The 72,089-nt window shown below is 35.2% G+C and overlaps 1 protein-coding gene and 1 long non-coding RNA gene across 3 annotated transcripts; both read left to right on the plus strand.

Annotated features, from left to right (window-relative positions):
* Positions 1-9,737: 9,737 nt before the first annotated feature.
* Positions 9,738-14,984, plus strand: LOC131384616 (uncharacterized). Of its 2 annotated transcripts, none has more exons than XR_009215641.1 (3): positions 9,738-9,865; positions 11,642-11,727; positions 14,797-14,984. It is a non-coding gene; the product is annotated as an uncharacterized LOC131384616 (long non-coding RNA). The 2 variants fall into 2 exon arrangements; XR_009215642.1 differs by lacking the exon at positions 14,797-14,984 and adding an exon at positions 13,938-14,226.
* An 11,690-nt stretch (positions 14,985-26,674) lies between these two features.
* Positions 26,675-51,462, plus strand: LOC131384654 (large ribosomal subunit protein eL42-like). The gene is made up of 2 exons (XM_058446924.1): positions 26,675-26,790; positions 51,120-51,462. The coding sequence occupies exons 1-2, from the start codon at positions 26,675-26,677 to the stop codon at positions 51,460-51,462; spliced, it is 459 nt and encodes a 152-aa protein (XP_058302907.1).
* The last annotated feature ends 20,627 nt before the right edge of the window (positions 51,463-72,089 follow it).

The following is a 72,089-nucleotide window of genomic DNA, read 5'->3' on the forward strand; positions in this document are numbered from 1 at the left end:
GAATCGGGGAAGGGGGCCGTTCTAATTGACTTGAAGCCATTGAGACAGATATATATATATGTATATAAACTATACTACCATAATATACATACTGTTTGGTTGATGGTAAGTTTGTATAGAATGCTTATATGCTAACATCTTATTTAGGGATAAGGTGTGATAGCAAAGAATGTTATTAAGGAAGGTGATTTCCAGGGGAAAACAGAAGAGACTCTAGAAATAGGGAGCTGGAACAAGATGCTGATAGTGGAGTGGATCATGGGGGAAGAAAAAGGAAAAACATGAAAAGAGAAAAAGTTAGAATATTTCCACGAAAATTATTCAAAGGTAGCGTCATTTATATTTTAATTCATTTCTTATATTTTGTCTATGGAAATAAATAAAAAGAAGGCCAATTTAAACATCAATTTGACTCCAAAGGGGTTTCATCTCCTTTTAAGAATTGTTACTGCATGAAAGAAAGATAAATATTCACCATTAACGTGAAATCAATTAGCTTGCTCAAAACAACATATTTATACCCGTGTCCCTTAATATTTTATATACATATAAAATATATACATATAAAATATGTATGTGTATTATATACATATAAAATATGTATATGTATTATATACATATAAAATTTATATAAAATATATACATATAATATACATATAAAATATATACATATAAAATATGTATATTATATACATATAAAATATATAAATATATACATATAAAATTTATACATATAAAATATTATAACTGTATTCTCTATTTTATTTCATTTGTACTTTTGCTATATCAATATCACAGTTTTTTATAGTATTTGGTTTTTAAATATTAATTAGGCCATGTCATATCTGTTTTATCTACCTGCCTTTTCATCTACCTATAAACACACTAAAAATTTTATGACTATTTGAACCAGACAGATATGAGTTGACTTATAAAAGCCAATAGAATGTCAAAAAAAAAAAAAAGGGGAAAATGAAGTGTAGTTAGGAATTGAATTGAGATTGCAATGAAATAATAATTCCTAGATTCATTTAAGCTAATTTCATCTTGATTGTATAGTAATAAAAATATGTCAGACACCTGAAAATCTTACTTGTTCTCAAAATAGTTTAATAACCTTCTGCATGTTTTCATTCATGGCTTTCATAGCTCATGTTAAAATGCACTCAGAGTTTATATGCCCATTAAATTCCTTCATATATATATACGTATATATATGTATATACGTATATATAGTATATATATATGTATATACGTATATATACGTGTATATACGTATATATACGTATATATGTATATATATGTGTATATATGTATATATATGTGTATATATATGTATATATGTATATATACACACACACACACACAGAAAGAGAGAGAGACAGTTGAATGCTTAAATTTAGGTAATTAATAAGCACATTACCTCACATAGTTATCATTTCTGTGGTAAGAATACTTAACATCCACTCTTGGCATTTTTCAAGAAGGCACAGGGAAAGACAGATACTGCGTGTTCTCACTCATATTTGGAATAAAAAAAAGATCTCACAGAAGTAGAGAGTAAAATGATGTTTTATTTATTTATTTATTTATTGATTGATTTCAATTGAGTAAAACAATGTAGGTGTTCCTATCAATCCTGTGAGATCTTCCTACAAGTGATGCAACAGACAGGTCAAACTTAAAACATGCTCATCTTTTCTGAAAGTAAAGTAGAAGCTAGAATCAAGTAAATCAGTGCCTTTCTTTGGCCCACAGCCTTTATTCTGGCTTCACCACTAGTTAAATGCAGGAAGAATCTTTGAAAAGAAGCAGATGTTCATGTCTTCTACCAGAAAGTAATTGCCCTTGTGTCATTTTATTCAGCTCTTCCATTTGCTCCTCGGGTAAGTTATGGCCTGAAAGATTAGTACAAACCCACAAATTCTAAAACTATTTATAGCAGAAGACAAATGCAAGAAACACAATTTTGTGTTTAAGTTGAATAGAATGTTAACAGGAGTAGTCAGTGTGTACTTGTTTTACTTTACAAATCCAGCCCCAAGAAATTGAAAATATAATTTGTTTGTCCCTCATTTATTTATGAGCTTGTGTCTTATCTTCTACCTCTAAGGAAGACATTCATCCATAATCTCTATTAATGTTTTGTATTGCATTTACAAAAGAAAATATTTCATCCAGTGCCTTTACTAATTACTCAGGGAATCTGTCTGCTCTTATTTAGAGCCATATGCTCTTCTCAAAAGATCACTCTGCTTATTACTTCACAGCTTAAAGGAGTATAGTTACTGCAGAATTGGTACCAACAAAGGGGATTAGGAAGGAAAGAATGAGGGTTAATTGTATTTCAAAATCAAAGACAGACAATACGGCAGCCATGTGTGGCTCATTCATCACCTGGAATCCAGCACTTACTAAGAGTCATCTGCAGTGTTATGCATTTGGGATACAGCAGAAAACAGGAAATAAAATCCTGACTTCATAGGACTGTCAGGTGAAGAAAAAGTGTGGAAATTCCAAAAGTCATCAACTAGTTTAAATTTGACAAATGCTCTAAGGAAATATAAGTAGCCTTGAGATTAAATGCTGGAGATGACTAATCTTCCTGAGGTCAGGGACATCTTCCTAAAGTAAGCAAAATTTGAGGTAAAATGAGAGATACAGGTTAGCTGGAGAAGAGTGTACAGGGTAGGATAAATGAGTCGTATTAAAGTCCTGTGGTAGAAGGACAGCTTAGGGAGTTATCAACATCTACATGAGAGTGTAGTTTTGCTTGAGGAGCAGCAGTAGAAATGATGAGGCGTGGACAGATTCAAAGCACATGGAATTTTGTATCTATGAAGGCAGAATTTTCTCTATTTATTCACAAGCTTGTGTCTTAACTTCCACCTCTAAGAAAGATGTTTATTCGGAAGCTAGCTTCTGAATTTTATAAAATTCTGAAGCTAGCTCCCAGGAAGTGCTTAAGTCTAGGTACCACAGATAGCTGTGCTTGTCATGTCTCCTTAGTCTTCTCTTAACAAATGTAGCAAATGTTAATGCTTGCTCAATAATATCTTTCTTACTTTATTTTCTCTCTCTGTGTGTATATATATGTATATATAATATGAAATATTTCACAAGACTTACAGCACGACATTCTAACTGCCTATTTGCTTGTCTTTACTTTCCATTAGTCAGAGTGACCTCAGAATATTATTCAATGAATAGTCCTCTGACCCAATCCAGGGTCTGCATTTTCATTTCACGACAGAAACCATAGACAGTTTTCTCTATCCATTTCCCTGGGAGAATAAGAAGGAATTCACTGTGGTGCCTAAAGTTTAGGTGAACCACTCATGTTTCTCCCTTGGAAAAACATCTGCCATTACTTGATTCCACTGATATGTCAATATTGTTAGTGATTTCTATTTAAAGTCACATTTGCCATTCTCCAATATTATGTTCTTGGTGGCACTTAAGAATTAATAATTTATTGTATTAGAGTATGGGTAAGTCAGTTGGCCAAGAGGGATTTACATGATTGGGCTTTGTGTAGAAAAAACCCTCAAGCTATTTTTCCTCTGCTCTCACACCACCACAACAACGATCAACACAGAAGACTTCTGTGACCAAATGTGTGAGATTTTTTTTCCCACACCCCAAGCAGCAGATACCAGTTGGATGTCCTCCAATTTAATTTTGATGCTGTCTACTGGGAGATACTGTTAGATCCCCAGGGTTGAGGGCTCAGTCTTCAAGACTGTCCACCCCTACCTACACACACACTCATTCAGATACCAGTGTCAAATGGTGGAAAGAGTCTGGAACTTCTGATTGACTGGCTTCAAGTTGGTAATCCCATGAAACTCTTTGGGTTCATTTAATTTGCTGGAGCAGCTGACAGAAATCAAGGAAATGATTATTTACATTTACTCATTTATTATGAAGGATATTGTGAAGAATCGAGATGTAGAAATAAATAGAGTGAGATATGGGGGAAGGGATGGGGATCTTTCAATTTCTCCCTAGGCCAATCATCCCAGAGCCTCCACATTGAGCAGATAGATATTCCGAAGGCCCCTGAACCCAGTCCTTTGGGTTTTTATAGAAGCTTCCTAATGTCAGCGTTCCTTCCCCCAGGGCAAGGCAGGACCCTCTCTGGGAATGGTAGTAAGACCCAAAATTAGAAAGGCAGGGTAAGATTAGAGTCCTGCTTTGAGGCAGTGAAAGGAGGGCAGAGGAAGGTCAGAGAGATTGTTTTCTGAGACCTTCCCCTGAGGCCGAACAAACTCAGTATTATAACAAATGACTATCTATAATAACAAGTGACTATAACAAGGGCTATGGGAGTTTTGAGCCAGAAACTGTGAACAAAAATACATATATGGTGTGTTTTCATATATATATATGTGTGTGCGTGTGTGTGTGTGTGTGTGTATATATGTATACACACACACTATATATATATTCATACATATATATGCTATATATATGCATATATGTATATATACACTTTTTATATATACACTATGTATTATAAAGTACAGAAACTTCTCCTGTCGTATTTCCAGAGTTTCCACAACATTATACTGTCTTCTTCCACTTCGGAGATGGTGAAGAAGTTTGAGGCAGGACACTGTTCTTGCTGTACCATCTTTATTTCCCTTTCACCAACTACATTATCAGAATCACAGGACTTTTTAAATGTTATTATTTTTATTACTCACTGATACAGAAAAGAAAGTATGAAGTCACTCAAACCATATGGTTTCATGTCTAAGGCCATATATGTGTTTCCATAATAAGATTCAAATTTTCATCTAGATTCATCTTAACAAATATTGATCCAGTTAATTAAATAATTAATAATTAGGTTTACTTATAGGAGTTTTAATTGTAAAAACACGTGGACTAAAACGCTGGCTCACTTGTTTAATCTTGGAATTAAGCCAGGAAAATCACCTGCCAAACACATAAAAGTGTTTAATCTAGAGACCAGGGCTGAAGGGGTACAATCATAATATTTTAGTATTTTCACACCTGAGATAACATAAAGAGCCATATTATTAAACCAGAGACATATGAATCAGAATTCTTACCAAGTATCCAGCTTTATTTCAAATTTTTAGGACACGGGGCACCTTCTGCTACTTTCCCTATTTTTTCTTGCCACATTAGTATGTATCTGGCTCAGACTTTATATCTGAGGTCTGTGAGTGATACAGGATGAGCATCAAATGTACACAAGGAATCTAAGTAATGAAATCTCTCCACTTTTATGCTAATATGTCCATAGCTTAAGCAATATTTCCATATAACCACACACAACAAATCCATCAATTTTAGGTATATTTCCCATAAGGAATCCTAGACAGACTACATGCATCACGGTAAAAGCATTCTATAGAGGACTTCCGGTTAGTAATATCGTAAGTGTGTTTATCAGGATGTCTTTTAGTGGTACATGTATAAGGAGATTTGATTAAGTCCTCTTTTTCTCCTCCTGGATCATCTCCTGTTAAAGCTGGAGAATGGGTTGCAGGCAGGTGAATGTTTTGCCACCATGAAGATTTGCATTGTAAAAGAAGTTCTTAAAAATGCTTTTATGTAATGAAACTTGTGTAGATGTGAAAATTGAAAAAAATGTTACTTGAGTCTTAAACATTGAGGAGGAGAGTTTTGAAGGGAGCTGGAAAGGAGGCAAGGGGAAATTGTTTTTATTTTCCTAATGATGATTAAAGTGAGCCTGATCTAAGGCAGTGATCAGGCTCACTTTTTATTGTATTAAAAAAGAAGAAAAGAAAAGCCAGGGAAGAAACATTTAATGCATGATAAAATTGTAGTTTCCACAAGATTTGCATCTATTGGATGTGAAATGGGAAGAAAAAAATTACTTCTAATTTCTCGAATGGCTGTCTGTCACAGGTTCTATTTGATAAGAAATTTTAAAAAGTATATGTATTTTCATTATCATTGATTTTACTCATTATTAGAGGCCCTTTTATACTGCATGAAGGAATATAATTTATTATACTGCATGAAGGAATATAATTTATATGGGCCTGCATCAGTCACTAGAGATGAAAGATATTTACACACTGGCTTTTTCATCAAAAATCTAGATATGCATAAAAGGAAATTATCTATTATTTAGAAAAGAAGAAAAATGTTGGACATTTAGCAACAAAGACGTTAGAAACTTTTGCACTTATTTTACAGACTCAGCATATTTCATATTTGCAAATTGTATTAATTGAAAATTAAAAATAAGCAATTTATTCTATCATTAAAAACACTACTGATATACATCTCTTTTCGGTCTGTGAAATCATCTGTTTTATATATCAGTTGCATTATGGAGAAATTAATTTTAATTTTACGAAATTACTTAAACTCCTTTGTTAGACCTATAACTATTCATTCTTAAAATAGCTCATAGAGAGCTCTCTGGAGAGTAATTAGAGAAGAATAACATATAAATCATGGGAAATATTAATTCATGTAATTAACTTCCAGACAATAAAATAGGCATATTTTTTCTTTAGTCATGTTCATTTACATACATATTGCTCATAGTCTTAAAATGCATACTTTTTTTTGTTTTTAGTTAAATATTACAGATGACTTTTAATTTTACAAAGTCATTTCATCTAATTTCTTTATCGTAGTTTATTTGATGTTACAATAGTCTCTGCAATTGACGTTGCCCTCCTGTTACACCATTGTCCCTGCTTCTACTTAAATAAACAACTGGGCTCTGTTGTTTCTCTTTTTAACTCATGAACTTTCCCTCAACAACTATCTGCTGTGTTTCCTGAATTATTATATATTTATTTTTTAAAGCATTTTCTGTGTCAGTTGTTGAGTCCCTGAAGCACAGGCATGAATACAAAGGAGTGTAAAATCTCTTTGGCAGATGCTTCCTATGAAAGATAAAAGTGGGAGAAAGCCATACTGAGCAAGAAAGGTCTTCAGACAATGACAGAGTTGTGAAATTAAAGGGAGAAATTGGAATGGGCCAGGAGAGCCTCTTAGATGATGTCGATCTGACGATGTGTTGGTCAATTCAACATGGAGCTCTAGAGAAAAGTTAGCGTATTAGAGAAGGTATAGGATAGAAATGGTGCAGGGCTGCCTGGAATGACAATGCCTTGGCTAGAATATGGAGGTGGATTTTGAATTCCATCTGGAGAAGGCCAACTAACTGCATTACTGGAACAGCACAGATTATTTCTTAAAGAATATAAAAATGTGGATCTTCTCCAATGCTACCATTCACCTGTTGCATTGAATTAATTCACTTTTCTAAAAATATTTGGGCATAAGCTCTTTCAGACTTTCTTGGCTTTTTTTCTGAGGAGATACTTAGAGATGAGTGGGCTGAACTACAGCCTTCTCACTGTGGTTGATGTGGGGGGCCATAATTTGTACCTATTATTACTTTCATCCACTTTTCATTCTTAATTTCTATAACCATTGGGAGTTTTCTGCTGGTTTAAATAAATATTTTGGTGATGTGGCTCAAATCCTCATTCTGGAAAATTCTGAGAAACTACTCATCATACTTTTTATTTTCTCTAGATTGTTATACCTACCATTCTGCCTCAGTTGGACAAAGGATTAAAATGAGATACCCAAGAGAACAACCTGTGTTCTAGATACAGTCTTCTCAGACTGTAACAGAAACTCTAACTTCTCTTGTTTATCTGAGTCAATCATTCTTACAACAATGGTGAGTCCTTGCATGCTGCTTCTCTGATTAAAGGAGTTTAAATTGCTTAAGTAGTAATTGTAGATTTCTAGTTTAAGGAATATTTCTTGTGTTTCCTGGAAAATGTATGTTTCATTTGTGACCAGAACCTGTAATCCTGAAGTCCCCAGAATTTTAGGGATAGAGAGTACATCATCCCCCATTAGTCACTGAGACTGAGAATGATGGGAAGTGATGCCATTCTTCCACTCATTGGTCTTTGGACTCTTATGTACTTTCTATTGTGCACACAACACGAGGTAGAATTTCTGACTTACTGTATATACTGCAGCCTGTAGTACAGTCTTCTCTGAACTGCCACTTCATCTGTGCCTTTAGAAATTCATTCAAACACTCATTTTTTAAACACGGTGGCATTCTCTAGACGGAGTGTTATTTCTACGCTATAAATCCTATCAGTGTCTTGCTTAAAACTGAGGAATCTTCTCAATTTGACCATAGTAAAACCAAAATTTCTAACCACAAGGGATATTTCATGGTTTGTCTTTCATCAAAATTTCTACTGATTGAGGTCGTGCTTTTCACATATCATGATAATCTATAAATATTAGCAACCTGATTGCTTACCTAATCTTTTGTTGGCCATATTCTCTTCTTTCCAAAATTTCATTATTATGACATAATTATTTACCTATTGGGAAGGACTATTTATTTACATGATATTGAATTACAAGAGACAGTCCCCAACTTATAACCAAAAGGGGAATTATAGTTTAATAATTCAGAAATACAGGGATTCACATGTTTTATATCTTAGGGTCCTCAGAGCAAAGTGAAAATATATTCAAATTTGATAATTTATAAAAAAGTTTAATAAAGGGATTTTTACAAATGTGGAGGCAGGATTTAGGCACATTTACAAGGAACATGGTAGGGAGCAGTTAGCATATCCCACTGAAATTTTGAATTAAGACTGCCGCTTGGCACTAGCTGTGAACTTTAATAAAAAACCCTTAGTGATCCAGGAGGAATAGAATAGAGGAGAAAACTTAGCTTGACCTCATGCTTCTTACCTTCCTGTCTCTGGTTGCTAGCTTGTTTGACTAAATCCAAATAGAAGCCATGTGAAAAATAAGTGCATTGATGTACTCTGTACAAGTGAGCCTCCTGAAGTAGAAAAGCAAAGGGCAGGATGGCAATGAATGGATATGTGACAGCTAACAGAAAATATCCATAACTTTTTATTTCAGATATTGCTAGATCTAAGGGCTCAACTGTTGTTTCCAGGCTTTTAACTTTCCATTTTTCCCGTGGCTCTACTTTCCTCTAGGCGTTAATTAATGGATGCAATCATTTCCTCCTTGAGTTCAGGAAAGATGAATGTGAGAAGCTTCAGCTTAGAATGTATCCGTAGCTCATAACTCTAGAAAAGAAACAGACCATTTCTTTTCCAGCATCTGAATATTAAATAGGAAAGTTTATTCTATTGGGTTAACATTTTCATCCTCAGTTTGATACAGACACTACAAGGATGGATGCTATTATGCACAAGTCCAGATAAATTTGTATGTTAGGGTAGAGGGAATTCTCCAAGATAGATTGCTTTACCAGCATCAAAGAATTTATAATTAGTTCTCTAAAGTTAATTCTGGAAATATATCCTAATAAAGAACTAGAGAGTCTATCTATATATATATAATTAGCATTTTATTGAATATTTTACTACTTTTGAAATATTTCATTAGGATACTTTTTTTAGTATAATCATAGACATAATACATATGCATATATTTCTATATGCCAATGTGTTGGTGTCTAAATGATTAGTATGTCATATGCCATGTATGAATATATCAGTTTTACTTTAATTTCACAATTATTTATTATTTTTCTAAGTACTTCATTTAAAATTTTTAAAAATTTTTAAAATTCTTAGAGTGGTTGAACCTTGCTTTATGTATTTGTTTATTTTGTATTACTATATCTTGTATTAATTATTTATGCCTTTTATTTCCCTATTGTAGGCTTTGCAAAGTTTTATATTCTGTCAGTATATTCTGTCCATATATTAATATCAGCAGAACTTCTGTAGTTTTAAATGAAAAAATTCATCATTCCTGTTTCTCTTGTCAATGATTTGATGGCTAACTATTTGGATTCATTCAACAGATAGTAAGTATTAAGTAAGCTATATTCTAGATATTTATATTGAACAAAATGTCATGGCTATTAACTCCATTAAGTTTATTTTGAATTAAGATCTTTTACATTCCCCAAAATTCGTATGCATTAATGTTCAAATCTACTAAGTGTTGTTTTGATTTTTTTCAATAACTGTGATTGATTGTACTTCTAGTTTAATATTTCTCAAATATTGTTTTACTTGAAACTTGCAACAAAACAAGTTAAATGTTATGAAAAAGTGTACTATAAATATGTTGGGAGAGGATAAACAAAATTGAGTATTTGTACTCTCCTCTGCTTTAGTATGTTATAGTACACTGTGAGTTTCTGAGAGTTATAGTAGTATTTTCAAAGCATTTCCCCGGTGATTTTTTTCATTCTGTAGCACCAGTTAGGGCTAGTATACAATATTTCAATTTAAAAAATTCTGCTGTAGAATATCTTTACAGCTATCTACCTGTCATCTATCCACTTTGAATAACTGTCTCTATGTGTTAAAAATATTTATTCTTCAACCCACCTAAATCTTCTTTTGAATGGGGCAGAAATGGTAGCTCTAAATTACTTTCCCCACCTTTTCCAGCTACACTAGAACACTTATTACATTTTTTCCTTTTTAGAGTTTTTATTCTTTTTACCAATTTTCTGTTAATTTTCCATGTAAATTTGGGTATTTCAAGTATCTGTATCCTAATACATACATCTATACTTCTTTTAGTATCATCAACAAATTGTTTTGCCACTTCTCTATTCTTTAATTAAAAATTATATTGAGGCTAGTGTATTTTTTAAAATTTTGTTTTAGTTTTCATTTTTCAGCTTCTTTTTAATCTGTTTTTCAATTTGATTTTATGTTTTGTTATTCAATTAATAAAATATTCTTCTGATTGAATTTGTACTGCCTTATGTTGATTAAGAAAGCTGAAGAAATTAACAAACATCAATATTGAACCATCTCTTCCAGGAACATGATTTGCTTTTTCTTTCCTTTAAGTCTGTTAAAATACTTACTTTTTAAATATTGCTGATGAACTATATATACTATTTGATAATATTTAAGATTTCTGCATCAGTACACGCAGATAAGATCATTCTATAATTTTTTACAAAGTTATCCTTATTAGAGTTTTAGATTTGGGGACAGTCTTACTCATGCAAGTTTTAAAAATATCTGTAAAAAGTAAATCATTTATGTGTAACTCAATAGTGTTGACACTTAGATGCATATAAATAGAAAGAATAAAGTAATTTGGGGATAAGACTGTGTTTAATGACAATGATTTATGGTTACATATTTATAAACATACTTTCTAATAAATGTTTTTTAAATAAATTTCAGATGATTTTTAAGACAAAAATATTTTTAATTTCCTTCTATTTTGAGTATTGAATCAAACATAAGTCAAACGTAATATTCCTACTGAATATTGAGATCGAACATAATCTTACTCTTTTTTTAAGTGACTTTTAATTGTTCTAAAAGCATTGATCATAAATTATTACGTTTCCTTCCAAAACTGAATGGTTTTATTGTGATATTAGGTGTTTAAAAAAATCTCTGGGATAATGAAAAGCTTAATGGCATAAATGTAATGAGGTCATCTAGCTTCCGTAAGTAAACTCACTTTGTGATCTAAGGCAAATTTCTTCATCTTTCTAGGCCTCTGCTTCCTTGCATATAAAATTAATGTGTGCAATCACAGCACCAACCAAAACTGGCCACACTTTATTGGTAAAAGAATGTCAAGTTATCTTCTCTTGTAGGTATAACAGAGCCAAAATTGCAAGTCTTGTGGCCTGGGCATGTACAATAGAAAAAGCTTTGACATCTAACGACATCCAGAAACAAGGTAACCTCCCCAAGAAATTCACCTCAACACACTTTACCGTAAATGATCAAATTTGAAGCCTTCCAATCACATCCACCCAAGACAACATTTCTAAATACTTTCCCTTGCCCTCTGACCCCTTAAAACTTGTGCTAGACCCAAAATCAGGGAGACAGATTTGAGCCATATCTCCTGTCTCCCTGCTGGCCAGTCTCACAATGAAACCTTTCTCTTCTCTTCTCCACCGCTAGTGCTACAGTATTGTCTTCCATGTACACTGTTCAGCAATCTCATTTGCTCAGTAACAGGCATCTATAACTGACATTAGTTTAGTACATATGCAGCATTAATTTCGGGATCTACTTTTCAGTTTATTTGGTTTTGCTGAGATTGAGCCTTCCCCCAATCTGCTTGATGTTGAAGTTGATCTAGAACTGGTCAATAAGAATTATATCTCTATAGTTTAGTTATATTATTATTCCGTAGTGATTGTGAAACCAGGATGATCTAAATTGATTCTAGAAATTTGGCTAGAATTGTTGAGGAAGAAGTACTCACTTTTACCTTGCTTATAAAGGTAGTGAGAAGTAAGAGGTAGTAGACATCTTTGTCACAACTCTAGATAAGTGCACTTGAGAAAGAAGTTGATAGAGAAAAAATGTAAAGAAGCGTAAGTACAAATTTGAAAATAAAAATTTCATGACATCCTTGCTACTTTGAATTCAACTGAGCTTAAAGTTGGTTCTCCCCCTGGAAATTTATATTATGTATGTCAATATCCTTGCCCCTTTTTTGTATGAACTAATTTGTGATATATCTGTCACATATAACACAATGTTACAACATAAAATATAATCTTGAATTAAATAAACTTTGTAAATTAGTATTCTAATGTTTCTAAATGCTAAAGTCATTTATGGAAACAAACAAACAAAAAACAATGTTCAAAACTCGTTTGAAGAAAGACACTATTCCCCTATAAAATTTACTACTTTGACAGCTAGCATTTTTTTGAATAAGTTTTGAGTGTTAACATATTGACCAACATGATCTTATAGGTACGCTTAAAACCTTGATTCATAAAGTCAAGATAAATATTACATAACACAAGATACTTTTTAAAATACTTATAAATTAGACAGGGTGCCTGTGCCTGCAATCCTAGTGACTCAGGAGGCTGAGGAAGGAAAGGAGATGGAAGCTGCAGTGAATTATGATTCTGCCATCGCACTCCAGCCTGGGTGATAGAATGAGACCCTGAGATCCCATTTGTCTGTCTTTTTTTTGCATGACAGAGTTTTGACTGTTGAATGACGATGAGTACACAAATAACATGTAACAAGTTCTTGAATTCTATCATCTAATAATTTTGATTAAGAGAAATTAAAAGCAGCCCAATCATATTAGTATTCATTGTTCTAGCCATTAGTAGGAATGGACAACTTTAAGGCTGGCTGCTGCTTCACACAGATTACAAAAACCTATTTACTAGTTTTACATAGATAAAGTTCTTGACCTTCAAGAAAGCATTAGAGAGAAAAAAAATCTTTCTTTCTTTCTTTCTTCAAAGAATGCCTTTTATTAAATCTAAGAAAGAGAAAGTCAACATCATTATGTATGTTGCTTGAGCCAAAAGGCATAGGAAAACACAACATATACCCATTAAATTTCTAAGAAACAAGAGGTAAAAAGACTAAATCTTGCTGGGAGCGGTTGCTCACACCTGTAATTTCAGCACTTTGAGAGGCTGAGATGGGTGGATCACTTGAGGTCAAGAGTTCAAAACCAGCCTGGCCAACATGGTGAAACCCTCTCTCTACTAAAATACAAAAAAAAAAAAATTAGCTGGACATTGTGGTGTGTGCCTGTAATCTCAGCTACTCAGGAGGCTGAGGCAGGAGAATTGCTTGAACCCATGAGGTGGGAGTTACAGTGAGCTGAGATTGCGTCACTGCACTCCAGCCTGGGCAACAGAGCAAGAAAGACTCAAAAAAAAAAAAAAAAAAAAAAAGATTAAATCTCTAAATAAGTTCTAAGTCTGTACAGAGGCTAGATTCGATATGCTTCGAAGATTGATGGGACCTACTATAAAATACAGAAATAATTTAATGCCTTTTCATAAGAATAAAACTCAAGCTGTGCTGAAGCATCATATTCCATGAGGACATCTAAAATGACAATCTATGGAAGAGATGCATCTTTCTTTCTTCTCTTATCCATTTATGGAGTAGATTTCATGGATTTTTGGCTGGATGTCTCAAAGGCCAACAAGTGACCTAAGACTTCATCCCTGTTTTGCCTGAAGTAGTTCTGGAAGATGATCATCTTCTCCTAGGTCTCCTCCACTTCAGTGCTGCAACTGCCCTATGATCCCAGTGCATGGGTTTCTTGGCCTTGAACTCTTTCTCCCTCTGCAGGAGGTACTGTTCAATTTCAGCCTTAGCTTCTTTGGCCTAGGTCAGCCTCTGTTTATTTGGCTTGTGGGCCTCCATCACCTCTGCCTGCAACAGCTACTGGATCACCTGCAACTGACTTTCCTTGGCAGCTGCCTGAGATACCATCTCTTAAAAATAAAATAATAAAATAATAATAATGAAAAAAGTTTGTAAATGACCTTCTTATTGGCTTAGTCCAATTCTCTGGTTTATTTTACCTGGATTATTATAATAGCCTTCTAACTGTTCTCTCCATTTTTACATGTTTCTTATTAGTCTTTTCTCAATACATCCATTGAAGTTACTGCTTTAGAATACAACTCACATCACTCTTGGTTCAGAACATTTCAATGGCGTGTTCAAAGGGAATTTAAAAAGCTCTAATGGCCTGAATGGCCCTCCATGGTATCATCTCCAAGATCTCACTGACATCAAATGTTATCACTCTCCTTCCACAAACCATACCATAGGGCACTCCTTGCTTTTTCTCAAATACATTAAACATATTCCTCTCCCAAGTGTCTACATTATTCCTCCTACAAATACATCTGTGGCTTCTTTCTATTCCCTTTCCTTGCTCAATTTTTCTGTTTCACTTAGCTCCAATCAATTACTTACTTATTTTTCTCTTTTACCCTCTGCTCCAACCTGTCAGAAATTCAGCATCTTGTGCCCATGAGATATAGTCGGGAGCGGCAATGGGCGCCTTGCTGGATTAGAAGAACAGGAGCTGTGAGCAAACTGCACTAATAGTCTTGTAAATTTCCAGGATAGTAGACAGCCTGGAAAAAAGCAACAAAACAAAACAAACAAAACCCTACATACTACAGAGATTAGGAAAAGCAGAGGGAAGTGACCTGATAGGAGGTTTTTATTGTTACAGATGAATTATGTGAGCAAAATTTAAAATGTGGAACAACTTTATATTTTAAACTTTGTCCAGTGTGTAAGGGCAAAGGAGACTAAAACCATTGATTTAGGTAAAATTAAATTAAACACAAAACCAAAGAATAAAATCGGTTCTGATTTTACTTGTCCTCTGGCAGCAACATCTAACTCCTTGCTTTACAGTGGGTGCCATAGGAGTTATAGGAGCCTAGCACAGGAGCAGGATGGAGGGGAGTTACTTAAGGAAGGTATTAAAGCAATCACTACGTGAATGGAAGGTTGATGTCACATACATTGCAACCAACATGAAAACACTACAAATCATGGAGATGTCTATCAATCAATCATCTCAAAGTCAAGAAGATGCCCCAGAACTTTGCAAGGGCCTTCTAGACAGTATTACTATTCTACAGTTTATGGTTTGGAAAAATTATTCCGTTTTGTCTTCCCTGCTACTTTCTCACCTTCTGCAAACATATAGTCATTAGAAAACAGCCTTATTGCTATCATTTATTTTTCCTAAGGGATTAAATGGGCCAAGTGAATTAGAACAGGCCATTCAGAGTTGTTGAAATGTGAGATTATTTCACTTTCTTTCTGCCATTGTAGATCCCTTACCTCTGTATGAACTGACCTGTGACCCTCAATGAAAAAGACATCACTCAAAATAGGCACAGAGTAATTCTAAGTGTAATGTAATTATAAAAAATATCTTCAAAAACATGTTAAGTTAAAAAAATAGATTTGTCTGGACTCTTGATATAGTAGATTTACTTGCTTTTGTGTTTTATTCAATTACATTCTGTTAATTTAAGGCCATGACTCATATGACAAATCTGTAAACTTTGCCATAGTCTGAATGTGTGTGCTATCCACAATTTATATGTTAAAATTGTAGTCCCCAAGATGATGATATTAGGAGAAGGGGCCTTTGGGAGATGATTGGGTCATGAGGGCAGACCTCTGGTAATGGGATTAGTGTCCTCATAAATGAAGCTCGAGAGAGACCCATCTCTCCTTCTTCCATATGAAGACAAAGTCAAGAAGATGCTATCAACTAACCAGGAAGCTGACTCTCACCAGACACAGAATCTGCCAACAACTTGATCTTGGACTTCCTAGCCTCTAGACTGTCAGAGATAAATTTCTGTTGTTTATAAGCCACCCACTTCACGGTATTTTGTTTGTTATAGTAGTCCAAACATACTAAAACACTTGTTAAAGAGGAAAACATTTTGAGGAAAATCTCAAATAAACATATTTTCAAAGAAAATGTAATATAAGCAACTTCAACAAAGTCTCAGGATACAAAATCAATATGCAAAAATCACAGGCATTCCTATACACCAATAACAGACAAACAGGAAGCCTAATCATGAGTGAACTCCCATTCACAATTGCTACAAAGAGAATAAAATAACTAGGAATACAACTTACAAGGGATGTGAAGGACCTCCTCAAGGAGAACTACAAACCACTACTAAAGGAAATAAGAGAGGACACAAATAAATGGAAAAACATTTCATGCTCATGAATAGGAAGAATCAATATTGTGAAAATGGCCATACTGCCCAAAGTAATTTGTAGATTCAATGCTATCCCCATCAAGCTACCATTGACTTTCTTCACAAAATTAGAAAAAACAACTTTAAATTTCATATGGAACCAAAAAGGAGCATGCATAGCCAACACAATCCTAAGGAAAAAGAACAAAGCTGGAGGCATCATGCTACCTGACTTTAATACTACAAGGCTACAATAACGAAAAGAGCATGGTACTGGTACTAAAACAGATACATAGAGTAATGGAACAGAACAGAGGCCTCAGAAATAACACCACACATCTACACCCATCTGATTTTTGACAAACCTGACAAAAACAAGCAATGGGAAAGGATTCCCTATTTAATAAATGGTGTTGGGAAAATTGGCTAGCCATATGCAGAAAACTGAAAGTGGACCCCTTACATACACCTTACAAAAAATTAACTCATGATAGATAAAAGACTTAAATGTTAGACCTAAAACCATAAAAACCCTAGAAGAAAACCTAAGCAATACCATTCTGTCAATAGGTATGGGCAAATACCTCATGACTAAAACACCAAAAGCAATGGCAACAAAAGCCAAAATTGACAAATGGAATCTAATTAAACTAAAGAGCTTCAGCACAACAACAACAACAAACTATCATCAGAGTGAACAGAATTGGAGAAAAATTGTGCAATCTATCCACCTGACAAAGAGCCAATATCCAGAATCTACAAAGAACTTAAACAAATTTACAAGAAAAAACAACCCCATCAAAATGTGGGCAAAGGATATGAACAGACACTTCTCAAAAGAAGACATTTATGCAGCCAACAAACATATGAAAAAATGCTCATCATCACTGGTCATTAGAGAAACACAAATCAAAACCACAATGAGATACCATCTCATGCCAGTTAGAATGGCGATCATTAAACATTCAGGAAACAACAGATGCTGGAGAGGATGTGGAGAAATAGGAACGCTTTTACACTGTTGGTGGGAGTGTAAATTAGTTCAATCATTGTGGAAGACAGTGTGGCGATTTATCAAGGATCTAGGTCCAGAAATACCTTTTGATCCAGCAATTCCATTACTGGGTATATAGGCAAAGGATTATAAATCATTCTACCATAAAGACACATGCATACGTATGTTTATTGCAGCACTATTAACAATAGCAAAGACTTGGAACCAACCCAAATGCCCATCCATGATAGACTCGATATAGAAAATGTGGCACATGTACACCATGGAATACTACGTAGCCATAAAAAAGGATGAGTTCATGTCTTTTGCAGGGACATGGCCGAAGCTGGAAACCATCATTATCAGCAAACTAACACAAGAACAGAAAACCAAACACCGCGTGTTCTCACTCATGAGTGGGAGTTGAACAACGAGAACACATGGACACAGGGAGGGGAACATCACACACTGGGGCCTGTTGGGGGGTGGGAGTCAGGGGAGGGGTATCATTAGGAGAAATACCTAATGTAGATGATGGGTTGATGGGCACAGCAAACCACCATGGCACATGTGTACCTATGTAACAAACCTGCACGTTCTGCACACGTACCCCAGAACTTAAAGTATAATTAAAAAAAAAAGAAAATATAAAATACCAAACTTGCCTTCAGAGAAGAATTTACAGTGTAATTAAATGAGCCAATATCAAGGTGTTTTTCATAACTTAAAACATTATTTTTATATACCCTGCACTTAAAATACTTGGCAGGAATCTAACAAATGAAATGTAAAACTTTCCTATATTTATTTTACATACTATCAATATAGCTTACTACTATTTTGCTCCCTATACTCATACACTTAAGAAGGAAGTACTATCTCAAAGCAGAAGAAAAAAAAAGGCTCCTCAAATATGAAACAAAAGAAAATGTTGTATAAAAGAAATTTTAATTCACCATTACACTTTCCAAAATACTTTATAGTAATGCATTTATGTTCACATTAAATGTATAGTATTTCCTAATTTTGATTAATCTTAACTAGTATTTATAATACTCTATTCATGAAGTCTGTTTAATGGTTGTATAATGGACTTGTATTGTAGTAGAATGTTTTATTAACACATGTCAAATTTTTGGTTAGATGCTTACAAAATTGCTCAATCTGAGGACCATGGCTCAGAGTAGTAAGTTTTAATCCATGATCCTAGAGAGGAATATGAAACAAAGCAAAACAAAAATTCTCATTATAGTTCAAGTTGAGAAGAGGAGTAGGCTTTAATTATTCCTCTACTATACTATTTTTAGGCTTTTGGTAGGAACATAGATTTTTATATAATAATCAATGTTCTTTTGAATGTAAAATACTAAAAAATCCCCCCCAGAATTAACATAGATTTATATTTATTCTTAATGGTAATCCCACAATTTCAAAATTGCATACAAATATTTTATGAATTACTTTAATACAGTGTAAATGTGGTTAATATTTAGAAATCATGATTATGTATTAATGAGAGAAGAAAATATCTTCCTTATATTAAATGAATTTATTATTTGCTTATGCTAAAAATTTCCATATACAGTTTTACCAGAGTAATAAAAGCAGCTTTACCACACACACACACACACACACACAAAAAAAAAAAAAAAACTCTGAGTGTAGGAAAACAATCTGCTCTGAGACACCTATGAAAATACAGACTCAGGTAGCATAGAGGCATATGAAGAGATTTGTTTTTCTCACATAAGAGTAGATCAAAAGTAAGATATATGGTATTAACAAGTAAATAAATTACAAATAAGCTTATGGTAGGGTAATCTAACATAGACTGATGGAACTAGACAAGGCCTCCGGGATAAATGATGCCTGAATAACAACTTAGGAAATGGGTATCAGTATCCCATGGAAGAAAATTTCATTGAACACAGGCACATGGGAATATGGAGAATCCTGTAAAACACATATTCAGCTAGAACACAGGCTTTCCTTTATTATTTTCCAGCACAGTACCTGGCATAAGTCAACTCTCAATGAATTGAAGTCTACTAAAGTTTGGTGACCAGACTTTTGCCCTGTATCCATAAACCTGCCTCCACTTTTTAACCTGCATTCACACACTAGTTATATAATTTGCTCAGTAGAGTGCCTCATACTGTGTGAAAGTATGAAACATTGAAATAAATGAATAAAGAAGAAGAGAAAAAGGCGAAAGGCAAGAGAAAGGTATACAGAAATAAAAGTAGAAAGAAAAAAATACATAGAAATAGAAATGTATATATATTTTTCTCATACATATATGGCAAGACATATTCCTCGAAATTTATTCATACAGGAAAATTTATTCAATGTTTATTGTTCCCTGTCCTAACAGACATTGATCCACCTCCTTAAACTAAGTTGATTTAAAGGCATAAGGGGAATAAGTGGTTATTAGGATTGTTTTATCATCTGCTCTTTTATTATCAAAATGTTCTAACAACCTTTTCCATTGGTAGGAAATACATGCCCTGAAGGCCCTGAGAGTGATTCTTCTTAGTTAATGAACAACCTATTCATAATTGAAGCACAAAATGAAATGTTTTGCTTATATGTAACCCAAACACCACTTGTTCAAATCCATATCTATAATTTTACCAAGCTCATAATAACAGAACACAATTTCTTAGCAAGGATTCATAAATACTAGATACAATTTAAAAAGATCATAGCATAACTATGAATTGTATGTTTAAATAAGTCTTCTTTGTTGCTGAAATGACGTTTCCTTATTTCCCCACCACATCACCACACAAACTGAGTTGGTGAGTTGGACTCTACTTTCCATACACAAAGTTCACTCAAATTTATTATATTTCCTGGAGGACACATTATTTGGGGCATGTTGAATCATTACCTACAAAATGAAGATGATCTGTATCACTTTTCACACTTTGCCAGTAATAAGAAATGCAATACTCATTGTGTCTGTTTGAGTTTTGGAGACAATGATTCACATAAGAGCATGCTACTCCAATTAATTAACTTAATCATTTTAAGATTGTGAGAGAGATCCGAAAGAAATTTAAAAAAAAAGATTCTTCCACAGGATTTTTAATTAAAGTCTTTCTATATTTAACAACAACTATTCTCTGGGTGAATGGAACATTGTCAAGAAGACTAGCTAAATTATCTTCCCAGTTTAGCCCTCATTCAAAAGAGGTCTATTTTTTCAGTATCTAGTCCATGTTTAGTATCTCATTTAGCCAATGCCCCTAATCCCTCTTTATAAGTAATAAAACAACAGAAAATTCTGTATACTCCTAGTTCCTTTATTTCCCATAAATAGCTTTACATCTTGAAAATCTGTTTATGTAATTGAATCTCTTTTAAATGAATAGAAATAAAGAGAATAAATGAAATCTATAATACTGTAGTCTGGTGATTTATATTCAGTTTCTGTTTAAGAGTCAATAATTGACCTCAAGAAAGACAAAAGGAGAAAATTACCGCTTTTGTTAACTAACATTTTATTAATTCATTTTATCATTATTTAGCACCTACCACGTGTTTAAGGCACTGAAAAAAGTTTATCATTATATTCTGCATGTCTTTGAAGCAAAAAGAATAGCTAATCTATGTCAGGTTTCTTTATGACTATTCATTATACACCAAAACATAAATTTTTATTATGATGTTGATTGATTTTATTTTAAATTATTTTATTCAGTGAAGACTGCATTTTTCTTTTTTTTCTTTTTTTTTTTTTTTTTTTTTGAGACAGAGTTGCTCTGTCACCCAGGCTGGAGTGCAGTGGTGCGATCTCGGCTCACTGCAAGCTCCGCCTCCCGGGTTCACGCCATTCTCCCGCCTCAGCCTCTCCAAGTAGCTGAGACTACAGGCGCCCGCCACCAGGCCCGGCTAATTTTTTGTATTTTTAGTAGAGACGGGGTTTCACCGTGGTCTCGATCTCCTGACCTCATGATCTACCCACCTCGGCCTCCCAAAGTGCTGGGATTACAAGCGTGAGCCACCGCGCCCGGCCGCATTTTTTAAAATTGTTTTCTGCCACTTGCAGAACTCAACATTAAAGTCCTTTAACTTGGATTTTCTTCTGTTGATCCCCAATTTCAAGATTACAAGTTTTCATGGCTATTTTCATGTTATTTGTTTACACATTTCAATTAAATTCTGTATAATAGTATCTGCTGTAATTAAAAATAGAATTGAATCAAACATTAATATGGAGGACAGATGGATATTGACAGTTCAAAGATTAATAATGTTGATTGGTAGAGGTTGGTGTTGGTATTTCATGGATTAATAATTAATTTTGATATTTTGTCTCTCTATACTAAAAAAATGCCACCTCGCCTCAAAGAAAGCAAGCTCTCAGGATCACTGAGACTATATTTGACCAAATACTCATTTGTTGCATCTTAGTATATGTGGGTATCTAGGAGGTCAGGGACAAACGTCTGTTTCAGACAAGTTTAACATGTGTATGTCATGATTAATACACAGGCTGCATGAGTCTCTGGGTTACAAAATGGCAATTTTTAAAGGAAAAAAATAAAATATCAATATTATTTACAGTGAATAAAATGGCTATAGATTAAACTGATTCACTAAAATTCATTCTTAATTAAGCTCTCACTTACTTCCAGAACAATGGTCAAAATCAAGGCAACCTGTACACTTTTTTTTTTATTATTATACTTTAAGTTCTAGGGTACATGTGCACATGTGCAAGTTTGTTACATATGTATACATGTGCCATGTTGGTGTGCTGCACCCATTAACTTGTCATTTACATTAGGTATATCTCCTAATGCTTTCCCTCCCTCCTCCCCCCAACCCCACGACAGGCCCTGGTGTGTGAAGTTCCCCGTCCTATGTCCAAGTGCTCTCATTGTTCAATTCCCACCTATGAGTCAGAACATGTGGTGTTTGGTTTTTTGTTCTTGCGATAGTTTGCTGAGAATGATGGTTTCCAGCTTCATCCATGTCCCTACAAAGTACATGAATTCATCCTTTTTAATGGCTGCATAGTATTCTATGGTGTATATGTGCCACATTTTCTTAATCCAGTATATCATTGATGGACATTTGGGTTGGTTTCAAGTCTTTGCTATTGTGAATAGCGCCGCAGTAAACATATGTGTGCATGTGCCTTTATAGCAGCATGATTTATAATCCTTTGGGTATATACCAAGTAAGGGATGGCTGGGTCAAATGGTATTTCTAGTTCTAGATTCTGGAGGAATTGCCACACTGTCTTCCACAATGGTGGAACTAGTTTACAGTCCCACCAACAGTGTAAAAGTGTTCCTATTTCTCCACATCCTCTCCAGCACCTGTTGTTTCCTAACTTTTTAATGATAGCCATTCTAACTGGTGTGAGATGGTATCTTATTGTGGTTTTGATTTTGCGTTTCTCTGATGGCCAGTGATGATGAGCATTTTTTCATGTGTCTTTTGGCTGCATAAATGTCTTCTTTTGAGTAGTGCCTGTTCATATACTTCACCAAATTTTTGATGGGGTTGTTTTTTTCTTGTAAGTTTGTTTGAGTTCTTTGTAGATTCTGGATATTAGCCCTTTGTCAGATGAGTAGGTTGCAAAAATTTTCTCTCATTTTATAGTTTGCCTGTTCACTCTGATGGTAGTTTCTTTTGCTGTGCAGCAGCTCTTTAGTTTAATTAGATCTCATTTGTCAATTTTGGCTTTTGTTGCCATTGCTTTTGGTGTTTTAGACATGAAGTCCTTGCCCATGCCTATGACCTGAATGGTATTGCCTAGGTTTTCTTCTCGGGTTTTTATGATTTTAGGTCTAACATTTAAGTCTTTAATGTTCAATGGTCAAAATCAAGGCAACCTGTACACTTTTTAAAAAAATGAAATATAATCTAGTGGTTAAAAGCTTGGATTCTTGGGTCAAACTGTGTTTGAATATTAACTGCATTGTTCATATTAGCATTTAGATATTAGAATAATCCCTGCCTAATGGCCAAGTGCCTGAGCCTCTTTGTGACACAGTTTCAGCATCAGAAAATGTGATATTAGAAACTATATCATAGTTGATGTGAGGATTAAGTAATTTGCTATGTGGAAACCATTTAGAACGATACCTCGCACATACTAAGTGCCACTTGAGGGTTTGTTCTATAAACTGTTTTTGTCTGAATCTGAATCTACACTTTACTAACTTAGAAGAATAATCACAGAATTCAAAAGGAGTGAGCGAGACAGGCATGTAGGTCGTTTGCATTTGTATGAGGCTCAGTAGGAAAGCCTCCCTAAGGTGACAAAGGAGTCATGGCTTGAATAAACTGTGGAAATAAGTTATGTAATTCTCTAGAGGAGAAGCATTACAGGCAGGAAGATCTGCAAGTGTAAAAGCACCAGACAAAGCTCCTTGATCTTATAGGAAAAGCTTCTCATTCTCACCACTGAGTATGATATAAGCTATGAACTTTTCATATATGACTTTTATTATGTTGAGATAATTTCCTTCTATCATGAATTTGTGTTATCATGAAAAGCTGTTAAATTGTGTTAAATGCTTTTTCTCTATGTGATCTTTATTCTTTATCCTGTTAATGTTGTGTACTATTGATTGTTGAGCAAACACATTTCTAAGCATATTATCAATATTAATGAATTCAAACCTTCAATAACACCATGTAGTAAGTAATATCACTACCCCTTCTATACAAATGAAGGAAGTGAAGCAAAAGGACTTGCCATATTATATATCTGATAAGAAGTTAATATGCAAAATATACAAAAAATTCCTATAGGTTAGTAGTAAATTAAATACATAAATAAATAAACAAAGGGTAAAGGACTTGGATAGATGTTTGCCCCCAAAAGACATAAAAATAACCCACAGGTATTCAAAAAAGTCCAACTGTCATGAATCATTATGGAAATGTAAGTCAAAAAACAAAATATTGCCTCACACCTGTTAGAATGACGATTCTCTAAAAAGCCCAGAAAATAACAACTGCTGATAGGGATGTGAGCCATTGTAACCCTTGTGCAGTGTTGGTAGGAATGCAAAATAATGCAGCTGTTAGGAAAAACAGTATTGAGGTTTTCTAGAACTACTATATGATCCATCTACCTCACTTCTGGGTACTTATCCAAAGGATTGAAATCAGAATCTCAACAAAATATCTGCAGCCTCATGTTCATTGCAGCATTGTGCAGGATAGTCAAGATATGGAAACAACTTAAATGTCCATCGATGGATAAATGAATGAAGAAAATGTGGTAGATATATACAATGGAATATTATTAGGCTCCACAAAAAAGAAAATTCTGCCATTTATGAAAGCATAGCTGAAACTTGAGGAAATTATGTTAAGTGAAATAAGCCAGTTTCAAAAACACTTCATGATTTCCCTTACATGAATAACTTAAGTAGTCAACAAAGTAGAATGGTGATTATAAGATGAGGGGAAGGGGAAATGAGCTGCTGGTTCAATGATTACTGAGTATCAATCGTGCAAGAAGAAAAAGTTGTAGGTCTCTAGGACTTATCTGTCTCCTATAACTGAAACTTTGTACCCTTTGTGGTATAGTTAACAATATTGTATTATATACTTAAAAATTTACTAAGATGGGAGACCTTATGTTAACCATTCTTATCAGCAATAATTAATAATAATAAATAGGACAGGTGGAAACTTTTACAGATGATGGAGAGCTTTATGGCATAGATTGTAGTCATGGTTTCACAGGTGTATACTTATCTCCAAACTCATCAAGTTGTATACATGAAAAATGTACAGCTTTAAAAAATTGGATATTGACAAATTATGACTGTGTGTATTTATGGGGCACAAAGTGATGCTATATATACATACTGTGGAATTATTGAATTAAGCTAATTAATATATCCATTACCTCAAATACTTATTATTGATTCTTTCTGTTTAAATGAAATATTGACTTTTTTTATATCAATCATGCTTTAGTAAATTACATAAAACAAAAAATTCTAAAGATGTGTCAAACAACACTGTGACTATAGTTAACGATACTGTACTATACACTTAAATATTTGTTAAAAGGGTACATATCATATTATGTGTTTTCTATCACACTAAAAAAAAAAAAAAAAAAAGAAATGAAATGTGTGGTTCAGAGTGAAACTGTCTTAGGAGCAACTGTGGTAGCATATTTTTAAAGCGTGTACTCAGCCACTGTGGCTGAAGGGCAATGAGAGCAGTAAATGGGAGATGAAGCCAGAAAAAGATCCAGAAGCAAGATTCTGCAGGGTTTTATGTCAGCCTTGGGGAGGAGTTTGAATTTTAAGTGTTGGGGAGCCTCTTGAATTGTAATAACAATGAGTTACATTATCTGATTTTTCATTTTATTTTCTTTAGTTCTCCATCCCTTTGTAAATATTTAAGTTAGTTTCAACTCCAAGTTGCCAATTTATTTGGCTTCTCAGAAAGTAGCCTCTAACGGTAAAATGAGAATCGCTTGTGCAGTCTAGCTTTTTCTTAAAGAATAGAAAACAGAATTTCTCCTCTGATTTTTACCTAGTTGTACTTAATCTTTCTTGTAGACACAGAAGGGCCTGAAGCAACTCCTATGTTATATTCAAGAAATCATCCAAATTTGGATCCTTTAATGATCTAAGGAACAGCTGGCTCATTGCAAATGGTCTCTGTGTCATCTCTTTCACAATTGATATTGGCCCATTACTTCACAATTTACACTGAATTAGATGGAGATAAACTTTAAGATCCACAAAATTACCTCCTCCTGTCAGGAAAATTATCTGTAACTTAAAAATAGGCAAAGAGATTATTGGGTGTTTTTTGTTGTTATTTTTCCAATGCAATTCCAGGCTTGCAATTTTGATATAATTTATATTGATTGGGCTATTTTAAAATTCTGTAAAAACAAATATAAACTTGCTAATTTTTGTCAAGTAGAGATGCAAATAATTCCTTTCTGGTACAACAGATAACATTCAAATTATGGTTTTGGGCTCTGCTGGACAAAAACTACATTTGTACATAAGCCAACATCCTAAACCATTTCTTGGTTACATTTTCTATATATAAAAGGGAAAAAATGCAAGATAGGGGACAGGACTGTCTTTCAGCTCCAACTTGGAGGGATAGAGCAGGGCATGGAAACCGACATCATGAATTTTATCTCCAAAAACTACCACAGGAACATATCAGGAAAGCGGAGAGAATCCAAAGACCCTTCGAAGGCGGTGGATTGCCACTGCAGGCACCCTGGGGCAGCCAAGGAACTGTGAGTCAGCCGCTTTCTCTGCTAGGAAGCTTGTAGCCTGGGGCAAGCTCTCAGCCCTGTTCACTGGCTGCCTGGCAATAAACTTGGTGCTGTTGCAGGGGCACAATGAGAGTGAGATCAGCGTTTTGGGCTGCATGCTGCACAGTACCTGGGTGAGGCCTGTGGCTGCCAGCTTTCCCCTACATCCTTGGTAAGCTGTGTGACACAGCAGAGACAGCCAGAATTCCCCGGGTACACAATTCCATTGGCCTGAGAACCACACCCCCAACCCCAAGAGCAGCTTCAGCAAGTCTTGCCCAGTGGGAGTCTGAGCTCAGACACACCTAACTACCCCCACCAGATGGTCCTTCTCTACCCGCCCTGGTAGCTGAAGACAAAGGACATAATCTCTTGGGAGCTCTATGGCCATGCCACTGCCTGAAAAACCTGAATACTTATCCAAAGGTAACCCCTAGGGCAAACTTGTATCCTCCCTATACAATCACAGCTGATGCACTCTTGAAAGCACCACCTCCTGGTTCCAGGTCAACCAACACAAAACCAGCACACTTAAAAAAATGCAACCAAGGACCCTCAGAGAGTCCACTTCACTCAGCTGCTTCCTCCACAAGAGTAGGTTCCAGTGTCCACAGCTGAGAGATCTGAAGATGGATCACATCACAGTACTCTTTAAAGACACTCCCCAGTAAAAGCCAAGAGCCCGGTAGCTATGCTGGGTGGCTAGATCCTGTAAGGAGATAATAATCATTGCAGTTCAGCTCTCAGGAATTCCCATCCCTAGGGGAAATGGGAGAGTACCACATCACAGGAGCACCCTCATGGGACAAAAGAATCTGAACAGCAGCACTTGAGTCCCAGACCCTCCCTCTGACATAGTCTACTCAAATTAGAAGGAACCTGGAAAGCAGTTCTGGTAATATGACAAAACGAGGTTCTTTAATACCCTCAAAATATCACACTAGCTCACCAGCAATGGATCCAAACCAAGACAAAATCTCTGAATTGCCAGAAAAAGAATTCAGAGGGTAGATTATAAAACCACTCAAGGAGGCAACAGAGAAATGTGAAGTCCAACTTAAAGAAATAAAATGAAAATATACAAGATATAAAAGGAAAAATCTCCAGTGAAATAGATAGCATAAATAAAAAACAATCACAACTTTTGGAAATGAAGGACACACTTAGAGAAATGCAAAATGCACAGGAAAGTCTCAGAAATAAAATCTAATAAGTAGAAGAACAACTTCAGAGCTTGAAAACAAGACTTTCTAATTAACCCAATGATATGGTTTGTCAGTGTCCCCACCTAAGTCTTCATCTTGAATTGTAACTCCCACGATTCCCAGTGTCATAGGAGGAACCTGGTGGAAGGTGATTGAATTATGTGGGCAGGTCTTTCCTGCACTGTTCTTGTGTTAGTCGATGAGTCTCATGAGATCTGATGATTTTAAAAAGGAAAGGTTCCCTGCACAAGCTCTCTTCTCTTGTCTGCCACCATGTGAGACATGCCTTCCATCTTCCACTATGATTGTGAGGGCTCCCCAGCCACTTGAAACTGTGAGTCCAATAAATCTCTTTCTTGTGTAAATTGCCTAGTTTGGGGAATGTCTTTATCAGTAGCATGAAAATGGACTAACACAGTACCAGTAGAGTGTGGCACTGCTGAAAAGATACCCCAAAATGTGGAAGCGACTTTGGAACTGCGTAACAAGCAGAGGTTGGAACAGTTAGGAGGACTCAGAAGAAGATGACAGGAAAATGTAGAAAAGTTTAGAAGTCCCTAGAGACTTGTTGAATGGCTTTGACCAAAATGCTGATAATGATATGAACAATAAAATCTAGTCTAAGTTGGTCTCAGATGGAGATGAGGAACTTGTTGGGAACTAGTGCAAAGGTAACTTTTTTTTTTTTTTTTTGAGATGGAGTCTTGCTCTGTCACCCAGGCTGGAGTGCAGTGGCTCAATCTCGGCTCACTGCAAGCTCCGCCTCCCGGGTTCACGCCATTCTCCTGCCTCAGCCTCTCCAAGTAGCTGGGACTACAGGCGCCCGCCACCATGCACGGCTAATTTTTTGTATTTTTAGTAGAGACGGGGTTTCACCGTGGTCTCAATCTCCTGACCTCGTGATCCGCCTGCTTCGGCCTCCCAAAGTGCTGGGATTACAAGCGTGAGCTACCACGCCTGGCAAAGGTAACTCTTTTTATGTTTTAGCAAAGAGACTGGTGGCATTTTGCCATGGTCCTAGAGATTTGTGAAACTTTGAACTTGAGAGAGATGATTTAGGGTACCTGGCAGAGGAAATTTCTAAGCAGCAATGCATTCTAGAGGTGATTTGGGTGCTGTTAAAAGCATTCAGTTTTAAAAGAGAAACAGAGCATACAAGTTTGGAAAATTTGCAGCCTGACAAGGCAATAGAAAAGAAAAATCCCACTTTCTGAGTAGAAATTCATGCCAGCTACAGAAATTTGCATAAGTAATGAGGAGTCAAAAGTTAATTACAAAGACAATGAAGAAAATGTCTTCAGGGCATGCCAGAGGCCTTTGCAGCAGCCACTCCCATCACAGACCTGGAGGTTTAGGGGGAAAAAAATGGTTTTGTGGCCTGGGCCCAGGATCCCTCTGCTGTGTAGAGTGTAGAGACTTTGTTCCCTGCATCCCAGCTGCTCTAGCCATGACTAAAAGGGGCCAATGTACAGCTTGGGCTGTTTCTTCAGAGGGTGGAAGCACCACGTTCTGGCAGCTTTCACGTGGTGTTGAGCTTGCAGGTGCACAGAAGTGAAGAATTGAGGTTTGGAAACCTCTGCCTAGATTTCAGAGAATGTATGGAAACACCTGGATGCTCAGGAAGAAGTTTGCTGCAGGGGTGGGGCCCTCATGGACAACCTCTGCTAGGGCAGTGTGGAAGAGAAATGTAAGGTTGGAGCCCCTACACAGAGCCCCTACTGGGGCACTGCCTAGTGGAGGTGTAAGAAGAGAGCCACCATCCTCCAGATCCCAGAATGGTAGATCCACTGACGGCTTACACTATGCACCTGGAAAAGCCACAGAAACTCAATACCAGCCCACGAAAGCAGCCAGGAGGAGGGCTACACCCTTTTACAGGGCCAGAACTGCCTAAGACCATGGGAACGTACCTCATGTATCAGCATGACCTGGGTGTGGGATATGGAGTCAAATGAGATCATTTTGGAGCTTTAATATTTGACTGCCCTGTTGGTTTTTGAATTTGCATGGGGAGTGTAGCCCCTTTGTTTTGGCCAATTTCTCCCATTTGGAATGGTTGTATTTACCCAATGTGTGTACCACCACTGTATCTAGGAAGTAACTAACTTGCTTTTGATTTTACAGGCTCATAAGTGGCAGGGACTTGCTTTGCCTCAGATGAGACAGTGGACTGTAGACTTTGAGTTAATGCTGAAATGAGTTAAGACTTGGGGGACTGTTGGGAAGGCATGATTGGTTTTGAAATGAGAGGGTATGAGATTTGGAAGGGGCCAGGGGTGGAATGATATGGTTTGGCTGTGTCCCCACCCAAATCTCATCTTGAGTTGTAACTCCCACGATTCTCATGTGTTGTGGGAGTAACCCAGTGGTAGGTGATTAAATTATTGGGGTAGATTTTGTGGCACTGTTCTTGTCATAGTGAATGAGTCTCATGAGATCTCATGGTTTTAGAAAGGGGAGTTTCCCTGCACAAACTCTCTTCTCTTGTCTGTCACCATGTGAGACATACCTTTCATCTTCTACCATGATTGTGAGGCCTCCCCAGCTACATAGAACTGTGAGTGAGTGCAATACACCTCTTAAAAAAAAAAAAATGCCCAGCATCAGGTACGTCTTTATCAGCAGTGTGAAAATGAACTAATACACCCAATCTGACAAAGGCAGAAAAAAAAGAATAAAGAAGAATAAACAAAGTCTCCAAGAAGTTTGGGATTATGTTAAATGACCAAACCTATGAATAACTGGTTTTTCAAGGCAGAAGAGAAATCTAAAAGTTTAGAAAACATATTTGAGGGAATAATTGATGAAAACTTCCTCAGCCTTGCTAGAGATCTAGACATTGAAATATCAGAAGTTGTAAGAACACCTGGGAAATTGATCACAAAAGGTTGTCAGGTTATCTAAAGTCAAGACAAAGGAAATAAAAGCTGTAAGGCCAAAGCATCAGCTAACCTATAAAGGAAAAACTATCAGATTAATAGCAGATTTCTCAGTGGAAATGCTACAGGCTAGAAGTGTTTAGGGTCCTGTCTTTAGCCTCCTAAGACAAACAATTATCAGCCCCAAATTTTGTATTCACTCCAACTAAAGTTCATAATTGAAGGAAAGATATGGCCTTTTTAGGCAAGCAAGTGCTGAGAAAATTAACCACTACCAAGCCAGCACTACAAAAATTGCTGAAAGGAGCTCTAAATCTTAAAAAATATCCTCAAAACACCCCAAAATAGAATCTCCTTAAAGTATAAATCTCATTGGTCCTATAAAACTATAACACAATGAAAAAAATAAAAGTGTATTCAGGCAACAAATACCACGATGAATAGACTAGTCCTCACATCTCAATACTAACATTGGAGATAAATGGCCTAAACGCTCCACTTAAAAGATGCAGGGTGGCGCAGTGTATAAGAAGTCAGTAACGAAGTATCTGGTGTCTTCAAGAGACTCACCTGACACATAAGGACTCACATAAACTTAAGGTAAAGATGTGGAAAAAATATTCCATGCAATGGATGCCAAAAGTGAGCAGCAGTATCTATTCTATATAAGCTGAAACAAACTTTAAATCAACAGCAGTTAAAAAATACAAAGAGGGACATTTTATAATGATAAAAGGACCAGTCCAGCAGGAAAATATCACAGTCCTCAATATATATGCACCTAACAAACAGTGGAGCTTTCAAATTTATAAAGCAATGACTACTAGACCTAAGAAATGAGATAGACAGCAACAAAATAATAGTGGGGGACTTCAATACTCCACTGACAGTGGTAGACAGGTCATCAAAACAGAAAGTCAATAAAGAAACAATGGACTTAAACTATACCTTGGAACAAATGGATGTAACAGATATTTACAGAACATTCTACCCAACAATTGTAGAACATACATTCTATCCATCAGCACATGAAACTTTCTCCAAGATAGACCATATGATACGCCATAAACCAAGTCTCAACAAATTTAAGAAAATCCAAATTTTATCAAGCATCTTCTCCTAGTAGAGTAGAATAAAATTGGAAATCAACTCTAAAAGGAACCCTCACAACCATGCAAATACATGGAAATTAAATAGCCTGTTCCTGAATGATCCTTGGGTCAACAATGAAATCAAGACGGAAGTGAAAAATTCTTTTAAGTGAATGATAATAACGACAAAACCAGCGAAATAAGAACAAACCAAACCCAAAACAACAGAAGTAAAAAAAAGTAATCGAGATTAGAGCAGAACTAAATTAAATTGAAATAAATAAATACAAAAGATAAAGAGGTGGTTCTTTGAAAAGATAAATATAATTAATAGAGTATCAGTGAGATTAACCAAGAAAAGAAGAGAGTAGATCCAAATAAGCTCAGTTAGAAACAAAATGAGAGATATTACTACTGATACCACAGAAATAACAGGAGATCATTCAAGGCTACCATGAACACCTTTATATGTGAACAAACTAGAAAACCTAGAGGAGATGCATAAATTCCTGAAAACATACAACCCTCCTAGATTAAACCAGGAAGAACTAGAAACTCGGAACAGACCAATAACAAGCAGCAAGATAGAAATGGTAATTAAAATGTTAACAAAAATAAAAGTCCAGTATCAGATGGATTCACAGTTGAATTCTATCAGACATTCAAAGAAGAATTGATAGCAATCTTATTGACACTATTCCACAAGAGAGAGAAAGAAGAAATCCTCCCCATATCATTCTATGAAGCCAGTATCAGCCTAATACCCAAACCAGGAAAGGCCATAACAACAACAACAAAAATATGACAGACCAATATCCCTGACGAACATAGATGCAAACATTCTCAACAAAATATGAGGTAACAGAATCCAACAGCATATCAAAAAGATAATCTGCAATTATTAAGTGGGTTTCATAACAGGGATGTAGGGATGATTTAACATTCACAAGTCAGTAAATGGGATACACCATATAAATAGAATTTTTTAAAAATTCACATGATCATCTCAATAGACACGGAAAAAGCATTTGACAAAATCCAGCATGTCTTTATGATTAAAACGCTCAGCCAAATTGGCATACAAACGACATACCTTAATGTAATAAAGCTGTCTATGATAAACCCACAGCCAACATTATACTAAGTGGGGAAAATCTGAAAGCAGTTACCCTGATGAATGGAACAAGACAAGGATGCACACTTTCACCACTTCTGTGCAATCAGTACTGGAAGTCCTAGCCAGAGCAATCAGACAAGACAAATAAATAAAGGGCTTCCAAATTGGTAAAGAGGAAGTCAAACTGTTGCTGTTTCCTTATGACATAATTGTATATGTAGAAAACCCTAAAGACTCATCCAAAAGGACCCTAGAACTTAGGAGGATGAAAGGTAAACAAATACAGCAAAGTTTAAGGATATAAAAATTAATGTACACCAATTAGTAGCTCTGCTATATACCAACAGAAACCAAGCTGAGGATCAAATCAAGAACACAACACCTTTTATAATAACTACAAACCAAATACTTAGGAATATACTTAACCAAGGAGATGAAAGACCACGACAAGGGAAACTATAAAACACTGCTGAAAGAAACCATAGACAACACAAACAAATGAAAACATTGATGAGTAGAATCAATATTGTGAAAATGACCATACTGCCAAAAGCAATCTACAAATTCCATGCAATGCCCATCAAAATACCACCATCATTCTTCAGAGAACTAGAAAAAACAATCCCAAAATGCATATGGAACCAAAAAAGAACACGCATATCCAATGCAAGACTAAGAAAAAAGAAAATTTGGAGGCATCACATTACCCGACTTCAAACTATATTATAATATCATAGTCAGCATGGTACTGGTATAAAAATAGGCATATACATCAATGGAACAGAATAGAGAACCTAGAAATAAAGCCAAATACAGTCAACTGATCTTCATCAAAGCAAACAAAAACAAAGAGTAGGGAAAGGATACCCTATTCAACAATTGGTGCTGGGATAATTGGAAAGCTACATTTAGAAGAATGAAACTGGATACTCGTCTGTCACCTTATGCAAAAATCAACTCAGGATGAATCAAAGACTTAAATCTAAGATCTGAAACCATAAAAATTCTAGAAGATAGCATTGTGAAAATCCTTTTAGACGTTGGCTTAGGCAAAGACTTCATGAGCAAGTACCCAAAAGCAAATGCAACAAAAAGAGGTAAATAGATGTGACTGAATTAAACTAAAAAGCTTCTGCACAACAAAAGAAATAATAAGAATTTAGGCCGGGCGTGGTGGCTCAGGCTTTTAATCCCAGCACTTTGGGAGGCCGAGGTGGGTGGATCATGAGGTCAGGAGATCGAGACCACGGTGAAACCCCGTCTCTACTAAAAATACAAAAAATTAGCCGGGCGTGGTGGCGGGCGCCTGTAGTCCCAGCTACTCGGAGAGGCTGAGGCAGGAGAATGGCGTGAACCTGGGAGGCGGAGCTTGCAGTGAGCCGAGATTGCGCCACTGCACTCCAGCCTGGGCGACACAGCGAGACTCCATCTCCAAAAAGAAAAAAAAAAAAAAGAATTTATAACCCCCAGAGTGGGAGAAATTCTGCACAATCTATACATCTGACCAAGGACTAACATCTACAGTCTACAAGCAACTCAAACTAATCAGCAAGAAAAAAACAAACAATCCCTTTAAAAAGTGGGCTAAGGACATGAATAGACAATTCTCAAAAGAGGGTACACAAATGGCCAACAAACGTATGAAAAAGTACTCAAAATTACTAATTATCACGGAAATGCAAGTCAAAACCAAAACGTGATGCCATCTCACTCCTGCAAGAATGGCCATTAAAAAAAATCCCAAAATAGTAGATGTTGGAGTGGACGTGGTGAAAATGGAACAGTTTTATACTGTTTGTGAGAAGATAAACTAGTACGACCACTATGGAAAACAGTGTGGAGATTCCTTAAAGAACTAAAAGTAGATCTGCCATTTGATCCAGCATCCCCACTCATGGGTATCTACCCAGAGGATAAGAAGTCATTATACGAAAGGTGTACTTGCACATGAATGTTTAACAATCACAAAAATACGGAACCAGTCCAAATGCCCATCAATGAATGAGTGTATATGAAAACGTGATATACACACACACACACACACACACACACACACACACACACACACCATGGAATACTACTCAGTCATAAAAAAGAATGAAAGAATGGCATTCACAGCAACTTGGATGGAATTGAACACCACTATTCTAAGTGAAGAAATGGAGAATCAAACATTGTGTGTTCTCACTCATAGGAGGGAGCTAAGGTATGAAGACACAAAGGCATAAGAATGATACAATGGACTTTGGGGACTTGGGGAAAGGGTGGGAGGGGGCTGAGGGATGAAAGAAGCCACTGGATAAAGTGTACACTGCTTGGGTGAGGGGTGCACCAAAATCTCGTAAATCACCACTAAAGAATTTATTCATGTAACCAAACACCACCTGTTCCCCAAAACCTATTGAAGTAAAAAATTTTCAAAAATTAAAAATTCTGTATACACTTAGCTTTCCAAGTGCTCTTTGAACTGTTAGTAACATATTACTGTTCATTTTTAAATTGATAACTTGAACAAAATCTTTGATATGTATACATTTGATATTTGGATGGAATTATGATTTTGCCATTTGACGATTAGACTTTAATGGTCTGATATGTCTTTTCTCATGATTAAGGCTCAAGTTTCTTCTTCTTACCACCCCCAAGAGATGTCCCTAGGTGTCTGTAATCATTACAAATACAAGTCAAATTCAAAACCTTTTGCTTTTAAGAGAAAATAAAATCAAAGTTTATTATGATTTACAAGAGCATAGAAAAAAATGAAAACAGTAAATTCCAAAAAATGTCTTTGCTACAAAGATCATATCACAGACATTCTGCCTGGAGGCTGACTAGATGACTATCAGAATGATTACATTCCAATCATTCTAATAATCATCATCTAATAATTGACCGTTACTATTTTCAATATTATCATACATTCATGTACGAAGAGGATATAAGTTGCCCATATGAAGACTTGGTGACACATTCTGGCATACTGTTTGCTACATAAAAGACAGGGTACAGGAATGAGGAAAAAAGCAAATTTGCTTTAATACTAGCTGAAAAAATAAAAAAAAAAATACTGCCATTACTGGGGAGTGAATAGACCTTCTTTTTAAGAAGCTTGTGATTCCACTGTTTTCTACTTGGAGCAAGACAAATTGAGAATAACAAGGTAGACTTCATATAAAAGAAAAATACCAAAAAATACTGATTACCTAGGCAGTATTTTATATATATTATATATATTTTTATATATAGTATATGTATTTTATATATAGTGTATATATATATATACTATATATATATATGGCTGGTACCTTAAAATTGAGTGTGCAGTGGTTTATTGTGAGTATATAATTAAAAAGCGGCTTCCTAGGATTTAGCTGAAAAACATATTTTGTGGTAAATCTAGTACGTGACACAAAAATCCATATGTGTATTGTGAACCTCTGATTAGTCAGATGTGGATGTCATAGCTAACACCTCTATACTAGGGTATCACCTAAATTATTTGTGTGGGTAGCATGAATAATGTAGTAATGTGAAATATATCTAATATGTCTCTATCTATGTCAATATCTATCTATTTATATACCTGTTTACTGACCTATCTTTATTTCAAATCCTTGCATCATTCTCATTAGGATAATTTATAGTTCTTAAGTAGCCAGACTATTTAATTTTGTCCATTATATTAACACTTCTGTGTGGTGATTTGGAAGGAAAGAATAAATTGTCAACACTCGTGTTCTGAAAATGTTAAATATCTATCTCAAAAACCCACAGCTTGTCTGAACACTCTTTCATGCAACAAAAATTTACTCTCTATTTCATTAGCATGTAACCTTAAGTTTTTAACTACATCAGTTTGTTATTAAACTACATGTATCTGACACGAAACAAAAAAAATCTAAAGAAGAGTTGTTGGTGTCGGCACACACGCATACACAAACGTCGTTAAATACTCTGGAATATGAAACATGTCAAAATAGACCACTAATTACACTACAAAATTTATTGTCAATTGTAGCCAGAAAATTGATATTAAAAAGAGCACTGCTCCTAAGTAAAATTATGCAGTGTATTAAACTATGTATTTAAATTAACAAGATGTTAAACTAAATCTAAAACCAAGCTATCAGACACGTCGTTTAATTTTATCCCTTAAGAACTGTGCTTAGAAGTTTACAATGCATTTTTACTTTTGTTATCCCATTTTGTCCTCATAGCAATCCTGTGAGGTAAGGAAGGCAAGTGTCTTTCTCCTTGGTCAATAGGCAAGGCTCATTCATTTCAGGAAGACTGAATACTCTCCTCAGTTCACAAGCATAATTAGCCTGCGAAGGGCAGAGCCAGGGCTTAAACAGAAAACATTTTAAGCCAATTTCAGTGTGATTCTCACTACAGGGCTATGACAAAGAAGGAAGGAGGCCAGTGAGAAAGTGAATTTTTCATTTATTCATTCCATCATTTTTTGTTAAGACCCTACTTTGTGCCAAACTTTGGATATGCAGTCATGAAAATCAGAGATAAAATTTCTACTTTAAAGGAGATGATATTTTAGATAGCCACAAGTCAGTATGGAATAATGTCAAGAAGTAATAAATGTTAGGAAAACAAATAAAGAAATGGAGATAAATGACGGAATTGGGGCATCTGGGTGGAGATGATATTTTAGATCAGATAATCAGTATACACTTCTGTGATAAGGTGGTATTTGAGAAAAGCCCAAAAAGAAGTGAGAAATTGGATACTGAAGGCATAGCAACCCCGGAATAGCAGTCTAAAGAGGAATAGAAAGACCCTGAGAGGAGGTATTTGAGAGTGTCAGACATATAGACAAGCTGCTGAGTAAGACTTTGGTCGAGTAGTAGGAGATAAGGCCAAGAAATGCACAAAAGGGGCTGGGTGCCACGGCTCACACCTGTAATCCCAGCACTTTGGGAGGGTGAGGCTGACGGATCACTTGAGGTCAGGAATTCGAGACCAGCCTGGACAACATGGGGAAACCCATCTCCACTAAAAATACAAAAATTAGCTGGGCGTGGTGGTGCGTGCCTGTAATCTCGGCTACTGGGGAGGCAGAGGCAGCAGAATCACTTGAGCCCAGGAGGCAGAAGTTGCAGTAAGCTGAGATCTTGCCACTGCACTCCAGCCTGGGCAACAAAGGGACCATGATGAGAATATCGTATCAAATTAGAAGTCATAAGAACATTTTAGGGGAGAGGTTCCACGATCTATGTTTTAAATGAGCTGTTATGGCTTTTTTGTGGTGTACAGACTATAGGTGCAAGGGTGAAATACAGTGACACTTTATGAGGCAAGTGTAATAGTTGTAGAAGTTTAAAAAGGTTTTATTTTAATATTTTGATAGATTTTGTGAGGTCTAGGTCTTTCATGAGTCATTCAGTTTCACAGAGACATGTCTTACTTATTTCCTTAAAAGACATTTTAATGTAGATTAGAAAATTTTCTATTCTCAAGCTGTCCTGTAAGACGTGAAAGGATAAGAAATATAATAGTCTACTAGGTTTTGAAACTTTGATGTTGGAATAAAGAAAGATTGAAAAATAAGTGCTCATTTCTCCAATAAGAATAAAATTGCATTTGGAAAAATATATGAGAGCTAGTACAATCATTTCTATCATAAAATTTGAAATATGGTTCTCTTGACTGTTTCATTGGTGTTTTAAATATCTCTTGCTTTTCCATAAAATGCCAAATAAAGCCTATAATTTTAAAATTTTATACCTATTTCCAATTAAAAAAACCTTTTCCATTTCTTTTCGCAATTGTGTGTTAATGAATACAGAATAAAATAAAAAGGAATAATAAATATTATAATTGCTAACTTTAAAAGTTTACAGTAAAACAGTAAGTATAATCAGTAACAATTCCTATCTTTTTACTAGTATTTCAAAAATGAAAAGGAAAGAATGTCTTAACTCTCAAAACACAGGGAGAAAAATCACTATGTTATCATTATATGTATTTTTTAATGCCTTGTTTTCTATAATACAAATACGAAATGTGGAAAATTTTACCACAAGCAACACCCTTCTGTCAATCAGTGTTTGGGAAACATAGACTTAACCTTTTTCTCATGTATAAGTTGAGAAAAATGACACTTATTCTTAAAGTTGATATCACAGTAAAATGTGATGACATGTGCAACACAACTCAGGAAGTAAATACAGTTGCTCAACAATGATATTAATAATTTCTCATCTCTTTATAGGTAACACAGTATAATAGAAAGAGGTGTGTTAAGCCATTTCAGGTTAGAAATCCTTTAACATTTGTTGTGTAGATTTGAAAAAGTTGTATCATCTCATTGGAAATATAATTCCTCAACTGCAAAGCAAGCAAAATATTATTCACTTACAAGTGTGTTTAGAAGGCTTAAACAAACAAAGAAAAAACATGTATTGTTTCCTTATATGAAGAGTTTTGCACATGGTAGGTGCTCAATTAAGTTTAGTTTTTTCCTCTTACCCCTCCCCAGCATCTCTTCTCTTCCATGAAAATTTCTTTTATAATAGTTAATGTATATAAGAGAAATGGCAACATTTGTTGTATTTTTTACAATCCCTGATGCCAGCATACTGATTGCTGTCTTCACGTTATCTTAACATGATCGAAGTATTTGCTATCATTTTTCCTCTGAGCTCATGGTGGTTCATCTCTCTCTCTCTCTCATTTTATATGATTCACAACAAGAAAAAAATGTCTTCACTCAAGTACCTTGCCCTCTTGGATCCTTTAGAAGGTGCATTTTCTTATTTTTTAAAATTTATTTATAACTGTGTTTTAATTTCAAAACAAATCATTTTTTTAATAAAAAAGATGAAGTGGTTTATCAATTTGTTATCACAAAGCCATCTGAATTTGCTTCTATTCTCTCTGTCCACTGCTCTTGTTTTTGTATTTATTGCTTTGTTCTACATCATAAAAGAGACCAGTTTAATTTCTTATGCCACCTCTCAAACACATTTAAATACCTCAAGATAGTTAAGTCAGATGTATAATTAAGCAACCAGTAGTTCTAGCACACGGAAAATATATATAACAAGGAAAAACAAAATGAAATTAAAAAATCCACCCACTCCAATCCCCCCCATCTCATTTAATTAAGAGATGAGAAAGGTTGAAGACCAGAAACAAACATCCTATTTAGAATATTCAAAAGGGAAATAACCATAATCAAGAACCAGCTTGCTTAGAAATACGTTTGCATTTTGAGCAAGTTTTTTTTCAATATTAGCACTTGTACCAAATGGAATTTTCACATTAAAATGATTTAATTCAGTGTTACTATTCAGAAAAAGCCAGAAATTGGCAATAAATAGAGAAAAAGATTAAAATTCACACGATGGAATACCACATGCTTACCTAAACAATGACTAAACCCAGTTGTAGAACTATAGCATGAGTGTCATACTCAGAGGCAGTACAAGCCATGTGGATTCTGATATAAATTAACTACGAGGCCGGGTGCCTTGGCTCATGCCTGTAATCCTAGCTAGCAGTTTGGGAGGCCAAGGCGGGTGGATTGTCTGAGTGCAAGAGTTTGAGACCAGCCTGGGCAACACGGCGAAACCACGTCTCTAGTAAAATACAAAAGAAATTAACTGGGTGTAGTGGCAGGCGCCTGTAATCCCAGGTACTCAGGAGGCTGAGGCATGAGAATTGCTTGAACCCGGGAGGTGGAGGTTGCAGTGAGCTGAGATCACGCCACTGCATTCAGGTAAACATAGGCAAATTGGATTCCTCTTTGAATAGCAATTCCTCATCTCAAGTGAAAGAATTAACTGTATTACAATCTACAATGCCATCTAACTTGAAAATTGTGTAATTATAGTCAACAAATATTACTGAATATATGTTACAAGCAAATATTTTGGTAGGTGGTAAAATTAATACAATATGGGCATGCTAACTGATGAATTGCTAACAATCTAATGCAAAAAGAGAAGTCTTAAAAAGTAACTAAGTAAATCCTATACATTGGCTCTAATACTGCTGCTATAAAGGAAATACTCTAGAGACACAAAGAAGGCAGCCATCCCGAGTATGGTGGTGGGGTTTAGGGTGTGAGAATTCACAGAGTTATGGATTAAATATAGCTTTGTACTGTATTTGTACATAGTCATTTTGGCCATCTTCTGACTATACATTTTAATGTGGTTTATATTTCTCATTTTATTTCCTCAAACTAATAAATTAACCCTAATTCCCAATACAAAAATAAAATTAGAGTAATATTATGACATACTCTAAATTCAGGTATTATATGACAGATACCCAGTGAGAAAACAGCCAATCAATTCAAAGACCTTGGAAGTTATACATTCAGTTTTATAATATCTGGAGGTAAGCCTGGTTATTGAAAAATGTCATTTGTAAGAATGCTGTATATGAAGCCAACTTGTTCAGATAGCGCGATGAAGTGTTGCCCAAGTAACAATGGTAGGTGGTCTCTGTCCAGCTCACCAAGGCATGAATAGCCTATGGTTTTTTAAAATTTATTTTTTAACAAAATATCTGTTAACAGTTAATTCAAGCCTGCAAATATCACACAATAAACATGGAAAATAACAAGCAAGGATTTCACAAATCTCTGCCAAAATTCAGTTCTAACTTGAAAAGGCTGGCAGACATTTCTCAGCTCTAAGACTTACTACTTTCTACACATTTTTTCCTCCCATTATCCCTAGACAATGCCATTCTGTTGAATAAACTCCCTTTAGTGAAGGACAGGCAAGCAAGTGTAACAACAGAAAACTGAGTAGGGCTCCTTGTGCTAAGCAAAGCAAAAGGCATTGTTGCTTTTCATTTCCTCAGTGCATTACGACAAATTAAATGTTTTTACCTCTATGAGTTGGAAACATTGCAAAACTCATTTAAATAGAGGACTGAATCTTAATCCTTAAATTAAAATAAAATGCATAATTTGTTTAATTGTAGATATGCTATAAAACAATATCAGGCACATTTACAAGCTGGAGGAAATGAGATGGGAAAAGGTATATGTATTTTTTTCTCTCGTTTGACTTCAATGTTGTCATTTAAGCAAAACTGCTGAGAATACCAAGTCATTCTAAAGTAAACATATTTTGAACTGAAAATTTAATATATCTCTAAGGTCTTGATGAGCCATTTCAAATTTTCTACATCTATTAAAACGAATCAAAGGACCAATGCTAATTCTTATATTCCTTGAAGAGGGTACAGGGAGCATGAGAACCTAGGAAGGTATCTATGAATAAACACGATCCCTGACAGCAACCTAGGGACTGTGTCCTTGGTTCACAAATCTTTGACATTAAAATTTCAGACTACAATTTTTATGAGAAATATTTAATAACTGTGATGCATATAATTATTGTTATAATCTTGAAAGACATCAGTGTCAGTTTCTTAAAGTAGGAACATAAAACTTTTATAGAAAAATAATCGAAGTTTATTTCTTAAGATGTTTTAGATTCCTGTGTCTTACTCAAGGCCTGCCCACATCCTAAAAGGAATGAATGGAATCTGCATATATGGTTTTACAAAATATGTTGGGGAATTTTAAAGCACCAAAAAGTTTGAGAACCATTCTTTTATATTCTATAGATGGAGATAAATTTAGAATATCTCAAAGCTACTTGTCTAAGATAACACAATTAGGAATCAGCAAAAGCAGGAGTAAAATGTATGTCTTCTTGAGTAACAGGCTAACTGTTCTCCCCCATATAAATCCATCTCAGGTGTGAGTAACTGGTCTGGTGACTCACTTTCTTCTTTATCCACTGAGAACTCAGGTATGCTTCTCTCATAGGAGAAAGTACTCAGTATAGTCACCTACCCACGAATAGGGTTGTTTTGTTTATTTTTTTCTTGGTCAAGGATATTTTTCTCATATTGAAACTTCGTAAATACATTTATTAATTGACTTGTGTAAATTGAAGGTGATCAGGACAGTTGAACATCTTGAGGAAAAACACCCATGATGGTTGTAAGTTGAAATGGGGACCAGATGCGTCCTGTACTTCCACTCAGAATCAAAAGCAACCATTTTTTCACTAAGTGATCAGGTGCGTTTCTAACTGCTGTTCACTGAGTTTCTGATGGTTATAGAATCCTAGAGTTGAAAAGGTTTCTCTAACATTACATTATTGTCACCCTCTTCACCAGCGTTTCAGTGCCTGAAAACATCCCATTCAGTTGCTTTTTATTATTTGGTAATACATTGTCTTATTACAGCCCCTCCAAATACTACCTCCCTCAAAAAATAACATAAAATATAAGCAAAAATAGAAAAAAATATTAGCAAAAGCACCCACTCAAAACAATAATATGAGATCATATTATTAAACACTGATCATAAAAATAACATAGAGACTGGTATACACCAAGTACCTATCATGTGATGGAGACTAGGCATATTGATTTTATTCAATATATCACTCACCAATATTCTTCTGGAAAATATCTTCTCCCACTGAATTAAAAGACTTAAAAAATTGAACCTTGATTTTTCCAGCAAATAGTATCGTTTAAGCCTTCTATTTTTCCTCCCAATCTCGTTTTTCCACTATACTTTGATTCCACTGAGTATTTCTGTAGCTTAACCACTGTGAGCACTGATCAAGTGGAAATGCAAGAAAATTTCCATTTATTCACTAACTGTTTCTCTCTGCCTGTAATCTCTGTGGTCCCTATTACTTTGTCATGAATACAGCTTTGGTTTCCTTGCCTTGTAGAAAAATGCAAACCCTGCTAATGCAGGGAATTAGTAAAGAGGCTCCGGAGACAGACTCCCATGTTCAGGTCCCAATAGAGTTGTTTCTAATACGAGGCTTTAGGCACATTTCTTAATCTCTTTATGTATCTATTTTCTCACAGGACATACTGGGGTTGTTGTGAGGCACAGAAGAGACAGTTTGTGTAAAACAAAATGCTGAATAGAATACCTCAGTATGTGAGGGTTATAGTGTTATTAGTACTGTTATGATTGCAGTTAATATCACACTTGTGACCTTGAGCATATTGCTTAAGGAAACTCTGAACTTGAGTTTCTTTCTATCTTAGAAAAATAAAATGGGATTTCTTTTATGGTTGTCTGATGATGAAAGGAAATTAAATGTGATATCCAGCAATATACCTGGGAAAGAACAGACACTTAAGTGCTGCATTTGCCCATGTTCCAGATGCCTGGTGGTTCCTCTTACCCCATTATGCTTTTTACTCACGTAAGAGCAAATCTGAACATGCTGCTCTGTTGTGCTCAATACAAAACAAGAAGGCCATCTATGACCCTGCCCAGGAGATACCATCTTCCTCCTGAACTTAATTTTGTTTCTTAAAGCATTAGGTAAGTGATAAATAATTCTCTTGATAAGGTTATGTGAGATTTGTATCTCATACCAGCTTTTTTTTTTCTTTTTCTTTTTTCTTTTTTATTTTTATTTTTTGAGATGGAGTGTTTCTCTGTTGCCCAGGCTGGAGTGCAGTGGCACAATCTCAGCTCAATGAAATCTTCACTTCCCCGGTTCAAGCAATTCTCCTGCCTCAGCCTCCCAAGTAGCTGGAATTACAGGCACCTGCCACCATGCCTGGCTAATTTTTGTGTTTTTAGTAGAGATAGGGTTTTGCCATATTAACCAGGCTGGTCTCGAAATCCTGACCTCAAGGGATCCGCCCGCCTCAACCTCCCAAAGTACTGGGATTACAGGCATGAGCCACTCTGCCCAGCCTCATACCAGCTTTTTGATGAGTCTCACAACCTCAGAATAGAGCATACCTTATATACAGTTACATAACAATTAAAAGACCTAAGATCAGTCCATCTACCCACTATCAAAACCCATATTACAGTCAATCATCTCCACCTATATACCCACGATTTAGGAGGCTTATTAGAACTTTAACTTCATTAAAATGCAAATATATCAGAGTAGGGTAATGCAGAATACTTATTCAATATTATGCTAGAAATGATGTGTTTAAAATCTCAAACAGTGAATCTGAGATTTTCGTCGATAAACCTTCTGAATCTAAACAACCCAGCATGTGTAATAGTGGGGAGGCATTGGTAAAATGAGGATTTCCGAGAATTACATTTTTTTCACTTAGAATTTCCTGAGACATTGTTGGGGTAATTTTCATTTATAAAACCCTTTCAGGTAGTTCTTATGCTTATTTACATTTAAGAACAATTGATTATGATTTTCTAACCTTACCTGCACATCTGCTCTCTTGGATAACTTTAAAAAAATACTATGCCCTGACTCTAATAACAACGATTCTCATTTAGTTGTTCCTGAATTATTTCTGGATCAGTATTTTGTAAAAATCCTCCCAGGTGATACCACCTTACAGTCAAACAGAGATAAAGACTGCTGACCCCAGCTTTGCAAGGAGATTCAACATAATCCCTACTGATAGCTTCCTTCTTATTCACAGCTCATTTCATTCAATTTCATTGCTCATTTTGTCCCTTAAGCATATTTGATTTTGTAAGCTCTGAATATTGAACATTTTCTATGTTAGAAGGTATAGATTCTTAGAAGTAGAAACAGAAAGACAGCAATTTCCTGGGGAATGGTTAGAAAAAGAACCTCTACATGGTGTGTTAGTGAAATGACTCAGAATGGAATTGTGGAACCTGGTGATGGGAAAGGAGACAAGACAGACAGACAGAGAGAGAGAGAGAGAGAGAGAGAGAGAGACATCTGAAAGAAAAAGAAAGTGAATGAATTGGGGAGAATACTGCAATTTGGAGCAGGATTGCTCTTTAAACCTAAAACAGAAACTTAAAATCCTTTAAGATAGACACAGCAGACAGCAAATCCCTTCTAAGGTGTCACAGTTAGTAGTCTTACAGTCTTACACATTTTTTGGAAGTTTAAGAAAAGTAGGACAAAACACAAACACATCTTCCTTAAATATTACCAGCTACATAATTTGTGGGTCCAAGTGCAAACCTAACATATGAGGTTCCCCTGTATAAAGAGCTGAGAAATTGTGCTGTTACAGGTGATACATAGAAAATTTTTCCTTCTCAATTTGGTACGGTGTTTTTTGTTATTGTTTTTCTTATTTTGTTTTGATGCTTTTATATTAAATTGTTAAATGTAGAGACAATTATAGATTCACATGCAGGTAAAAGAAATAATACAGAGATCTCATGTATGCTTTAACCAATATGCCTCAATGGTAACAACTTGGAAAACTATAGTATACTATCACAGCAAGGCTATTAAATTGACACGAAGTATAGAACACTGCCATCATTGTAAGAATTCCTCATCTTGGCCTTTTAGGGCTGTATGCACTTTTTTTTTTTTTTCCCAAACTTACCCTTCCTAGTACTTAATGCCTGGCAACTACTAATCGCTACATCATTGCTAAAATCTTATCATTTTATGAAGGTTATATAAGTGGAAACAGATGTAACCTTTTGAGATTGACTTTTTTTTTCTGTTTAACATAATTCTCTCAATGTCCATTCAAGTTGTGTATCAGTAGTTCATTCCTACTTAGAGCTGACTGGTATTCCATGGTATGAATGTGCCATGGGTTTGTTTAACCATTTATCCATTGAAGGACATCTGGGCTATTTCCAGTTTTTGGCAATTATAAATAAAATTGCTGTGACCATTCATGGACAGGATTTTGTACAAGTATACGTTTTTCTTTCTCTGAGATAAACGCTGAAGAGTGTGGCTGATTAGTCATACGGGAATTGCAGGTATAGGTGTTTAAGAAACTACCAAATACTTTTCCAAAGTGGTTTTCATCTTACACTATCACCAACATTACATGTGTGTTTAAATTTCTTCATATCCTTGCCAGTATTTGGTATCGGCGTTATGTTTCTTTTTTAATTATTATCTTAGCTACTGTGATAAGTATGCAATCATATTTCTTTATAGTTTTAATTTGCATTTCATAGATGGCTAAAGGTGTTTAACATCTTTTCATGTGCTTGTTAGCCATCTCTATATTCCTCAAAAGATCTGTTCTTGCCTTTTGCCCATTTTCAAATGGATGGTTTGGATGGTTTGGGTCTTTACAGTTGAGTTTTGAGTGTTCTGTATTTTATATAGCAGTATTCACTCAAATATGTGGCTTGCAAATATTTTCTGTCAGACTTTAGCTTGTCTTCTCATCCACTCTTAATAGGGTTTTTCAGAGAACAGAAGTTTTAAATTTTGATGAAGTTCAATTTATCAATTTTTTGTTTTATGGACTGTGTTTTTGTGTCAAGCATATGAACTCTCCATAATATAGATCTCAAAGATATTGTTGAGATTCTTGTTTTAAATATTTTTTTTTATTGAACAGTGGATATTTTGGCTATATGATATGGACTTACAGTTCCATGTAGCTGGGGAGGCCTCACAGTAAGGGTGGAAGGCAAGGAGAAGCAAGTCATGTCTTATATGGATAGCGGCAGGAAAAGAGAGGAGAGGCTGTGCAGGGAAACTTCCCTTTAAAAACTCATCAGATCTCCTGATACTTATATACTATCATAAGAATAGCATGGGAAAGACCTGCCCCCATGATTCAAGTACCTCTTATCAGGTCTCTCCCACAAGAGGTGAAAATTCAAAGTTGCTTCCACATTTTCAGGTATCTTTTCACCAGTGCTCCACTCTACTGGTACCAATTTACTGTATTAGTCCATTTTCATGGTGCTGATAAAGACATATCCAAGATTGGGCAATTTACAAAAGAAAATTGGACTTACAGTTCACTTGGCTGAGGAGGCCTCACAATCATGGAGGAAGGCAAGGAAGAGCAAGCCATGTCTTACATGGATGGAGGTGGGTAAAGAGAGGAGAGCTCTCTTATAAACCCATCAATGGGCTTATAAAGGGGAGTTTTATAATTCCATCAGATCTCATGAGACTTACTCACTTTCACAAGAATAACACAGGAAAGTTACCCATGATTCAGTTACCTCCCACTGGGTCCCTCCCACAACACATGGGAATTCAAGATGATATTTGGATAGGGACACAACCAAACAATATCAACTAAGAACCCAAAAACAAATGCAAAACAACAACAACAACAACAACAACAAAAAGATAAATAGATGAGACTTAATTATACTAAAAAGCTGCACAGCAAAAGAAGTAATCATCAGAGTAAACAGATAACCCATATAGTGGGAGACAATTTTCATAATCCATACATCCGACAAAGGACTAATGTCCGGAATCTACAAGGAACTCAAACAAATCAGCAAGAAAAAAAATTAATCCATCAAAAGTGGGCTAAGAACATGAATACACAGTTCTAAAAAGAAGATATACAAATGGCCAACAAACATGAAAAAATACTGAATATCACTAATGATCAGGGAAATGCAAATCAAAACCACAATGTGATACCGTCTTGCTCTTGCAAGACTGGACATAATCAAATGATCAAAAATAATAATTGTTGATGTGGTGAAAAGGGAACACTTCTACACTGTTGGTAGGGATGTAAACTAGTACAACCACTATGGAAAACAGTGTGGAGGTTACTTAAAGAGCTAAAAGTAGGTCTACCATTTGATCCCGCAATCCCACTACTAGATATTTACCCAGAGGAAAACAAGTCATTATACAAAAAAAGATACTTGTGCATGCATGTTTATAGTAGCATAATTAGCAATTGCAAAAATATGGACCAGCCCAAGTGTCCGTAATCAACAAGCGGGTAAAGAAAGTGTGGTATATGTGTACCATGGAATACTACCCAGCCATAAAAAGGAATGAAATAATGGCATTTGCAGCAACCTGGATGGAATTGGAGACTATTATTCTAAGTGAAGTAACTCAGGAATGGAAAACCAAACATCATGTTCTCACTCATATTTGGGAGCTAAGCTATGAGGACACAAGCACAAGATTGATATAATGGATTTTGGGGACTCGGGGAAAGGGTGTTGGGGGGTGAGGGACAAAAGACTACACATTGGGTACAGTGCGCACTGCTTGGGTGATGGGTGCACCAAAATCTCAGAAATCACCGCTAAAGTACCTATTCATGTAACCAGACACCACCTGTTTCCCAAAACACTATTGAAATAAATAATAAAATAAAAATAATAATGTACTCTAAAAAGCAACTAAACTTTTCTACCTCAGCTTTTTTCTCTTTTTAGCATTTCCTATCTTTTACAGTGCTCTTGCTTTTCGTCTTTTTTGTATCTTTCCTCTAAATATATACAAAATTAAATTGGAAATTTAAATTTCTTCTGCCTTGCAAGTGAATTTATTTAATGTTTTGGAACTTTAACTTTAGTTTAACAAAACCACTAATCCAGGGTACTGAGATAGTATTGTTGGAGGATATAAAGATAGGTAAGGTTTGTCTTTGTGCTCATTATATACTTTCTAATTATTTAGATAAATCACTACCCTACAATGGAGACTCTGTAAAAACTTTGTAAGCAGTGTTGTATTTAGACTGAAATAATAGGTAACAACTTTATTTGTAATAACAAGAAAAGACACCAACAAAATCAATATCTTTGATATGATTATTTAAGGAGTGGTGGACTTTGGAATTATTATAGAAAACACTGAAGAAGGGCATTTCAGATAAAGGAAACAGCATGAACAAAAACATAAGTGATCCAGGAACAAGTCAGCCAGTTTGATTAGCTTTAGTGTAAGGTAGAATAATCATGGAATATGATGCTACAAGGGTTAGCAAGAAATTCAAAGATCGAACATCACAGCATGTAGTTAAGTGGAAAATTCATGAGGAGCCCTTAGATTTTCCAAGATATGGGTGTGACTTGATTTGAGCTCTTGTTAATATGATGTGACAGCAGTGGGTGGGCAGAGCACTAAGTCTTTTTAAGGCAATGAAACTATTCTCTATGATACTATAATGATGGATACATGTTACATCATTACATATTTGTGAAAACCCATGGAATACGTAACACTAAGAATGAACTCTAACATAAACCATAAACTTTGGGTGATGATGTGTTAATATTGATTCATCGATGCGAAAATATGTATTACTACCACAGTGCTAAGGCATGTTGGTAGTAGAAGAGGTTGTGAGTGTGTGGGGGCAGAAGATAAATGGAAACTCTGTGTACTTTCCATTCAGTTTTACTATGAACCCAAAACTGGTCTGAAAATAGAGGCTATTAAACAAACCAATAATAGAACAGATTGGGGTAACAAAAGAATGCACTAAATTATCAATGGAAATAAAATCTACAGAAAATAGGTATAATGTTCAAAAAAGGGTTAGAAACTACAAGATTTGGAGAATTGAGTAGAAATAGAGAATGCATGATAAATGAAAAAAAAATTAGAAAGAGAAGGATGGTGTTAGTTTAGATAAAAAGAGTTTAAAACTTTGGGATGCCTAGATACGGATGTACTATGAATGTGCTATAAAAACCAAAACCTTAGCAAGAGTCAAGAGTAGTCTTTTACTTAAGTAGCTAAAATCTAATGAATGTCCAACACTTTTCCATAGTTTCTCAACTACAGGTGATTCCAGAGAACAAATGCTCTTTCCTGATGCAAGGCTTTCAGAAGCATTGTTCTGCCTACCTTTCTCTTCTCTTTTTACCTAATACATTTTTATTCATTCTTCAAAGTTAAGCTAAAATTTTACTTCAAAGAATGATTCCCTGGCTACGGCTACTATACATATTTGGTGAGTCTCCAATATTACCCTTTGATTTAACATGGTATTTTCCCTTTGTAACACTGCTCATAATTGAAATGTAAAATTTAAAAAATACTATGCTTTTATTTAGTTCATGAAATCTATGCAGTTTGGGCAGTGTATATCTTACTGACTGCTTTATCATTACTACTTGACACACTGAAATATCCATAGGAAGTAATTGCTATGTTTGTTCCTACAAAAATTTATGTTGAAATTTTATCTCCAATGTGACAGCATTCAGGAGGTGGAGCCTAATAGAAAGTGTTTTGACCTTTTCCTGTTAGGCGAGAGCTGCGTGAGGCGAGGGTCTCAGATGCCTTTTCTCGTTTTCATCATATAGACAGAACAGCTCTGATGCAAAGGTGGTCAATGTATCTGAAACCCAAATACCCTTCTGTAAAAAATGTGGCAAGCATCAACCTCACAAAGTGACACAGTATAAGAAGGGCAAGGATTCCTTGTATGCCCAGGGAAAGAGGCGCTATGATCAGAAGCAGAGTGGCTATGGTAGGCAGACAAAGCCAATTTTCCAGAAGAAGGCTAAGACCACAAAGAAGACTGTGCTAAGGCTGGAATGTGTTGAGTCTAACTGCAGATCCAAGAGGATACTGACCATTAAGAGATACAAGCATTTTAAACTGGGAAGAGATAAGAAGAGAAAGGGACAAGTGATCCAGTTCTAAACTTTGGGATGTTTTTCTTTTAATTTTGAAGAGAAAATGTTGAAGCCATAGAAAAATTACCTGTAGGAAAATAAATACGTTGATATCCTAATACAAAAAAAAGAAAGTGTTTTGATTGTGGGAAAAAAAATATTGATCGATTAATGTTCTTCTGTGGAATAAGTTCTTTGTTTCCTGGGAATGGATTAGTTCTCTTCAGAGTGTGTTGTTAAAAAATGTATGGTTTTCTTAGTTCTATCTCTCTTGCTTTCTCTTTCTCCATGTCATCTCTTAGCACAGCTCTGCTTCCTTTCTGCTTTTCACCATGACTAGAAGCAACGTGAGGCCCCCACCACATGGAATTGCCCAATCTTGGACTTTTCAGCTACCAGAATCATGAGCCAAATAAACCTTATTTCTTTATAAGTTACACAGTTTCAAGTATTCTCTTATAGCAACATAAAATGAACTGAGACAGTGATGACAAATATTTGTTGAGAAAAGGTTGAAAGAAACCAGGGATTGGTAAAAGAGAAAGTTTTAGAGTCTAGAAATATTTCCTCTTTTTAAAGAATTCATACAATATAAAAAGCCCTGTATGTTCTGAAAGGGGATAGCTTTACATTTTTTAGATAGTGAAACACTAGGTTGAGAACTATTAGGGATAAATGGTTTATGTCTCTTTTGTTTGAAAATGCAGAAAAGTAGAAAAATGACTCATTTTTATGCTGCCAGAGCTTAGTTTACATCTATTCTTCTACTAGTTGTGAGACATCAGGCATATTTCTTAACCTCACAGTGTTGAGCTAAGCAACTTGAGCAAGTTCAGCAGTACATCCCTTTGTGTAAGCACTTAAAGATCAAATTCTAGAAATACCAGGTACTTAGCCTCACAGGATTCTAGACACCTATATGCTTAATTCCCAATTTTTATCTTTAAATAACATAGGGAGAAAACTTTGTATCATAGATGTATACAGACATAAATAGATAGATGATCATGATAGAGAGATATAGAAGTGTAGATATGTCAACATTTCCTTAAAGACTTTTGTGTATATCATAGATGTGTAGGTGTTTTATATACATATTAGGTTGGTGCAAATGTAATTGCAGTTTTTTGTACTGTTGAATTTTGCTGTTTGATATTGGAATATACTCTTAAATAAATGTGGTTATGTTATACGTTATTTTAATGAGCATTTCTTGATTTATGATTTTTTGCTAATGACTTATTACTTGCTGTTTATTTTAGACTATGGAAGTGATGTTAGGCAAAAAGCAAATTTGAGCAATTTTCTTATTCGAAAAGCAGCAGAAATAACTTGCAACATCAACAATGCATTTGGCCCAGGAACTTCTAATGAACATACAGTGCACTGTTGGCTCAAGAGGTTTTGCAAAGGAGACAAGAGCCTTGAAGATGAAGAGCGTAGTGGCCAGCCATCAGAAGTTGACAACAACCAATTAAGAGCAATCATCATGGTGAATCCCCTTACAGCTACATGCGAATTTGCTGAAGAACTCAACGTTGACCATTCTGTGGTCGTTTGGCATTTGAAGCAAGTTGGAAAAGTGAAAAAGCTCAGTAAGTGGATGCCTCAGGAGCTGAGTGAAAAAAAAATTGTCCTTTTGAAGTGTCATCTCTAATTCTATGCAATAACAACAAAATTTCTCGATTGGGTTGTGAAGTGCGATGAAAAGATTTTATACAACAACTGGCAACACCCAGCTCAGTGGTTGGATTGAGAAGAAACTCCAAAACACTTCTCAAAGCCAAACTTGCACCAAAAAAAAAGGTCATGCTCACTGTTTGGTGGTCTGCTGCCAGTCTGATCCACTACGGCTTTTTTGAATCCCAGTGAAACCATTACATCTGAGAAGTATGCTCAGCAAATTGAACAGATGCACCAAAAACTGAAATGCCAGCAGCCAGCATTGGTCAAAAGAAAGGGCCCGATTCTCTTCCATGACCACGCCTGACTACGTGTTACACAACCAATGTTAACACAGGAACAGAAAACCAAACACTGCATGTTCTCACTCATAAGTGGGAGTTGAAAAATGATAACACATGGACACAGGGAGGGGAACAACACACACCCGGGCCTGCTGGGAGTGGGAGGCAAGGGGAGGGGGAGCACTAGAACAAATACCTCATATATGCAGGGCTTAAAACCTAGAGAACAGGTTGATAGGTGCAGCAAACCACCATGGCACATGAATACCTGTGTTAGGAACCTGCACATTCTGCACATGTATCCCAGAACTTAAAGTAAAATAAAATAAAAATTAAAAAGTTGAAGGAATTGGGCTACGAAGTTTTGCCTCATCAGCCATATTCACTTGACCACTCACCAACCAACTACCACTTCTCCAAGCGTCTCAACAACTTTTTACAGGGAAAATACTTCTACAACCAGCAGGATAATGAAAAATGCTTTCCAAGAGTTTGCTGAATCCGGAAACATGGATTTTTACGCTACAGGAATAAACAAACTAATATTTCATTGGCAAAAATGTGTTGATTGTAATTGTTCCTATTTTGATTAATAAAGATGTGTTTGAATCAGCTATAATGATTTGAAATTTACAGTCTGAAACCACAATTACTTTTGCACCAACCTAAATATATATATATATATATATATAACATTGGAAAAATGTTAGGTATGTATGAACATACATATGTATCATGGTAACACTGACAAGAAGAAAAACTATATACCACATCTGCCTTCATATGGAAGACAATCTATGTGGAGTATATTGAACTATTTTGAACTAAAAACAAAGGGCCTCAAGGTTAATGTCACCTAATTGCCCATTCTATTGGCAGATGCAACTGTGGAACCATGTAAATAGTAGTGTCAAACCAAACCAGAAAGATATAGTCTAGATGTATCTATGACTTGGAGTCACATTCTGGCGAATAGGTCAGAACATTAAAAAATCGAAGGGAGAGAGTGGTGAAAACTCTAAAAATAATAGCAAAATACAGTCCAACAGTTTAGAGGAAACATCCTCTGAGCCCCTAGTTCCCTGCTTGTAAAAGAACAATGCTGCCGGGAGCGGTGGCTCAAGCCTGTAATCCCAGCACTCTGGGAGGCCGAGGCGGGCAGATCACGAGGTCAGGAGATCGAGACAATCCTGGCTAACACGGTGAAACCCCATCTCTACTAAAAATACAAAAAATTAGCCGGGCGTGGTGGCGGGCGCCCGTAGTCCCAGCTACTCGGGAGGCTGAGGCAGGAGAATGGCGTGAACCCGGGAGGCGGAGCTTGCAGTGAGTCAAGATCGCGCCACTGCACTCCAGCCTGGGGGACAGAGAAAGACTCCGTCTCAAAAAAAAAAAAAAAAAAAAAAAAAAAAAAAGAACAATGCTATTAGACCAAACTCATGAAGTCATTCTGAAGACTAAATGATATTGTGTGCATCCTGAACCTGGCACATGGAAAGTACTCTGCAGATGGTAACCTGTGAGAGCATATAAAACACTAAATATATTTAATTTTCACTGTTACATTTTTAACTACCTGTATTTAAGACGCAACTTCTGTGTTCTTTATTGCTTTAATGTTAAATATTGTTTAGTGTACATCTCTTGAACATATTCCTTCTCTCTGACTGTAGTTAACAATATGTTATATCTTTGAAAAATGCTAAGGGACTGAATTTTTATGTGTTGTTACATCAAAAATGACAACTATGTGTGGTAATGTATATGTTAGTTAGCTAGATTTAGTCATTCCATAATATACATATACTTCAAAGTATCATGTTTTTCTTGATAAAAACATATAATTTTATTTGTCAATTAAAAAATAAAAAAGGCTATTGAGTGCTACTTTGACAGACTTTATATTACAACTTGCATTGCATAAAAATGTTAAGGATGTATAAGTTAAAATGGACAGTACCCTAGCTGAACGTAGTTAACAGAGAAAGTAAATTAAAGGCCTATATTCCTAGTTCTGGAATATACCTAAAAATATTTGCATAATGACTGTGGTTGCATATGTCTTCTTCAACTCTGTACCTCTTGGCACACACACACACAGATATATATATATATATATATACACACACACAGTGTCATACATATAAATATATGTGTGTATGTATATCTATATTCTGACTGTGAATTCATGTATATATTCATATATATACTCATATAGTATATATATCTGAGTATATATAGATTGAATATATATGAATGTATACTAATTATATAAATTCACATGTATTAATATATAACATATATTAATATATGATTTTTGTATTATGAATCGACAGAATTAAATTTTTCTTCTTAATTGTTTTTGGCTTCCCAAATATGTCACTAAATTTCTAAACAATTTTTATTAATTAATCAATATTTGTCTGTTCTAAGCATTTTACACACATTTACTCATGCAATCTTCATAATGACCATAAAAAAGTCCCACTGTCCTTCTTACTTTACAAATGAGAAATCTAAAGCAGAAATTGTATTTGTTTTCTTTTGCATATAGCTAGTAACTGGCAGAACTGAGATTATAATCCAGGTATCATAGCTCAGAGTCTGCTCCTAACCACTAGCCGAGCTACCTGCCAGAAACTGTTTTAGAAATGTAACATATATATCCTGTTGTATTATGTGCAATGTGTTTGTATTGTCACCTGCATTTCATAGATGAGGCGTCAGTTTCAGGTCAATTCTCCAAAGTCTTACATACCAAGGAGTAAAATAGCAAAAAAAACAGTATGTGAATACAGTCTGTCATACTCCAAAATCTACACTCTGATGCATGTTGCTTGGCACCAGGATTGTTTTACTAATGTCAAATTATTTAGTATCATAGCAGAAAAGGCATTTGATGGCAATTTCCAACACTATTATACAGGGCAATAATGTATAAAAGAGAATATAGTATAGTGAGGGTGACCTCACTAACGTGGCTTGTAAATGTCATGCAAGCACAGAGGTAACTCAGCAGCAGCCAGAAATGAAAAGGCAGTTTTAGTTTCTCTCTGCCTACATACCATGTTATTTACATAGATCTGACAAGAAACAAACCCTGTCTTTAGGAAGATGACATTTGAAGACTCAAGAAAGTAATGAATTTCAGGTGAATTTAATTTCATAATGTATGCTGTTCAGAATTTTGTGCTCATAATTTAATTAAGTTCCTTTCAAGTCTATTTTTGAAATGTAATCTTTATAATCTCTTGGTATTATGATTACTTTAAAAATACTCCTTGTTTGAAGCCGCATTTCATTACATCTCTTCTCATCTATCCTACCATTCACTCTCTTGTGGAACAATTGTGCTTTCTCATACTTGTTTTTTTTAAGAACTTGAGGACAAAGAAGGTGAACAACTACTTGAAAAACAGAAAAATGCTACAGGGTGAATTTTAATTGTAGAGTTAGAGTGTTTGTCATGGGTGAGGGTTATCTTGAGATCTTCAATGTTTTTTCTCAACATCTAAAGGCTTCCCTCAGTCCATAGGAATGCTTTTTTTTTTTTTTTTTTCACTGAGAAAAATAGTATATCCGTGTGTCTGTGTATTTTTATTTTTTTATTTTTCTAAATTACAGATCCATGGCCAATGTGATGGCTCACACCTGTAATCTCAGAACTTTGGGAGGTCAAGGCTCCCAGATGTGCTCATAATTTAACTTACTAAGCTCCTTTTAAATCTTTTTAAAAAATTTAATCTTTATAATCTCTTGGTATTATGATGACTTTAAAAAATACTCCTTGTTTGAAGATGCATTTCATTTCAAGTCGGATTGCTTGAGCTTAGGAGTTTGACACCAGCCTGGGCAGCATAGTGAAACCCCATCTCTACGAAAGATACAAAAAAGTTGCCAGGCATTGTGGAGTGCACCTGTGGTCCCAGTTGCTTGGAAGGCTGAGGCAGGAGGATCATTTGAGTCCAGGAGGTTGAGCCAAGATTGGGACATTGCACTCTAGACTGGGTGACAGTGAGACCCTGTCTCAAAAATAAACTAACATAAAATTATAGACCCAGGGGGTACATGTGCAGGGATTGTACATGAATGTATTGCATAGTGATGAGGTTTGAGTTTCTAGTGTACCCATCATCCAAATATTGAACATTGTACCCAGTAGGTAATTTTTCAACCCTCACCAACCTCCCAACCTCTCCCATTTTGGAGTCCCTGGTGTCTATTATTTTATCTTTATGTCCATATGTACTCTTTGTTTGGTTCCCATTTATAAGTGAGAACATGTGGTATTCATTTCTTGTTTCTGAGATATTTCACTTAGGATACTGATCTCCAGCGTCATCCATGTTGCTGCAAAAGACATGATTTTATTCTTTTTGAAGATGCATTATATTCCATAGTGTATATATACCACATTTTTTATTCGATCATCACTTGATATTCACCTAGGTTGACTCCATGATTTTGTTATTGTGAATAGTGTTGCGATAAATGCATTGGTGCAGGTATCATTTTGATACGATGATTTGTTTTTTTTTCTTTTAGTAGATACCTAATAGTGGAATTGCTGGGTGGAATTATAGTTTTGTTTTTAGTTCTTTGAATAATCTCCAAACTGCTTTCCACTTTGACTGAACTAATTTAGTTTCCCACCAAACATTCCCTTTTCTCTACATTCTCAGCAAGATCTCTTGTTGTTTTATCTTTAAATAATAGCCATTCTTATTACTGTAAGATGGTATTTCATTGCAAACTTTATTTGCATTTCTATAATGGTTAGTGATGTTGAACATTTTTTCATATACTTGTTGGCCATAGATATGTCGTTTTCTTTTCACAAATATCTATTAAGATCGTTTGCTCATTTTTAATGGAATTATTATTTTTTTACTGTTGAGTTGTTTGAGCTTCTTGTATTTTCAGGATATTAGTCCCCTGTTGGGTGAGTAATTTGAAAATATTTTCTCTCATTCAAGAGGCTGTCACTTCACTCTGTTTACTGTTTCTTTTGCTTTACAGGAGCACTTTAGTTTAATATGATCTCATTTGTCTATTTTTGCTTTGTTGCCTGTGCTTTTGGGGCTTAGTAATAAAATATTTTCCTAGACCAATTACTTGAAGAGTTTTCTTTATGTTTTTTTTCTAATAGTTTTATAGTTTTGGGTCTTATATTTAAGCCTTTAATCCATCTTGAGTTGATTTTTGTATATGAAATGGGGCTCCATTTTTGTTCTTCTGGATATGGTTAACCAGTTTTCCCAGCACAATTTATTGAAAAAGGTGTCCTTTCCCCAATGTATATTACTGACAGTTTTGTAGAAGATCGGTTGGCTGTACATATATGGCTTTATTTTTGGGTTCCCTATTCTGTTTCATGTGTCTATGTGTCTATTTTTATATCAATTACACACTATTTTGGTTACTAGAGCTTTGTAATGTATTTTTAAGTCAGATAGTGTAATGCTTTGTTCTTTGTGCTCAGGATTGTTTTGGTTATTCTTTTATTGTTCTACACAAATTTTGGTATTATTTTTACTGTTTCTATGAAAATTACATTGGTGTTTGATAGGGATTGAATTAAATCTGTAGATTGCTTTCAGTGGTATAGTCATTTTAACAATATTAAATCTTCTGATTGATGAGCCTAGGATGTTTTTCCATTTGTTTGTATGCTCTTCAATTATTTTCATCAATGTTTTTTAGTTTTCCTTGTAAAGATCTTTCACCTCTTTGCTTAAATTTAATCCTAGTATTTTATTCATTTTTTGTGGCCATTTTAAATGGAATTGCCTTCTTGATTTTTTCAGCTCTTTTATTATTTATTTATGGAAATGCTAGCAATTTGTTATGCTGATTTTATAGGCAGCAACTTTCCTGAATTTGATTATGAATTCTAAAAGTTTTGTGGCAGAGTATTTTGGCTTTTCTAAATATAGAATTATGTTATTTGCCAAAAGAGAGAATTTGACTTCTTCTTTTCCAATTTGGATGCCTTTTATTATTTTCTATTGCATAATTGCCCTGTCTAAAACTTCAATGCCATGCTAAATAGGCATGGTGACAGTAGACATTCTTGTCTTGTTTCAGTTATTAGAGAAAAGACTTTTAACTTTTCCCCATTAAGTATGATGTTAGCTGTGGGTTTGTTATATATGGCCTTTTATTTTTTTGAGTTATGTTCCTTTTTCTGCCTAGCTTGCTGAGAGTTTTATCATAAAGGAATGTTGAATTTTATCAAATGATTTTTATGCATGTATTGAGATGATTACATGTTTTTTGTCCTTCATTCTCTTGACGTAATGTATCATATTTATTGATTTGCATATTTTGAATCATCCTTGCACCCATGGTATAAATCTGACTTGATCATACTATGTGACTTTGTTGACGTGCTGTTGGATTCAGTTTCCTAGTATTTTGTGGAGAATTTTTGCATCTGTGTTCACCAGATAAATTAACAGCTAGAATAACCAAGAAGTGAAGAGGAAAGACTCAAACAAACAAAATCAGAAATGAAAAAGGAGACATTACAACTGATACCACATAAATACAAAAGATAACCAGAGACTATTTTGAACAACTATATGCTAACAAACTGGAAAGCCTAGAGCAAATGAAAAAATTCCTGGAAACATACAGTGTACTAATATTTAATCAGGAAAAGATAGAAAATTTGAACAGACCAATAGCAAGTAGCAAGATTGAATCAGTAATAAAAAGTCTCCCCTATCAAAAACAAACAAACAAAAACCTAGGACTGGATAAATTTGCTGCCAAATTCTGCAAAACATATGAAGAACTAATACCAATCTTCTTCAAACTATTTCAAAAAATTAAAAAGGAAGAAATTATCTCTAACTCAATCTTAGAGGCCAGTATTATTTTGATACTGAAACCTACCAGGGATATCATATTAAAAGAAAACTACAGTTCAATATCCCTGATGAACCTAGACCCTATTTGTCAGGCCTCTGAGCCCAAGCTAAGCCATCATATCCCCTGTGACCTGCACGTACACATCCAGATGGTACACATCCAGATGGCCGGTTCCTGCCTTAACTGATGACATTCTACCACAAAAGAAATGAAAATGGCCTGTTCCTGCCTTAACTGATGACATTATCTTGTGAAATTCCTTCTCCTGGCTCATCCTGGCTCAAAAGCTCCCCTACTGAGCACCTTGTGACCCCTACTCCTGCCTGCCAGAGAACAACCCCCCTTTGACTGTGGTTTTCCTTTACCTACCCAAATCCTACAGAACGGCCCCACCCCTATCTCCCTTCGCTGACTCTTTTCAGACTCAGCCCACCTGCACCCAGGTGATTAAAAACTTTATTGCTCACACAAAGCCTGTTTGGTGGTCTCTTCACACAGACGCGCATGAAACTATTACATCTCTTAAGGGAAGAATCTTTTTTTTTTTTCTGCCTCTCCATTTGCCTTCACAACTTCCTGCCAACATTATTACATTTGCATTTCTCAAATTTATCCCCTCCCTCTTTTTCAGCTAACATGTCACTTGCCAAAATGACACTATTGCTCACTTAGAATACGGCAATAGTCTTCTAATGACTCTCCCTGTCTCCGGCTTTTTGCCCTCCCTTTTAACTACTTGCGGAATCTTTCTAAAATTCGAATCTGGTCAGTGTTTCCCTTTCTCAGACACTTTAATCAATTTGCCAGTGGCTTCATGGTACAGATTACATAACAGGCTGAGAGATAAGCCTAAGAAAGAACAAAATTACCACATTGAATGTCCTTTTAAACATATTACAAAGAAATAAAATGTTATGCTTGGCATTTATATGCTTAATGATTTTATGGGAGATAAAGAAATGGAAGAATAGTGGATCAATAATTTCTATCTTCAAAGCGAAAATTGCCCTGAGTTTTGATAAAACTAAGTCTTAAGGTGATATGAGCATCTTTCTAACTTATGCCTATATATGTGGCAAGCAAAATTTATTTCAAAATATTTTTATGATTGCTTAGTATTTGCTACTTTGGGGTCATCTTTTGGAGCAGCAAGAAAGCCATTACTACTGAGAGAGGTGTTTTAGGAATAACATGTTAAAAGGAAATGGAACCAGAGAGGTGTGTGTGTGTGTGTGTGTGTGTGTGTGTGTGTGTGCGCGCGCGCGCGCACATGCGTGTGTTATAAACTTGATGGAGAATCAGTTAATTTTCTCTTCACATTTCTACAAATGCCTTGGAAAAGAATTCAAAGATATATGTCAGGAAATCAAGATCTATAAGTAATGTTATTATTTGATATTCATCAAGGAAGATGAACTAGTAAAAATTTATTAGGATATTATTTCAGATCGTTCTAGGATGCTAACCAATGCAGCAGCATCAAAATATCATAAAGTTCGTTTAGGCTGACATTTTTAACCAGTTCCATAATGTACCCTAATGTTTATACACATACACTTTAAAAAGCATATACTGACCTACAAATAAAGTATTTTAAGTTTAGAAATATGCTTTTTTTTTTTTGTCCTTTAAATGCCATATGCTGACACATAGGTAAGACATCAAAATCTGCCTGAATAAAATTCTTAGATTTACGTAATACCTTGTAAATGTTCTTAATACCTTGTTCATTGTCATCTGCAAAATTACTCTAGTCATCTCAAATAATTATTTAAATGTATGTACTTAGCAATAGAATGGAGACAATATAGCTAAAGAAATGATAGAATATAGAAAGAATGGAGTGATTAGCTAACAGCAAACAACTGGTCAGGAAGAGATGTATGGAATACTGATAACCATTATTTGGGCTAGTGAAGGGAGATCATCTTATCAAGAAGCAAGAAAATGGTGAGAATAAATAGACCTTTTCTTAGAGTCTGCTTTTGTTCCTAGGTTAAGAATATCCATTGTTCATAATGTTGGCTATAAAATCATATACCTAGGGGCTCTTAAAAAGCTCATTTCCCATAATGAAATCCAGGCCAATTAAATCAGTACCTCTGGAGATGGAACTCTGGCATGAGAATATTTACAGTTCCATAGTTATTAAAATGCATGGCACAGGTTGAGAACCACTGATCTATGATGTTTCCAGGTGTACTTATTGAGGGTTCTTGGAAAATTTTCTGCAACAGATTTTTGGCAAAGAAAATAAAAATAATAAAAAAAAACCCTCTTTACTTTAAACCTGCAGATACCAAGCAGAATGCAATTTGCATTCAGATGTCTTCAAGCTCCTGGGTAGGGCCCGTTGCCATAAATGACTTTAGCATTTCCAAACAAATATGAAATATTGACAAATAACCCTTGTCCAATTATGGAGGTCCAACAGCCATAGCCTTTAAGTTGTAAAGTTTAATTAAGTCTAAGCCAGTGATTTATTTGGAAATAAACAGCCTGGGGTTGAGATTGGGGGTGGAATTCTGTTTTCTAGTATACAATGCCATTACTTTTGTAAGTCTTCATTTCTTTTCTGAATAGCTTTTTATTCGTTCATTTCTGATGTACCTATTGCATTTGATGCTATAATTTCTAAAGTTAAATGTACTCTGAGAATTCTGCTGTGCTTTTAAGAAAACTGCAGTCATACATAACTGATTAGATAGGTTCTCACATAAACAAGAAAATGTGGTAAGAGTTAAATTTGAGAAAACTTTTATCCTATCAAATAACCTTATTTATATCCTTTTATAGTATTACCCAGTTCACTAATATTAACATAATACTGATATTGTACATTTATTGCTTGCTTTCTTGATGCTGGTCACTTCATATATTCAATATGGTCATCTTAAGATTGATCATATTCAGACTAATTTTTCAATAAGAACAGATAACTTTGTGGCATTTTAACTTATCCCAGACTCATTCCTTTCTTTTCAACTCAGCAGTAACTGTGAAATTAGCCTACATTCCTGGTACTGGAGGGGAGAGAACAGAGCTCATTCTCAAATAATGATAATTATTTGAATAAATAAATTAAGAAAAAAGACAAATTCCATATGCACATCAATTTCAAATTTCATGTAGATGTTCTGTCCTCAAAGAGGTGGAACATAAATATAGGTTGTGCATAATGACCCATTCCCAAAAAGTACAATATGAAAAGTGGAATAAAAACGTAACTTTGATGTAAAGAAACCAAATTATCATTACTTCAGCCACAAGATATCAAGATCAATATCCAGTCATAATAATAGTATGCACATTCAACAAAATATCTAATTCTTTAAAACTGCCAAGGTTATAAAAATTGAGGAAAGTATGTGAAAAATTTATATCGGAGATATAAGGAGATATGGACTTTGTTTAGTAATAATCTGTCAACATTAGTTAATTAATTATATTAAATGCACCATCCAAATATGTTCATAAAAGGGGAATCTGAGTGTGGACTATAAGGGAATTATCTATATTGTCTTTGAAATTTTTCTGTGAATGTAAAACGATTTTTTAAAATAAAATGTATTAAAATAGTATTTTTCTGTGACTGTAAATCTATTTTTAAAATAAAATGTGTGTATTAAAAATATTTTCTGTGAATGTGAAACTATTTTTAAAATAAAATGTATTAAAATACTATCAAGAAAATAGTTTACGTGTATTCTTATTTAAAATTTAATACTTAACTGTTTAAAGATGAACTGTAAACATATTTTTAAATTTATATGGCCTAGATATAATCTTTGTATTTGTAAAGGCTTCTGTGATGAAAAACCCATAGAATTCTTCTTCATGTAGAATGTAATATACTGCTGTAAATCACAATCGTATTGTTCCTAGCTTATAATTGCCTCTTAGGCCAACCAAAATTTTAGGGAGACTAAAAAGTTGATGCATAATAAATACTATTGCTTTCACCATTGGGCTGATTATCTAGAATTTAGAGTTTAATAAATATATCCCTTTGTTACCCCTTTGTTTCTTCCCCAGTGATTTTTAAAGAGTGCTTTGTCTAAGCTTGCCTTGCCTCTCCCTGGTTCAACAGATTACATCCTCTGAAATTGTACTTAGTATGTCAAAATGTTGATTCAACCATTCTTGAAGATGGTCAGTAAACTACTTTTACTTTACTCCTACTTGGATATAGCTCATAATGATATTTTAATCAGAATTAAATTCTTTTTTTTTTTTTTTTTGAGACAGAGTCTGGCTCTGTCCCCCAGGCTGGAGTGCAGTGGCACCATCTCGGCTCACTGCAAGCTCCGCCTCCTGGGTTCATGCCATTCTCCTGCCTCAGCCTCCCGAGTAGCTGGGACTACAGGCGCCCGCCACCACGCCCTGCTAATTTTTTTGTTTGTTTGTTTTTTGTTTTTTTTTGAGATGGAGTCTCGCTCTGTCGCCCAGGCTGGAGTGCAGTGGTGCAATCTCGGCTCACTGCAAACTCCGCTTCCCGGGTTCACGCCATTCTCCTGCCTCAGCCTCTCCGAGTAGCTGGGACTACAGGCGCCCGCCACCACGCCCGGCTAATTTTTTTTGTATTTTTTTTTTTAGTAGAGACGGGGTTTCACCGTGGTCTCGATCTCCTGACCTCGTGATCCGCCTGCCTCGGCCTCCCAAAGCGCTGGGATTACAAGCGTGTGCCACCGCGCCCTGCCGAAAGACATTTTTAATTTCAAATTCTACTTGTTCACTGCTGGTACACAGAAAAGCAATTGGCTTTTGTATATTGCTCTTCTGTATTGCAATCTTGCTATGATCACTTTTTAGTTCCAAGAGAGAGATTTTGAGATGATTTTTTCAGATTTTCTGTATATATTATCATGTTATTTACATACAAATGTAGTTTTATTTGTTCCTTCTTTATGTGCATAACTTTTATTTTCCTTTCTCTCTCCCCAATCCCTCTGTTTTTCACACACACACACACACACACACACCCTTTATTTCAATAGCTGGAATTTCCAGTATAATGTTGAAAAGTAGTGACAGGGAACACCTGGCTTTGTTCCTGATTTAGCAGACAGCATCTAGTTTCATCATTAAGTATGATGTTAGTTGTATGCTTTTTGTAGATTTCACTTTAATCAAATTGAGGTTCTTTATTCCTAGTTTACTGAGAGTTATATGTGTGTGCGTATACATATATTTATTTTATAAATATTATATATATTCATGATATATAGTCATGAATGAATGGATGTTGGACTTTGTCAAATGGTTTTTATGCATCTGTTGATATTATCAAATTTTTTTCTTCCTCACCTCACTGTTCTGTTTCTCTAAGAGAACTCTGAATAATACACTTTCTTAGGGGTGCATTCTCTGACCCTTCTAATTTTGTTGCCCTTTTTATACACCTCTCTGAGCACTATACTAGCTATATGTTTATTCTTGTAATTTTACTTGCAGTACTATTTTATTCATTTGATAAGTTGTGGACTGATACCTGTTTTGAGACATAAACTACTTGAGGGGAATGATGTGTATTCATCGTCTGTGAAAGATTTCACAGTATCTGCATCCACTTGTTTCTCAATTTGCAGTTATTGAATTAATTAATATGCATTTGCTATGTGCTGGAAATCACGCTTGAGTCTAGAGCTTCAGAAGTGATTTAAGAAAACAACTAAAAGCTTTTAAAACCATGGAGGAGGCCGGGCGCGGTGGCTCACGCTTGTAATCCCAGCACTTTGGGCTACTCGGAGAGGCTGAGGCAGGAGAATGGCGTGAACCCGGGAGGCGGAGCTTGCAGTGAGCCGAGATTGCGCCACTGCACTCCAGCCTGGGCGACAGAGCGAGACTCCGTCTCAAAAAAAAAAAAAAAAAAAAAAAAACCATGGAGGAGATATCAAATACATTGTTTGACCGTAAGTGCAGAGGTAGAGGTATGCATACATTGCTAGAAATTCATAGTCATGTTAATAGGCCTCCGTATGTGCAATCGGTGTGAAATTTTGGATTACTGGGTCTAACTGTATTTTGAATAGTGTATAAGTGTTGGCCAAGGTTTGAGGTATACCGGGGGAAGACTTGAGAGCATTAGAACTGGGAGTAATGCAAGAGACATAAATATAAACTTTCAATATGATGTATAAAAAGAGAAAGGTCTCTTATCCCAAAGTTAGTATTCAGCAAGATTTTCTATATAATATGAGACTTAAATTGAAGTTGTATGAAAGAGTAAGAATTATCTGAGTAAAGAAAATATGGAAAGGCATTTCAGGCAGAAGTGGGTGGGGACAAGAAAACATGAGCAGAAGAACAAAAATAAGAAATGTAAAATTATGTAATATTTAGGACTTTCAGTGACAAATATTTATAGCAGGTCAAGATTGACAAAGAAAGAGGCTGGCAGCAGTTCATAGGGAGCTTATATATCATTATTGAGACTAGAATTTATCTAATAGAGACTTTTAAATGTACTAAGTATTTTAGAAAGGGGAACATGAAACTCTCCTAGCCACAATTTGGAAAACAGCTTGGAGGCACAGAAGAATGGCAGACAGTTCTCTCAGGCAGCTGCTCTTGCAGAGATCTGGATGATGTCATGACAGTGCAGACTAGAATGGGAGAGGTAAGGATGCAGAAAAGTAGTAGGGAGAAGCAAGTTATTTGACTTTTCTCCGTAGTTATAAATTAATCACCCAATTATTACAGATACATTTTACCTCATCTTATTTATTGTAGGCTTCTACATCTCAGAATTAGATAAGCAAGATACTGTGCTTTATTCCTTTCAGGTTTTTCCAATAAGAAAATGGTAAGGTTGAGTAAGGGAATACATGAGAATGATGCATTTTGACATCTAACTACATTACTAATCTCTCAGTGGCAAGTAGCTATATTTTAGGAGAAATGTGCCCCTTGCCACTGGCATCTGGTTTACAATTTGCAACACTTAAAGTTTTTTATTTTACATTTATAAAGAGAAGGCACTGTCCCTCTACTTTTTTCTACAAATTCACTTTCACGAAACTGTTTTATAGATGTAACTATGCATCAAGAGTGTATCTATTCTTTTTAACGTTTAATTGAAGTCAATGAAGCCTTAGTAAATAGTGAAGTCTGAAGTTTTTATACACTGTTGTATAAGGTCTTAGAGTATCTGCACGTGAATACATATTTTAGCTTTATATTCCCCTATCAGCAACTTGCAGGTCAGCAAAGTCATCTTTTATTATTTAAGAAATATGAACTCCTCATGCTCTATTATGCCTCTGTGCCTTTGTTTATGCCATTCCCCTTACCTTAAGCATCCTTCAGCAATTCTTGCACTTTGCTAACTCAATGGTCATGACACTTCATCAAAGTCTACATTGTTTTCTTACTTTGAACATAATTTGTCTGGTTGCTTCTCTGATATATAGTGGTGGTATGGGAACAAATTTAAAATGATTATTGAGAGTATTAAATGAGGTCATGTGTGTGTACATTCTTGGCATAGTACCTGTCACATAAAAAATATTCAGCAAATGGGTGGTATTATTATATTTCTACATTCATAGAAATGTTGGAGGTATATTAAATGCAGAGGCTAGATCTTACTTATTTCATTTGCTTGGCAGATAGATGAGCTCCTTCAGATTAGGGAGAATGGCATTTAATAACTGTTTATTGATTGAATACATCAACAAGATGTCATGGAAAACATTGAATACTGGCTCAGTATCAGGGTCTTACCGTTCTGTAAGTGAAGGAGGCAGATACTAAAATACTGACAATGCAAAGCAGAGTGAGATAACTGAGCTTTAGAGCACTGTGGGTGCTCAGAAGTTAGGGATAAACGTATTTGCCCTAATCAAAAATGAAGATCAAATTAATAATGACAGTGAAATAAATAACAATAGCTACAAGATCAAACACTTATAAAGAACATAGTCTGTGCCCAGCATTGAGGTAAACACTTATATTATCACATTCAATCATCACAACAAGATTTATGTCAGTTTTACTGATGAAGTAGTGACCCAGATGCTAAACAAGTGTCCATAAGTCGCACAACTAGTGGCAGACCCAAGATTGATATCAAGATCTTTTAAACTGTGGGACCAGAGACATTAACCATCATGCTAAAATATAAGAAGAATTGGTGCAAAACTCTAATCAAGAGAGTTCGGTAAGGTCTCCTAAAACAAGGGGCCACAAATAAAGGGTAATACTAAGGGTCTGAATGTGTTATAAGGAAAATTCTGAAAGACTTGTTATTGGGCCAAAAGGCATCTTTCATGGAAAACAGCGCACTGTTTGGTATATACTTTTCTGGGTTATTTGTTTTTTTAAAGTTTGCGATTTTCATTTTCTTTGACTTATTTTACAACTTTGTAGAGATAGAAGTCAATTTGTGGAAAACCAATAATCATGTAAATAATTCTTGAGTATAAACATGTAATACACTGTCTGGTTGAAATTCAATTGACTTCCCTTCTTTACTGTAGAAGAAGCCAATTTTGCATCTATTAAGGATGCCATTTGAGATGTGTTGAGGACTGTGTGAAACATCACAGTATGAAAACATAAGCTTATATGGTAGTATTTACAGTGTGGGTACTTACCCAAAGTTTTCATTAATCCCTATAAGCATCTTGTGTATAAATGTAATGATTAACGTTTTTAGTGCTATATAACCAAGTACTCAATAAATATCAAATGAATGGATTAATCTCTGCTCAAACTCAGAGCTATAGTAGCTGTGTAGCTATAACATTCTAGCAAGCATTCTTATATATTTTCACATTTAAAATTCATAAATCACAACTATTTTCTTAGTAGAGGCAAGGAAATAATAAACAACCTTCTTATTTATTGAATTTGAAATGGAAATAAAAATGCTAGCAGTAGTTCTGGAATTCCTAACAGGAAAAAAAAATGCAAATTTAACCATGCCTTAAAGGTGACTTGTTAAGGAGTATGAAGCAGAATGATTTCAGAGCCAATGCCACAGTGACAGGGCAATCATGTATCACTGTGTCAGAGTTGTATGGAGATTTAGCTTTTACCTTGAGATAGAGAAGGGCTATAAGACTTTCTACTCTCAGGAGATTATCTTGTGGGTATGGTTTGTGTCTCTCACATCTAAATATAAGTATATAGATCAAACCTATCTCAGGTGTGCCTGTGAAGCATCATGGAAAAGGGAAAATATATTGTACTTTTCACTCTATGAGTTTAAATCTAATGTAATGAGTTAAATTCTAAAATATAATTCTGTAAAAGATAAACATGAAAAATAGAAGGGATCAATATATGATTCATTGGCCACTATGTGCCAGGCTTTGTAGTAATTTATAAACAGTATTTAGACTCTTACAGCATCCCTATACAACAGTTGTTATTTTCATTCAGCTGAGATAGGTTCAAAAATAGACAACAAATTCACTCTGTGCCAGTATGTTAAAGGCACTTGGAGATAAGAATGTAATATTGTAGACTCTGTCTCCAGATAACAGTCAAATAAAATATGTTAACAAATTGAATTTAGTTCTTGAGGTCTATATCTATTATTCTTCTTTAATAAGGAGACTCATGTGAACCCTGTATCGAGGAAATTAAATCGTGATAAAAGCCATAATGTCCTTTGTTTCTGAAAACCTAAAATATACCAGAGCCCAAGAACTTTGGATTCTACTGAATATGTTCAAGAAGTTTTTGGCTTTATTATGTTTAATTAAATAAAACAAAGAATCCTGACTTAGGTGAACTGGGTTGATTGCTTCCTTACAAAAGAAAAAACGCAAACCACATGAAAACAAAAGGAGTGACACATACTTGTACGTAATCCAGAGATTGAAAAGCAGAAAGATCTGAATTAAGAAGGTGTGACACATTTATTGATTGAAAAAAGGATCATTGTTTTTCTGAACTCTGAAAAAGTGGTCAGAAAATTTATTGAGAAATATGCTACAACCTTTCTCTCTGATAAATAGAAAGCAATCCGTTGTTACAAGAGAAAGTAATTTCATATGTGTAACTTAAAATATTTTCTTTCATATGTATAGTACAATATTTTGTAAGATGTATTTATAAGCATAATCACATTTGTTTCTATCCAACAATTCTAAAAGAAATATATTCGTCATATCCCCAGTTTACACCCAGGGATATTGATGAGCAACAAGGCTAAAAGACCTGACTATGCTAAGTTGCCAGATAACTTACGAGGCTAAGAAATAACCAAGACTTTGACCACATATATATTCCACCACACAAATTATGTTTCCTAAGCAAGAAGCAATGTCCAAATCTTCAGTAGAAAATGTTGGTTAGATATAATTAAAAATACCTATAGTTTAATCAGAAAACATCATAAATGACATTGTCATGTAGTGTTAGAATTTTCTCTATATGGTTCAGAGTGCAATGCAGTCTGGGACCCAGAGAGTGGGTGATTATTAATCTACACACCACTATTAAGAATAGTTGGTGATTCTTATTAGTGGTGTGTAGAAATACTGATTGTTATCAAGAGGCACTAATTGCATAAAAGGGTTTTGGTGATTTATAGAAAAAGAGTAAATAGTTTCGACACATCATATAACATAAACCAAGACAACCTAAAAATATGAGCAGCCTCAGAGCTTTTTCATACTTGTAAGTCTGGAGGTGGGATGGCTATACTTGAAGGAATATGCTAGCTGAGGTTTTGAAAGGAGAGTTTACAAAATCAGTGAGAAAATGAAAAAAAAAAAAAAAAGATGTACTAGTGGTCACAGTTTCAGGTTGGTTTGATTTTTCAGTTACTGCCTATGTCGGTTTTATTTTTTAGTTTCTGAATTCAGGGAATTGGCATAATCTCCACACCCTTCAATAAGAGACAAGAGAATGTTAGGAATGAAGCCTGCAATGACAGTCCATTAACAACAATTTGAGGAAAATAATCTTTAGTGTTCTAATTGGGGATCAACAAGTAACAGCAGAAACAATAGCCAACAGCACAGACATAACAATTGGTTCAGCTCACACAATTCTGACCAAGTTATTAATGATGAGAAGACTTTCTACTTGGTGGGTGCCAAAACGATTGCACCAGATTAGCTGCAGACAAGAACAGAGCTTTCAATGAAAATTTCAAACAAGTGGAATCATGATCCTGAAGCATTTCTTCAACGAATCATAACAGAGGATCAAATATCAGGACAGTACAGTCCTGAAGACAAAGCACAAGCAAAGAGAGAACTGCCAAGAGCTGGGAGTGCACCAGTCCGGGAACAAGTGACCTGGCCAAGAGCGAAGGTCATGGCAACAGTTTTTTGGGATGCTTAAGGCATTTTGCCTGTTGACTTCTTGGAAAGTCAAAGAATGGTAATATCTGCTTATTATGAGAGTGTTTTGAGAAAGTGAGCCAAATCTTTAGGAGGAAAACACCCAGGAAAACCACACAAGAGAGTCCTTCATCACCACAGCAAAGCTCTTGCTCATACTCTCATCAGATAAGGGCAATTTTGAGAGAGTTTCAACAGGAAATCATTAGGCATTCACCTTACAGTCCGAATTTGGCTTTTTCTGACTTATTTTTGCTCTCTATTTTTAAGGGAAGCCAATTGTCTTCAGTTAATAATGTATAAAAGACTGCATTAAAATGACTAAATTCTCAGTAACCTCAGTTCTTTAGGGGTGGAATAAATGGCTGATATCATTTTACTTACAATAGTGTCTTGAAGTTGATAGAGCTTAAGTTGAGAAATAAAGTTCACAGTTTCAAAAGGAAGGTATGCCATAACTACTTAGGTTTCAAGGTTTGGGGACATAAAGGGGATCCCTGCTCTCGGGA

Source organism: Hylobates moloch, unplaced genomic scaffold (genome assembly GCF_009828535.3).
Source record: "Hylobates moloch isolate HMO894 unplaced genomic scaffold, HMol_V3 SCAFFOLD_11, whole genome shotgun sequence".
NCBI lineage: Eukaryota > Metazoa > Chordata > Mammalia > Primates > Hylobatidae > Hylobates > Hylobates moloch.

Coding starts and splice junctions, on each gene's coding strand:
- LOC131384654 (XM_058446924.1), top strand. CDS start 26,675: ATGAATTTTATCTCCAAAAACTACCACAGGAACATATCAGGAAAGCGG. Junction 26,791..51,119: donor CCTGGGGCAGCCAAGGAACT/GTGAGTCAGCCG, acceptor TTCATCATATAG/ACAGAACAGCTCTGATGCAA.